Consider the following 72,089-nt stretch of genomic DNA (forward strand, 5'->3'; position numbering starts at 1 on the left):
TCCCAACTGCCAAGATTTTTGCAAGTCTTTTGTACACATGGTGGTACCTCCACTCCATAGCCATCATAAAGGGTGTGCTACATCCACAGTTAGGTGAATCTTTGTGTGGGCAGAAATCTTGGCCCTGTTAAAGCTAATGGCATTGACTTTGAGGATTTCAGTCCAGTGTTTCACCCCAGATTTCTGCCATTCCTGTTACCTTCTCATCACAGCTGCTGCAAGCAAATGCTGTGTGCTTACGTAGCTGGGCTTTATATTGTCATTCACCATGAAGCTATATTCAATGTTCATTGTTAGGTTTTGATGTCTTCTTCCAAAAAATAAAAGTAGTTTCTGTGTGGAATAATTGGTGATAAAAAATCTTCAGTCAGAGTATTTAATTGCCTGGAGGCTGCAAACCAATCTCTCTCACAAAAAGCTGCTTGAAACCAAATCAGCCTGAAAAGATCTTTTCCTTTAAATTACAGTGGTGCTCAGTCTTTCTCAGATATTGTAGCTCAAGTGAATTACTGGAAAGAATGGATACTGAGAACAAAAGAAAAATGATTGGCGAGAATAGAGTCTGATAGGATTGAAATAAAAACCTTCCAGTGCAGGGGCCTGAGCATAACTGCATGTCTTTGCATATTTCCCCAAGGAAGAAGGTAACAAATAGTTTTGGCAGGAGGGAGAGATTTTAAGGCAGCAAAATAAAAGGGTCATGTATCAAACCAAATTGTGTTAGCTTTGAGATGTATTAAATCTTTATATGATCTTGTTTTTCTTTGCTAACCTTTTTTCTCTTTCAAAAACCTGAAGATTTGATGCTTGAGTTTTTTTGTTGGTAATTACAAACTGCGTATTTTCTGCCTATATGCATTGTGTGTAAGATTATAACATCCTCCCAAAAAACAAACTTCAATTTAAGGAAACATTAAGGTTGCAAAGACTGTAAAATAAAGCAAAAATATGAGGTGTCAAAGTTCTGATTGTTTGTGCTTCCTTAATTGAACCTCCCCAAATAAAACATAGAAAATGGCTTTAAATTACATACTCACACATACCCAAAACCCTACAGCTTCTTTGTCTTGTACAGTGAACAAAATGTTTTCCACCACTGTGGTGCTTTAGCGTCTGGCTAAAATAATACAGAACAGGAATTACTTTGAAGAGGTGTCTAGTATCTGGCCCACTATGGGAATAAAACAAACTGACTTAAAAAACAAACTTCATGCAAAGAGGCAAAAAGAACAATCATGCTGAGAATGCAGCAAAGAAGTGAAGTGAAGCCATGAAAAATAGAGACAAAGCACAGAAAGAAGAAGAAAAAAAGCCTGTGGTAGGATGTGATACAGAGAAAACAATTTATTGACTCATGGGAATTAAGTGGGATTCAGAATGCTCAAAAAAGAGTAAACTGTTAAAGGATTGAAAAGAAATCTGGATTTGGCAAAAAAAAAGAAAGAGTCTCCAAAAGTTGTGTTTTCACATCTGCAATTTTGATTTGCCCTGTTTTCTTGAAGCAGCATGAGTTGTCTACCCAGTATAAAACCCTAAACCATTTCCCTCATGCTGAAAGTCTCCAGTTTACACAAACAACCCAGTGATCACATAGCTCCCTATCTTTCTCCTTCTAAAATCTGCTGACAGGGTATATTAAGGCAGCAACACTTCACTGCTCTTAAATAAATCTGTGACAATTTTTCATTCGTTGTTCAAACTCCAGTATCCTACAGTCATGCAGAGAAATGTAAATCTCTTGCCAGCTCATTTCAGACAAACTCTAGAAGGAAAAAAAGTAATCCTTCACAAAAATAGTATTCCATAAGGATTCCAAGCAGAAGGAAAAACAAAACAAAAGAAGACAAAAATTATCCCCCAAAAATTTTGTATCCTGAGGCCCAGTTTTTCTAGAACATATATATAAAGACATTTTTGCATATTTTGACTGATTCAGGAGCCCAATATTCCAGCCTTATTTAAATAAAGGAGCAATATACCAATCAAGGGTCTAAAATGCCACCCAGACCTTGACACGTGTGAGAAACATACAATCTGCTTTCTGTATTTAAAGCATTTTCTCCTACCAGAGTTCATTATTCTCAACAATCCAACAGTCAGTGATAGGAAAACCACAGGGAATTAAATACTTCTAGGCTTGTATAGAGCAACTGTGTCTAATATCCTCATCAGACTTTTGCACTGGAAGAGAACAACAGCTACCATATGGACAAATAAGGACCAATCTTCCAGCCACCCTCTGCTCAATGGAAAATAATTTCCAGTAGGAAAGGCCCCCTCAGGATATCAGAAGACTAAGCTGGCACTGAGTACATATGTCCAATTCAGCCATGCACAGAGAAATTATTCTGACAACTGGCATGACAAAGCCAGGAAAACAAAACAATTAAGCTCTGCAGTTGGGGCGTCTCTCCGCGATGAGCAGAGCTGCAGCAGTGGTGCCGGCTCAGCTGCCTGCTTCTCATCCCTCCAGCCCAGTGCCTCCTGCTTCCCCTTTTTACACGCTTCCAGAAGTGTTCCTGTCCTCTCTGTCTCCTCTGGGGCATAGCAGGCTCTTCATGGGAAGCTCGTGTCAGGACTTGCCAGAAGATTGAAATGGTTCACATCTCTGTGCTAGATGTCCTGGGGAAAGTAGATAAGTACTGGAATGATACACGAGTAAAGGCACATAAAACAAGACTGGGGTACTGCTAAAGAGAAGGATTAATTGAAACAATCTCCTGATATTGTTTTCAGTCTTCCCTTATATTTGAAAAAAAAAATAAAAGAGAACACAAAGCAATTTTTTTTTTCATTTTAAACAAAGACTGATTTGAATCTGCTGTTCCTGACCAAGATCTTTTATTACTGGTTATTTCCCTAACTGGGGATGATCTGGGTTTAAATCTGTCCTTTAGCCAAAGGAAAAAAAAATCCCTTGCCACCCAGATGTGTGTTTTCATTCTGTAGTGAGGCACACACACTCCTTTCTCTGGATGGTGCTTCATTTGACACAGAATAATTACCACACTTTTCATAAGCAACAGAGAGTCCTAGTTGTTAGTCCACTCATCCAGGAAGGAGGAGATAGGTTATATTTAATATTCTCAAAATGCAGAGTACTTTTTTTTTTTTTTTTAATAGAGAGCAAATCATTGCTCAGTCTGTCATTTCCATTTATCTTGATACAGGATTATCCATTATATTCAACCACCAAGTGATGAAGAAAGAATACTTTTCAAGGGGATACCCTAAAGATACTTCTCAGCCCTTTTTTATTTAACTATACTTTAACAGCACAGCATAACTTATACACATACTCATTTAACCTTTTTTTTTTTAATCAGGGAGTAACATATTACTATTTTTGAATCATTTTGTACAGCTTGGATTAATGTATTCAATAAATACCATTCAACCCTTAAATAGATACACAAATCCTTCTGCCATTTCCTGCAAAATAAACCAGAATACATTTATCTGGATGTAGTCTATTCATTATCCACAGGTAACAGCCTTACCCCTCCCACCTTCCCACTTCAAAGGATGGATTCAGTGATCCTGTTTCTCTCCACATCTTAATTTCCTCCCATTCAGCATCTGTCTCTACACTAACAACTGTTGTGCCAGTTCCTACAAGTAGAGATGATGACAGGAACACCCAGGCTTTTCAAAACATATCAGCCCCTACCCTTCAGGCCTTTAGACATGCAGTCACTGAGCCATCTCCAAACTCCTAAATAGATCTCTTTCTGTGCAAAAAATCCAAGAACAATCCTCAGAAGCCAGGGAAACAGAATTAACCTCCCAAAATAACAAATCAAATCAGCTCAACTAACATTGTTAACAGACAAGCATCAGTGATGGTAACAGCAGAAGTGGAAAGTAACTACAGCACAAAGTCAAATTGGTTTTACTATCCACAGTACATTATTAGTAGTACCTGTAATGGGTGGCTCTTGAAAAAAGGGATTAGGGGCCTTGATATTTGGGCAGGAGCAAAACAGTGTCCAGCAGTACACAAACTCTGTACAGTGATGATCTGGGATTGATTGTGGTGTTTGGGCAGGATGGGAGCAAACTGCTCAGAGGCAGGAAAGGGACAGTGACACCAGCTATTATGTTAATAAGAAACAGTACCTCAGAATTCTATCAATAGGTCCCAAATAGAGTGTGAGAGTATCTATATCTGTAGGCATGTATGTGTGTTGAGATACAGAGAGAGAGATGTGTATGTATATATATATATATATGTGTTTGTGTGTGTGTCTGTGTGTCTGTGTGTGTGTGTATGGTATTGATTTTTTTTCCAGTTTAGGAAATGAAGCTAGAAATATTAACAAGGATTAAGTAGGATTAAGCAGTCTGAGTCAATGTCAGCCTGGTCTGACAGTGAGCAGTGTGCTCACAGGCCACCTGAAGAGCCTATTCCAGTGTCCACGGTAGCTGTAGCACTATTTTGCATTTGGTTCTGTGTGCTGACTATACAGCCCTTGCCAGAAAACCCTATGGCACAGCTGTCTCAACATCAAACCCATGCTCTAGGCAAACAGCCCCTCCACTAAGAAGCTTTACAAAAAGTGGAAATCCTAAATCCTGTCTGGCTCCTGTGCATTCCCTTGTGACCTGGCACAGTAGCAGCCTTCTCACAGCACTGCAGCAGCACAAGTGTGACAACCTCAGAGGACATACCTGCAGCCTCATACTGACATAGGAATGGAAGCAGCAAGATAACGACATCTTTTTGATGGTGATGGCAGGACTTCACCAGTCCTTTTTCTGTTGGTATTCTTATACCACAGGCCTACGTGGAACTACACAGATTTCCTTAAAAATAGGCTGAAATTATACAGCTATTTTCCCCTTCTGACAATCAGTTCATTTTTTCACCACTAACTGGATAGGTGTCATGCTAAGATGTGGCCTAGAAAATGAAGTCTGGGCTAAGAATGCATAGGAAATTGTGAAATGACAGGCTCATATTCAAGACCTTTTCCAAGATCATTTCAGAAGCCAGGGCTGAGCTAGCTCTGACTTGGCCATGGTACTGGGTCTGAATATATTCTGATCCTCCTCTTCATGTCATATAAAAGATTAGCATCATTTAGTTCTTGCATGCTTCCTGAGATTGAAAACAAGAGTAACAAATTGAGCCCTAATGCCAGCAGATGTAACTCCATTTGTGCCAGTGAACTTTTAGTCATTCCTCCTGCAGCTATGCTTGCCACAATGAAGCTGTGGGAGCTGTGGGAGCTAACTGCAAAACATCGTTTTACTCAAATAATGCTTTTTATGGAAGTCTGAGAACAATTCTTATCACTCTGGTGGAGGCATTAGAGAGGTTTCGAAGTTTGGGTTATTTACATAACTTTAGAACATTGGATTTGGATAGAATCACAAGAAGTTTTATGATCCATATCAGTTTATGTTGAAACAGCCCTTTAAATACTGCAGTTGGGAATATTCCTATGACCTTACTCCATCATGTAGTTCTTAGTTGTGTGCTTGTGCTGGACTCCATTCAATCCTATTAAACAGGTCTTACTGCAACAAGTTTTTGTTTCACAACTCCAATTAATGTGATGAAGAAGCTGATTTTTCACTGTTTTCCTTATCTTTGTACCCATCAAGGAATATGCTTAAGGGAAAAAAACCTGAAACAAAACCCACCACTAAGACATTGAAGAATTTATCTGAAAGAGAAGTAAGCCCTAGGGAACCAATTTAATACTTCCATTTTATATTCTCATCCAGATATCTTCTGGAAAGCATTGTACTGTCACTACAGTTTGACTAAACAGAGTGCATAAGAGCATACACTGGCCAGAAGAACAATCCTCTTGCACAGATTTGGCTGTCATGGAAGCTAATCACAGTCAGCAGCCTTGTTAAAATATCGTTGCGCTATTGCATTTCATTTGAAAGCCTGCTTGTGACTGAAAGCAGACAAAACATCAGCAAAGTTATAAAATAACATTTTTCCCTATTACCCAGGTACTTTGGTTGCAATATTCACTTGTTACCGGACCAAAATACTACCTTGCTACACTTGGGCTGCATTGAGCAACTACTATGGCTACACTGAGCAAATACTTTTACTAACACACAAACCAAAGATATTAACAATTTTTCAGGAGTAAGAGGATGTTCTAAACTTTCAATGAAGCTGTTCTCTCATTTACAGGCACTCAATGTATTTTACAGACTTAAGAAACTTCTGTCATTAATTATGAAATTGTCCTCTTGCTACTTGAGTGCTTACTTTGTATTTTTTCTGCATTATAGTTCTAGTTACACTTTTTGTAATCGTTTGGGGGAAAAAAATCTACCTAATTTCTTACCATTGCAGGATACACTATAAAAGTGACACATTTGTTTTCATCTGTTTTCTTCCAGGTTCTTGTTATGGTTTTAGCTTTTGGTCTTCTACTATCATATGAAAAAGTTACTGAGTGTATATGGTTATATGAATGGTGGAGGTTGGAGTGTATGTCCTGCATATCTTGAACAGTTTCTTCTATATATTGCTTGTAGTAACAGGGAAACTGACTTAACAGTCCATGTTGCCACCTGGTCTTCCCCTTCCCAGCACTATCCATCTATGATGTAAAAAACAAGGGCTTGGTTATAACTTAAAAGTATACAATCTAAAAAAAATCTAAAAGAAAACCTTCTTGAGAGATAATGTTGCAGGACAGCAGTTTGAACACAGTATTGCTATAAAGTGGTTAAATGGCTCCCAGTACAGAGATGGCTTATGCCAGCCAGTTTACAGCATATTTTACAGTATAGAAAAAACCCAAGAAGATCCAATATTCACACTAAAACAAAATATGTCTTCTTTAGCTGGGTGAAAATATAATCATGCCTTATAAATGTACTTGTTGAGGTAATAGGAGAACGACATAAGACATATCTAAAAGAAAAAGGACAAGAATAGAAAAAGAAAAAATGACCAGTAAGGAGGTGGGTTTTTTTCTGACCATAAGAGCAGTCATTTTTTGAAGCAACAACTATACACTGTGGACAAATATCTAAACTAATTTTAAGATGCAGCCAATCAGTTTACAAGAGATGTTATATGATATACTTGTCTCTAATAGCAAGAAACAAGGTTTGATGAATGTTGCAGTTCCCTTTCTATCCTGGGTCCTGTTCATTTCATATTTTAGTTGGGTGTTATTTTCAAAACAATTCTGAGTCAGCCTTCCTGAAAATTTTGATTTATCCAGTCATCAGGACAGAAAGACTGGAAATGACTGCTGACCTGCAATTTATCCCTAGAAGGAAAGAACTTCAGTTCCTGCTGGGAAACTCCTTGATCTCAATATTCTCTCTTTGAATGTATTGCTTTCTTTTCATCCCCTTTCATCTTTCCATCTTAAACAACTACATTTTATTGATCCATATTTCAAGCCCATCATCACTCATTCTCTCTGCTGCACTAACAAGATAATAAGTCCTAATTTTCAAGTTGCCAACATAGCATATGCAGTACTCGCCTTTCAAAAAAATTACAAATTAGAGTGTAAGGATGATTAAAACATGAACGAAATGCAGTGCATCTGTCAGAGCATCCTCTCTTACAGGTAACAACCTGTCTAACATCTCTTTAAGGAATGTAGCCTGTTTCCAGAGGTCTAAAGTCAAATACATTGACTTAAAAAGTACCTTTAGAGCAAACCGCAGAGCTCTGTACTTGGCAATTTAAATGACTGACCATTCAATTTATGAGCATTCTCAGCAATAAAATTCAGCCTGAACTTAATAATAGCACATTTTATGTGACAACGATGACAATTATAATCTATAGTTACCGCAGTCATCCTTTGGTCTGGGGGAAGATGACACTATTAATTACACACACTTGCCATTTGTCAGACTTAACTTGGCAGGCGATTGAGCTCTGAACCATCTTCAGCTTGACTTCTACATTTTCCATTTTCTAATCCACTGGAACGAAGATAATTAGAACAGAGAAAAATGAGAGACTTTCTTTTTACTGACTTGTTTAAAGATGTACCAAACCTCTACCACGTTAATGGCATATTCAGTAACATCACAGTCACCTTAAGGCTGTGCCACTTCACTTAAGAAGCTGTTGGCATTTACTTCACAAAAACTATGCTCCAGAGGCACAGCATTTCTTATTCATTTTAATTTGCATTGGGTGAAATGCAACATGGAAAGGCTCTCAGCCCATATGTAACTTTCACATAATTCTAACATTTCTTACTATTTGTGTCTGGAATTTTATGTTCCATGCTTGTTGACATTTTTAACCCTCCAGGGGAATTAAAATATATTGACTATCTTCAAAATATTGCAAAAAAGCATCTCTCTAAATTCTTTGTCAACTGAAAAGCAAATAGTTGATTCCAAATTAGGAAATAAATCTCTATTTAGGATAATATCTAAGTATTTTCTTGTTCTATACCTAAGGATGAAATTTCACATAAGGATTCAGGGTCAAATTCTACAACAGAAACAAATTAAAGTATATGTATTATATATATGCATATACTTTACATATACATATGCATATAAAGTATAATTTTCTTGAGCTGGTAGACTCATCTAAATAATTCTCCCAGTCAGTTTCCCTAGTACACACTTACGTGTGGAAAAGAAGAAAAAAAAAAAAAAAAACCCAAAACCTCCACCCCTCAAAAAGCAAGGAAACAAAACAAAATAAAGAAAGCCCCAAACCAACTAAGCAACCAACAAACACCTAACAGACAGATATTGATTTTTTTCCCCAACCAATCCAACTCTTCTTAGCAGGCATTTAAAAGGAAGCATTTCAAAGCATTAGACTCAACAAATTTAGTGGTTTTGGTTAAAAGAGAAAAGAAGAGGAAGTAAAGCATTTTAAAGTTGAAAGACCTTCTTAAAAATGGTTGTCCTTCGTCTTTCTGTTACAAAGCTCGTCCAATGCTCATAGCTACAGTAATAAGCAGGCAGAAAATCTGTTTCTGGGGCCACAATGCCTCAGCTGTTTGAGCTCCCCTGAGGTGTTCACCACACTTCCTTCTCCCTGTCTGCAGCAGTAGCACTGATGTTCACCTGGCCTCACAGAAGGCAGGTTCACAGGGAGTAATCCTAGCAGAACGCCTTGTTCTCTGACAGATTTGTTGCATGAGGAATAACAAGGAATAAATAAATCCTAACAGGGTCACAAGAGAAGAAATGCATCAAAAGAGAGTAAAAGATGACCCAAGACCTCTCTAGGCTCCCGTGGAAACAAAGGATGTTTGGAGTTTTTCATAGGTAAAAAACACTTAAACTCTTCCCAGTACTCTTCCCAGTACTATTCATCCACATGAAATTCAGCCACATGGTAAAGTTTTGCAAAAACTTGCAAATGTTTACTCTTCAGCTCTGTTGACTGTTATGTCTACAGACAATTCAAACATCAGTACTAGAGAGCTTGCTTGGCCATAATCTCAGCTGCTAATATTGGTGTCTCGCAGTTTCATATGTGCATACTTTAAAAAAATCCAATTTTAGAGATGATAAAGTTTTCAAAGTTATTCTCTGTACTTAAAGATGAAAATATGGCTTGAACTAGTGACATTTAAAGAAATATTGTTTATGCTGAATAGGCTGTTTTAAGTTCACACATCAGTTTCAAGCATTCAATCAGGAGCAGTATTTATTGCAGAATGCATCTTATTTCTGGATTTGAAGGTATAGGACTGCAATACTGGATGCTATTTAGAAATAATTCAAGGTCTTCATATTTGATTTATGCTGTATGTCTTAAAATAATATTAAGTAAGTGTGTCAGGGGAATTGTTGTGGGGCAATAAACCAAAAAGTAATCATTAAAACTGAATAAATTCAATACTTGAGGCAGAACACTTTCAGAGTAGTCAAATCCATAATCTCAAATACTACTAAATATCCATTCTCAAATATCTACACTTAATAATCATGCTGCTTGGCAGAGCATTTTTAGAGTACTAAATAACATTTGTGGCTGTAAATCAAGTACACCAAAAATATTTCCTCTGATTTAATTTAAATCCCCAATTACAGATCCTGCAGTTTTCTATTTGAGACTGTTCCTGTCAGCTTTGGCTGTGAACTGCCATTGTTCCACAGAGACACACAAAAAAGGCACACCCACACAAACCTGTGCATATAATACCACACAAAATGTCCTAGTAGGACAGACTGGGCAAGAAAAATTGCTGAAACGTGACTTTTGCTGCCCAGCCAAGGAAAATTGTAAAGCCCCAAAGTTATTGGCTCAGTTCCTATCCATGTCCTAGTTAACAATCCCTCAGCATCCTCTGCAAGCAGTACTTCCATGGAGATTTTGTAAAGTTATTAAGAGTTCTGGAAAAGACCTTGTTAAAGTTATGTAACAAAGCAAAATGGATCTATGGGGAGATTTTCTTTCTCAGAGTGTATTTACACTTTTATTAGTGTGCTTTTGAGGGGATAAAAAAAAGTAAAATGCATTAATATAGATAAACATATACAGGCAAACAGGCACAGACACAAACACATCTTGTTTGTTTGTACTGTGGCACTAATTGTTACAGCAGAAATAAAAATTACAAAGGATTTAAAGTGGAGCTTTATTGCAGTTTGTACAAGTTCCAGTGTTTCTTTGTTATCAGCAGAAGCTTCCTTTCAAGCTAGCAAAAGTTATGCCTTATTAAGGAAGCAATATTTTGAAGTTCTGTGTTTTGCATTTCTCAGAAAAATGATCGTATTCAGCTGCCAGCTGATGGAGGTTTTCAGGCACCAGCAGCTGTCCAGGCTCAGTGGCTGCCCTGTGCTGCAGCTGCCTGTGGACAGCCCCAGTCCCTTGGGCCGAGGTTGCTCAGACCACATCTGGCTGCTGAGATCTCAGTGTGACACTCCCAGGCTTCCCTTCCCCTGGCACAGGAGGCTGTATAATGAAGGAGTTTACATTCCTGTGTAATCTTTAGAAACAAAAACTTTGCCTACATTACACGGATGGAGAGGGGCTTTCAGGAGCTTTAGGTGTTTAGATTTCCATGCAGAGAAATATCCCAATGTCTATCTACTCGCAGTTTCAATCCTGTCTATTAGTGGCTTAGCAAAATCCTTTCTTTCCAGTTTACTTTCAGATGCTTTGGCTCTCTCTTGCTCCTTCATATTTCTGTTTTCATGGGAATAAATCACAGCTGTTCCCTCTTGTCCTAAAGCCAATTGCACAAGAGATGGAAGCTCACATAACAAGGAGCAATCTTCCTGCCAGCTGCAGCCTTGTACACCCAAGCAATGCCCTAGTGTGTACAAACTGCATCTACAGACCCCTGCAGCCACAGCATGACTGAGCTGTATCTTCTATCTGTGGGATATCCTGATCTCTTCTATTTTATCCTCCTAAGCTGAGTATTTTCTGCTGCTCTTACGGATGGAATGAAAAGATTTTTCTTATCTTTCTGCTCAGCATGTGTTCAGTCAGTACCAGTTCACTTTTCAAAAAAATCTATCAAGTCCAGCATTGCTGGATTTGTTTCAGAGATCTTAACCTGCATTTAGCAGACTTTGCAATGATACTGGCATTCTCTACCAGACATTCTGCTGAGTAGACTTGGAACTTGAGACATGCTGAAATCTAGAATCTAATACAAACATTTTGGGCAACATGAAATAAAGTCTGTGGGTTTCTAGGTTCAGAAAATACGAATTTGATACAGATCATACTCTGTTTTAAACAGAATGTGTAATCTCAGAAAAACCTAAGTCAACATTTAAATGTACCCCTTGCAAGCATGTATATTTATCTCCCTGCCTCCTCTGACATCCTGACTTCAACATTTCCTTTACACTTCTTTAAGCCCAGCTCATCTTTAGGTACTCTCTTAAGCAAACCAAGGATTTTCCATTTGCTAAACTCATTATTGGGTCATTGTTCACAATAGATAAACAGACCCACTTTTTCTTACAGGTTTCTGTACAAGTTCATGTAGGTCATCTCCAGGAACCCTCAGTTGTAGTGGTTCTTGTTTTATGTAGTTATGTTTCTTATCCCAATAATATACAGTATTTTGTAGATTAGCTCTCCATTAGCATTAGCACACTTCCTCCAAGCATTAGCTCCCCATTAATATTTCACAGCAGTTGCACCGGTCTCCACTGAAGTAGTACATGTTCCTCTATAAACTTCTGTATTTTGCCTCTATATAGAATTGTTCTTCACTCCTTTTTGTGTTTCTTTTCTGGAAAACACTCATCAGATGCTGCCAATGTGCTTGCTGTTTGTATTAATTTTGCTGGCTCTGATTGCATACTCCTGCAAAACATTCATCTATCTTGCAGCTGGTTTCATATTTTCCAGTTGTGGATGTATGTTTGTGTCCATGTTCCTTTCATGTTTCATGATGTTGTCATAGCTTTACAACTTCACAGACACTTGCTCATTAGTGTTTCTGTGATATATTTAGCTGATAATAACCCTAACACTAACTCATGTTTCCTTAGTCAATGTCTACTATATTTACCTTTTACTTTCTGGCATTTTAAAATATTTTTAATATTTTCATTAGTCCAGGTTTGATATATTGTTTTGGATCTTTGATTTCAATCAAAATCAAATCTCAATAATGAAATCTGTCAAAGTAGCATGATCTTATGCCTGATTTTCTAAGTTAATGTCAGTCAAGGACCTTCAAAAGAACTTTCCTTACTTTTGCTATTTTATTTGGAACCTATTTTTCAATTACTTTTCTTTACTTGAGAATACAGTATTCCCTCTAATTCATCCTGGCTTACGTGCAGACAGTTTAAGGTCTGTCCAATCCCATGTCCAGAAATAGCAAGGAAATGCTAACTTTTCTAAAGTAGATGCAGGCAGATGTATTCTTCTAAGAATACATCTGCCCGCATCTAGATAGCACATCTTTACTTTAGTGTTTTCCAGGACTCTGCTACAGAATTTCAGCTGAAGGTGATTTTATTTGGATCTCTTTTAGTTTGCTTTCTCTCACTTCTGGACTTTGCTTTGGATATTTACTCTTTTCCAAATGTCACCTCTGGTACTATGCAGCATTTACGATTTTTGAGGATCCTTTATCTTGACACACAGTGTAAAAAGCTATATACAACTGTCTGCCACGTGCCACTGATTTCAGCAGGCTGCTTGAGCAGCCCTGACACACGCCACCACAGCCTGTTCAGTTCTTAAAAGGCAGTGACACATTCCCTTACACTGGCAGCCTGAAGTTATCCTCTTCAGGACATGATAGTTACTCAGAAAACTTGCTGAAGTCAACAGGGCACAATTGAAGTATACACTGAAGCTGTGGGAAACTGTCTAAGCATGAACACTCTCCAAAATGGGTTTTGGAGAGAGTGGTTGATCAAGCTAGGAAGCCAAGAGAATTCAGACTTTGTTGTTAGCAATATTAAAAACAAATCCCCGATTTACTTTCTTCCCTACTTCCATTCCTCAGCTTTGAAATGAGATGCTAAGAAAAATTAACATCTACCTTCTCAAGTTGTTGCATTCTTGGGACCACTATTGAGAAGAAGTGACAAACAAAAGAGGTAAAATTTGCCATATAAGACTTTTAATTTATAGTTTACTTTTGCAACTCTAGCAGTTTATATTGTTACTTGAAAAGGCATAGATATAAAGTTGCTTAATTAGGTAATTATAACAGATCTGTGATCATTTTCTTCATGAAAGAAAGTGACAATGGAAAAATTACAAAGTGGCAAAATGGAACAACGTATACTTTCACTAAAACAAGTGTCTTTCCAAGCTCTCTAGCAGATATATAAAAAAAAAAAACTACACAAAAAAAATCAAAAAAAACCCAAACACATAAATAATATTTCACCCCAGGGAAAGCCTTGAGGTAAAAGCTTGGTCAATAATCAAATCAATTTTTCGTTTTTTTTTTTTTAATTTGTAGAGAAGGAGTAGGGATGTGAAGGGAGTTGAACATTTATATATCACTGATGGTAGACTTCAGAAAAGTTGGATCTAAAGCAAATAAGGTATAATTTGATTGTGAAGTGCACTTTGTCAGACAAAGCAGAAGATATTCAGACTTTAGGATTTCTCTGCAGTGAAAAGAAGAAACGGTTAAGTGCATGAAGACAATGTCCCAGAGGTGAAGGTCTGAATGTCTTAAGATTCACAACTGTTCCTTTTTCATGTAGTCCCTACATACATAGAGTTGACTTCAAATTCTGTGGTTCTTTGCTGCAGCTTGTCTTGGATATCTCTGAACCAACTCCACAATTTCATAAGCATTGAAGCCAAACCTGGAGTTCTACAGTTAATACATCTTGTTCCACAAGTGTGCTGGCCTCAGCCATTTTCATACCTTTTACCATCTTCATTTAAAGAAGCATTGTCCAAAAAAGATTCCCAAAGTTCATAGCTTTTTTTTAATTCATGGTTAAAGAACATTTTAAGGTAATTAGATGCCTAAATATTCTTTCAGACTCCAGTAGTCTCCTACCAAACATAATTTTAGATCTCTGTATGTTAATATTTATTTATTTGCTATTTTCTATTGCCCAGCAATTTGTCATATGTTTACTTACAAATATAAACCAGCATATTATTTCTTTTAAAATGTCAATCAGCACTTCATTCAAAAACAAGCAAATTCAAAGTTTTTCCCCCATCATTACATTAATTTACAACAGCAAAAAATATTGATAGTGAGTACAACAAGGGGAAGATTCAACAGCTCACTGTTGCCAGAAGGGATTGTCCTGTCATCTTTAGCCAGGGCCCATGAGAGCACAAGCCTCAGACAATAGAAGGAGCCTTGGTGATACAGGCATAGGACAATTCTGGATGACCTGGAGCAGTAAACACAAAGTAAAGTTGTTGTTGGATGGTCAGTATGGGAATGCCACCTTGGAAGTGGAGCAAATCAGGTGCAGTCTGCAGCCACATCCAACACATGTGAAACCTCCAGTACAGAGGAACAGAGAAGGCAGAACAGGAAGGTGCCATCACAGCCCTGACAAGCCTAGGGATGACGGAGGGAGAGAGAGAAGGTTCACTCCCATTCTTGGTTTCTCCATTGTGGATGCAAAGCCTGATCTGCACCCCTGCCCTCCCACAACAGTCCTCCTTCCTTATTTTGTAGCTTCCACAATTTTTTCTGCTGCAGCAACTGAACATAGAGTGCTTTCTTTTCCTGTACAGCTGGATCAAATGGAATTGTAAAGAAAAACTTGTGCCTGTCTATCTTTTCTGCCCCAGCCTTCCCATGTAGAAGGGTGACTGACACCTCAGCAAAGAGCCAGGCTAAACTCAGATACTGCAAATTCCTGCTTCCCACCCACTTCCCTCCCTGCCCTCTCCCATCCTCACTTCTCCCCAGCACTTTACTGTGTCAGCCCAGGCCTTAGTTTGTCTCTCTTGGGAGTGGGTTTCAGCTCACCATCTGAGCAAAACAAGGGCCAGCCTAACAAACTGGATCAGCTCATCAAGGGCCAGGGCTATGCCTGCAGCAGCACAAGGAACAGGAATACCTTCCTAAGCAGGCAAGGGGCTGAAGGGAGGAGGTGACAAGGTGAGGAAGAGCAGGATCACAACTCTCTGTTGCAAAGAGCTGTTAAGTCAGCTCAGCCCTTTCCAGTCATTTCACATTTCTCAGCACTGAATCCTCCTGACAGCTTTCCAGCACTAAACATATCATTCCTTATCACCTTGCTGCAGCAGTAAGTACTTAGGAAATTTGATATAGAATAAAAAACCTATATTTGTTACAGCAAACTTTCAGATATACAGAAAGGAAGAATATTTTTCACCAAGCTTTTACACTAATTACAATTAAAATTTTAGTTAGAAAGATATCAAAAACTATTGAAGAGATGACACCAAAAAAAGCATTTCAGTACGCCAAAGTTGTACTCAAAAGGGTTTGGCATTTTTTTCAAAACAATTTATAACTGTTAGAATTGCTCCTATTGCACCTCAAAACTACAAGCTATTTCAGCTGTATCTGTAATAAGTATCACATTTTGGCTCCCGTAACACTCAAAGGTGTTTTTTAAAGGTTTTTGTGACAACTACCCAATTTACTGCTTAAATTTTGATATCTATATGGCCACAAGCCTTGATGATTTGCCTTGACCAAGGCAAATCCTAAGGTTTATCCCCACCTTCCCTTTGCAGTCAGTGGGGCTAAATTGCCATTGACTCCTAAGGGAACTGTTTTCAAATACATACATAAGCACAGGCAATATCACTACCATTATAAAATACTAGGCAAAGTACACTTGGCCTCATGAAATGCTTCTTAGGCAGATGTTAACTACAACTACAATGCTCAGTTTCTCTAGACAAACTCTACATTTACTTGAGAACTGTAATCAGGTTTTCTATTCCACAGGCTTCACTCTGACGTGCTTTTGCAGAGCAACATTAATTTTTTTTTTTTTTTTTTTTTTTTTTTTTTTTTTTTTTTTTTAGTTGCAGGGGTTTGCTTCAATGTCTGTGAACTGCACTAGATATTTTTTGCTCCTTATAGAATGGTGGTGATAAACACATCTACTGTTGTAATACATAAAAATAATTATTTTGCTCTATTGCACATGGCAACAGCTACTGCATTTAATGACCCAGCATTTCCCTTTTCATTCACTGATTACAGCAGTCGTCTGTACCACACTCATGGTCTTGTACAGATGGATATTACTTAAAGGAAAAAAAACCTTTTTAAAGAGACATTTCAATTAATCAGATTACATAGAAATGTTTTAATAGGTTGTCTCTGTAAAAAATAGGTCTAGAAATCCAGTTTTAAACATATGAGTTCTCTAAGGCTACAGATCTATCTGCCTCTAGACATTAGTCACTACCATTAAGAAATGCCCATTCTGTTACATGGAGGAGAATATATTCTATTGGATAAAAACTATTGCAGCTTAATCCAGTTAATCTCAGTTGGTGATTTAGGTCCTAGTTGGGTTTTAAGCATGTGTCTTTTCTGAGGCAGACATGTTAATATAGGACCTAGAGACATTATACTAGAGTTGTGCTATTTATTCGGGAAAACTAAAAGTTGGTCTCTTGTCCTGAACAGACAGGCAGATGTGAGCTGTTTTCAGGCTGGTATTTGCTAGGATTTTGAAAAACCATAGGGAATAAAATGAATTATTGCATTGGAATAGTAAATGCTTAGTTGAAAACAGCTGGAACCTCAAGGAGCACAGACCTGCCAAAAGTGAGAGCAACATTCCACTGCTAAAGGGCCAGAGACATATGGATGACACTCTTGGTTTTAGTTAGCCTTGTAAGGAGCAGGGATTGGGCTAGATGATCCCTCTGGGTCCTTTGCAACACGAGCTGTTCTATGAGACTGTACATCACAAATGTTCTATGGCAGAAAAAATTAGGGAGCTAATTATTCTTTCTTGGACAAACTGCTGCCTTTTCAGCTGGCTCGTGGCCATCATGCCAGGACACTTCTTCCCACAATCATGAAAGCAGAGTTATGCTGAGTCAGGAGATGAGACGCTGGAGGAAATAGGTGCTTCTTCAATAGGAAAGGGTTCATCTGCTGCTTAGAACCCTTCTGAAGGTAGCATGTATCTGGATTTTAATTTTTACAGCCTTCAGCATGATAACAATGAGGATATAGATGCTCATTGTCTAAGCTTATTACATTATCACGTGTTTGGAAGAATCTTAACTTTGCGTTTTGGAAACTCAAGTAATTGATTTCTACTGCACGGCCATTAGCTAGCAGAAACAAGGAGTCTCACAAATTACTTATCTTCTGTATTGAGAAGTCACCTCAACAGACTTTGAGTAACTTTGTCCCAGTTGTAACTCCCTGAGCCAACTGCACAAGAATTTAAAGGTCTTATGTGTGCTGGGATACCTTAAGTGAAGAAGTTCCTTTCTACCACCACTTGGAAGTGATTTCTTTTTGAAGTCAGCAGTGACAAAGCTGTTGGCTCTGGGAATTGAATTGCCTTCATGGAGTATTGAACATACTGCATGAAGCTGATTATAATATAAAAAGGCAGGGGGAGAAGCTGTTTTGTGTCTAAAAAACCATGAAGTTTTGGAAGTCTTTATTTGTTTTCCTCTTAATCTTAGCTAGAATGTGTGTAATGGATCAAATGTTGAAGTCTGATAATAGCCAGATCAATTCAGTTTTGCTCTCTAGCTAATAGTTCTATGGGGTATTCACTCTTCATATACATAAAACTTGTTTTTCTTGAATGTTTATATTGTGAATGAAAACCTGAAAGCTGCAGCTTTTTAACTTTTGATTGATTGATATATATTTTATCCACATTGTTGGCAGAAGACAAAATTATGACAGATTTGTCTGCAACTTGCAAAGAAGATGTAGTCTGCAAAAAGGTCCTTCAACATTCATATTTAAAGATATTTGAAGTTGCTTGCAAATTTAGGGTGCTGGTAGGAGGGCATGTGGGAGGAATGTCATTCTAGATATGAAAAGCTTAATCAAAGTCTTTGGACTCTTACTTCTGCAAGTAAGAAATGTTTAGAAGTTCAGTCTGTTCTTTAGGCGCTCATTAATGAGACATTTGGTTAAATGTTTTCCTTTCACTTGAAATAGAAATTCAGAGCTACAAAATGCTCACTATCCCCCTCCTCCTCTCTTCCTCTCCCTCCTCAAGAAGTTATTTAGTTTAGTAAATGGATGCTAAACTGGAATGTTCAGTAATTTCCATTCTCTTCCGATTAAGAATTCTGTCTGGGCTGAGATATCATATTCACAGATGCTTTAGCACAGATTAGAAATGAAACAAAAATAGCTGGGAGAGCAGAAAACTCTCTTTGTGAATGGAGAATCACATTCTGCTGCATACCCCAATGTAACAACTGGTTATACAGGAAGAGTCCCTTAACATACTTTAAAATAAACAGTGGATCCATAATACATTCAGAAGAGGGAATAATTTGTTTTTATCTATTTCAATACAGCACAAACAACTTCAAATACAACCTTTGAGACTGTGAACTCAAAGAGAATTTCTAGAATATAGCCCTTCAAGATTCCTCATTGTGTTTCAGCAAGAAGACTGCTGTAGATAAAGAAGCTGTTTTCTCATTTTCAAAGAATCAGACAAAGAAAATCAGAGTTTGGACTATTCCCCACTACCACTTTTTTTTTTTTTTTTCTATTTTAGGGAAAGATGCCATTTGGGTTGGCTGAACCCCTGTGAACATCACAACCAGCCTGGCTGGTGGGGCAACTATCTTAGATTAGGATAAGTTGAACCCTTACCCCCTATACAAACCCAAGAGTTTCTGCTCCTACTGAACTCATCAGAAAGACAAAACCGTGATGAGCACATCTGTTCCTGGGAGGTACTGGGCTCCTGGTTTCCCTGTGAGCAGAATGGCACTAAAAGGCTACCGAAAGAAGTTGCAGACCTGAGGACAAGGAAAGGAGACACAGCACAGCACAGCCCAGTTCTGAGAACTGGGGCAGGTTTTGCTGGGGCCTCACTTCCAGTGCCTTCAACCCTGCAGGCTCTGCATGCCATGAGAAGGGAGGATGTCAAGCAATTAAAGGCATCAATGTGCCCTGTGGATCTTGCCAGATGTTCTGCTATGTCCTGTCCATCCAAAAGAGTTGTGCCAGATGGCGAGTGATCCTTTCACAGCCCTGCTGAATATGTTATGTCTTGTACAGTAACCCTACACAGGTTGTTGTGGAAGTGTTGCTTATGGTGGATAACCTTTTCCAAAGCCCACTGGATTTTGGCTCCTGACATCCTTGCACTCTGTGGTTTCTGTAACACCAGAACAAAACATGACTTGGAACACACAGTCATCAGCAGGATTCAATCTACTGTATTGAGCACTGAACAGTGCTCACAGCAGCTTGCCATAAAGGGCTAATGCACAAGTTATTCAATTATTTTCACTTTAAAAAAGATTGTATCTCCAGTGGTCAGAAGACTAACAGGACTCAGCTTCCCTGTTAAGACCAGGGACCTTTCATTCATATAAAAGATATTAAAAGGGTTCAAATGCCCAGTTTCCTCAAAATGAAACAATGTATCTATAAAAATCATACTTTTAAGAGAGGATTTTGCTCCTTCAAAGGGCAACGAACACCATTTCAAAAATATAATGATTCTGGGAGTTATCTTGACACTATAAATAACTAGACAGTTACTTTCTTACTTTGGGGAGAAGGAGCTTAAAAAAATCAAGAACTAAGCACTCACAGTAATAGAGAAGTAATAAATAATCCCTTATTTTTAGCCACAGTCTGCAACATTTAAAAATCAGCATTTTTCAGTATATTAAAAATTACTCCTCTAACAAGCATGTGTGTGGGAGTAAGGGGAAGAGTTTCATATTTGTCTGTTAAGTGCTGACTTTTGAGTATCACCTCTAGCATGGTCTGAGCTTCACTCCTCCAACCTTGTAAATGCAGCAAACCATATGTTACTCCTTGGGAAGTGCTGATGTGTATGCACATACGTATGTGTGTCTGTGTGACAGAGAGTAGGTGCAGGTATGTGTGTATGCATGTGTGTATTTATACATCACTGACTTTTTTACTCTATAACTTTGCCTTTCTCCAGATGACTAATCCTAGCCCAATTAAGGCAAAAAAAAAGTTCTACTGGTGAAATGTATGCATTTCTAAGCTTTCAGTGTCAAATTGCTTGACTGGCTACTCTGCCTAGGGCATGCAGCATGATGAGTACCTTGGTTGATAAATATTAAAGTGGCTTTTCTGAGACCCTCTACAATGCCCCCATATGGGGTGGCTGTTCTTGAATGCACCATTCTCCACATCTGGCAATGTACTATGCCCACCCCCACATGGTGTGACCCTTGACAACACTCCCATGTTCCAAGGTTCTCCTCCCTATTCAAAATGTTCACAGAATAGATGTGAAGAATTAAAGAGCACTATTAAACATCCCAAGCCCACAGAAGGAACTTGGCATAAGTTACCACAGCAGGAACTTGAGGTAAGCAGGGAAGGGAGGAATTTGCAACAGGACACACTGATTCCAGCCTGGCCAAGGCAAGCTCTGGTTAACACATCCTTGATTACACATCTGAACAAAAACTCCCAAAAACCACGATGAACTGTGTAAAAGGAACAACTGCTCAAACACGTATCACTGGCCAAACAAAGACCATCCCAAGTAATCTTCAGTCACATCTGCGACTGCCAACAACCCCCAAAGCACCTCCAGACTGATTTCTGGGGCTTTCCACCAAAGAACTGCACATGATTCACAGTGTAAAATTACCCCCCCGGGGGGGGTATCTGAGCATTCTCCCCTGAACCTGAACCCACTGAACTCTCTGTTTTGTGGGTTTCCCCCACCCCAAAGGGATAAAGACTGTCGCCATCTTTGACCAATAGACATCAAAATTGTAACAATTTAGTCTCATTATTGCATCCATGGGTGGTGCTTCTCCACCATCTTGCTTCTCCACTATCTACTCTTATCCTTTCTCACTTTTTCTTCCCTTTCCTTATAGATTTTCTTAAGTGATCTTTATATTTTCAGGTTGCTAAATTACTATAGATAATAACAATCAAATTGGTTACATACTTCCTTTCCATAACAACAAAATTGTTTTAAAATAAACCTGCCATTTACATATATATTTATAAACACTGGTCATTCCATGTCATTTCACTCTAATCCACCCCAAGAAATTTATTAACAAGAACCTCAGTTACCTTGCCTTCAGAGGCAGGTTGTAACAATGGGGAGACATACATTTCCAGTACTATCTTTCATGCCAAAAATACAAGAACATTCTGGGATAGCTTGTCCTAGGAGAAAACTATCTCTCTCTACAGGCAGAGCATAGAGTGGCCAGTGAATACACCAGAATGTCTCAATTCATCAGCTGGGTGAGAAGAGATCTTGCTTGGTCTAGAAGGTTATATGCAGCTGTGCTACTAGTGCCAGACAGATGTCAAAGACCAAGGAAATCTGAAATCAGTGAGGCTGAGGAGAAATGGCTGGAGGGAGAAAGAGGAGAAAGCACTTGGTCCCACAGTTAATGCAACAACGGGCTTTCAACAATGAGAAAATATATATTGTATTGAGGCAGCCTATTGAGCTATGCAAACCAGTATTACCTCTCACACTTTTAGAGTTTCCCCAAAGGCTGGCCACCCTCTGCTGTCCAATCCTCTTCCCAGTATGCATAATTGCTGGACTAGGGATGTTAGAGTGTCAGTGATGTTAGACACATCACCAGTGTCTACTGTTAGCATCAGCTTAAGGATCTGTTGTCCATGAATTTGTCTGATTCTTTTTTTGTGGGAACTTTAGGGATCTGCTGATACTTGTCTACCTCCACAGTCTCCAGCAAATAGCACAATGCCTAGTTGGATGCCAGACACCAGCTATGTACACCAGGGATCAATGCCAGTGCCAATATTGTTTAATATATTTATTAGTGGTCTGGATAATGCACTCCCAGCAGTTTTGCAGATTATAAAGCTGCGAGGAGTGGTCAATACACCTGCTGTGTATGGTTGTGCTGCCATTTAGAAGTACCTTGACAGGCAAAAAATGCTAACTTCTGTGCCTGGATAAAAATGCACCAGTATATATGGGGGCTACTCAGCTGGAGAACACCTTGTCAGAAAAAGACCTGGGTGTGGCATTCACATTTTCTGAAAAATCCCTTCACCCAAGATTTTTCTCCTGGGAAGCTGAGAAGCCTCAGAGAAAAAGAAAAACAATGTTATCTCATTTGTTTCTCCTGTGTTTTGCTGCTTTGGAATGTGGTTGGAGATTGTTTATCCAACAGGTGATTTTTTCATTGGTTTCTGCTGTGAATTGTTTTGACTCAATGGCCAACTGAGGCCAAGCTGTGTCGAGACTCTGGAAAGAGTCACGAGTTTCATTATTAAATTTTTAGCATTTGTAAGTATCCTTTCTGTATTCTTTAGTGTATAGTATCATAAAATAATAAATTAGCCTTCTGAGAACATGGAGTCAGATCCATCATTCCTTCCTTCATTGGGGCACCCTGCAAATACAATATTGTCCCACCATCTTAATTTTATTTGCCCTTCTCAGTAGCTTTTCTAACTGTACCATGTCCTTCTTGAGATGCAGAAACTAGAACTGCATGGAGCACTGAAGATGGGAGTACACTAAGGTTTTATATTGTGGCAAAATGCTGATGTCTGTCTTGTTCTCAATACCATTTCTGCTGATGTCCGATATTTTGTTGGCTTTTTCAGCTGCTGCTGCAAATTGAGACAATGATTTCAGAGGTCTGTCAATGATGATTCCTAGGTCTCTTTCCTGAACTGTAGCTGCAAAAAACAGCTGTATTTCTTTATCTGCCCATTCTGCTGGGGATACAACAAAGACAAAGAAGCTGAGGGAAGGAAAAAGTAGGTCTGGTTGAATGTGTAGCAGTTTTCTTGCACTTGTTGCCTACTAGCACACATCTGTCTGTGCTAGGACCTAGCTGCCAGAACACACTGATGGAGGAACATCTCTGTGAGCAAGTCATAATCTACAGCACCATCTCCCAACTCCTCTGCCTTCTTTGCCTGAAGTTCACTTGCAGCTGCCCCTGTGAAACAGCTCTACCAAGGAAGGGAACCTGATCTGTTTTTCTCTCACCTCAATTCACCTGGTGGTAACAGAGCCTGCCCCTCCATTTTATTATTCTTGGAGTCGCAGTTCTTTTGGGGTGTTTTTAATGATAATTATGAAGACAAATCTTCACCAAGGCTTGCATAAGGTAATTACATTATTAGCTTTCCATTACTGCCAAGGAAAGTATCCTAATTTAGCAGCTGTCTGTTATTGAGACTACTGCTTGACAGCAGGGCTGACATAAATATTTATTGAACTTGCAAGGGGAAAGCATCTACCAAGTAGGATGGAGTATTCAAATTGGTGGAAAATTAACATCTGCTTCACTCACCTGCTTCTCCTATTGACTGCATTACAGAGGATACATGTTCAGAAATTAATTCAGAAATGCTATGCTTATGCCACAAGTGCCATAAGTTGAAACCACAGCTAACAAAAAACAATATTGTATTCAATACCCAGCCAAGCTTTACAGGGATTCCTATCTAACTACCTTGAAAATGGCTAAATTACATGGTGCAGGCAACTTCAACTTTTGCACTTTATGTAATCACTGTATTTGCTACTCCTGCTACCCAATCTTTTCTAAATTTTAAACTTGTGCTGTCAAGAGGCAAAATAAACACTAGACAGGCCATTTTTAAAGTGAGAGAAGTGCTGGATGGGCTAGCATCCAAAGAACTAAGATTATAGGAATCTGTACAGCAGGAAAAAATATATGAACAAAGTTGGACTTTCCCCAGTGAAAGGAAAGCATCCATTAAATCCTCCACTGTGCTTCAGGGTTATATCCACAAGAAGTTCTATCTCCCCTTTCCCTAAGCATTCATTTAATACAGCAGCATTCTAAAAGTGCATCTTCATTAGTTGTTTCTGCCCGTACCAATGCAGTCTTCATAGCTAAATATCTGTATACCTGATTGAAGGGACTAAATCCTTCCTTACATACTGCAACACTTGTGCCATCTGATAAACTGATACCAGTAAGGCCTCCTCCCTACTAAACTGAATTCTTTTCAGCCTAGATAATACCCCTTGGGGTTCACAGACATTAACCTTCTGGATATCTATTATATCTAATCTGAAAAATCACATACACTATAGCAATCCACCAAAAGTAAGGACATGCTCATTTAGCCCTTGAGTACACATTTAAGGCTAAAACTTTAATCCTCAAAAACCCTGAAGAGCTCCTCATACAGCTGACATATTTTTCTGGTGAAATTTAAAATTTTCTGTTTCTCATGAAGATAGAGCCATCATCACCTTAATAAAACCCTGCCCGTGTCACAGACAGTGTCTGAGAAGCCTGCCCTTGGTGACCTTGTTTGAGCAGGGGCATCAGACAAAAGGTTCCCTCCAACCCCAACCTTTTTGGGATTCTGTGTTATCAGAGCCCAAGAAGGATCCTCAAAGCTACTGCCTGTATAAGGTAGATTTCTAAATGCTATTCAGAAAGTTTTCTCTGAGCAGAGGTAAGAGCTGCTGGTGACTCTTAATGCTGGATGCAAAAGAGATCTGCATAGAAAATGCAGGGAAGGACATTGGCTCAGCTTTACCAAGCAGTTCAGTGCTTTATGGGACTTTCTTAGAACATGACAGATTTGATCTTCATTCAGCTAAAGGTTCATACCTCCAATTTTAACATAGCAAAATCAGTAAGGCAGCAGAAATGCAGGTCCTACCCTTTGCTGCAGCATGGAGCCATGCTGTGGAAAGAAAGACAATTGTCATTGCATGAAAGAAAGGAAATGCAGGAAATCACTGAGCATCAGTGACTGGACTCCTGGTTTATGAGAAAGACATTAGGAAAGAGATATCTTGTTTTGATTTCTGTTCTGATCCTTTCCTGTGCATTGTGCCTAAACAATCATAAGGGATGGATAAGTAGTCCTGGCACTGGAGCATAGAAATAAAGGCTTTCCCTCAAAAACAAAACTTCTCCAGCTGCCAATTTTCCAAACAAAAGCAAGGCATCCTCTTCTCCTTTTTGAAAATGAAGACTAACAAAATACTTTCAGGCATGAACCTTCATTTAACCCCATACAACCATTTCATACTCATCGGATTGAGTGCCCAAGACAATTTCAGACTTACTCCTGTAGGTACTCAGTTACACCCTCTGTTTTATATTCCAAGTCTGGGACTGTCACACTTCTCCCAATGCCTTGCAGGCACCAAAGGTACCTCATTTGCAGCTACATACTCCAAAATGACAGCACCCAACTGAGCATCACAACACTATGTGCTGCTGCGTACCAACACAAAAATTCCAAGGTCAAGGAATCTTCACAATTCCAGGTGCATCACTATCAGACTTAACTATTCCTTTATGTACTTGCAAAAAATATGATACAAATAAAACAATTAAGGATTACAGTACTTAAATTGTTTATCAAATGCAGAAACTTCAAAACCCTCAGAATTTCATTGGGGCATTTCTGTATTTTACAATTTTTTATTGATGTGGGGATTTAAGAATGGTAGTATGTCCCCCCCAAACTACAGCAGCAGTAGTTTCTGTAGCCACATAAGCTCAATTTATTCTATCTGTAAAATGTATATTATTTACTCTGTAATCCACAGCCATTATAAAGCACTTAAGGAATTCTTATCCAGTTATCCCTTCTGATCACTGATTTGAATAAACACGCCTAACACTATAATTTTGAAGATAGCTAATCTTGCCGAGTATGTATCTGACTGCCCTTAGACTATTCATTTTAATGCTTTTTAAAGACTACATAATATTATAGTCAAAGCACACAAAGACCTATAATGCTGTCCACATTATCTCTCTGATCTGGCACTATAATCTCCGTGTGAGCTCATTTGTGTACAACTGTGTACAACACTAAAGACTTTTTAAAGTCTTACTATAAAAGGAATCAAATCCTATTTTATCTGCAAAACTTGAGACTTCTCAATAGACATCCTGGTAACAAAGATGGCTCTGGCTGAGATGTAAAAGATAAGCAATGAGGCTGCAGCTGCTCTCTAGTTCCCGGGGTAATTTGGAGGAAGGAACTACGGCCTCCTGTGTTCTCTCCATGCAGTATTATACCTGTGTAATGACAGGTCAAGATACTGAGGTATTTGAGAAATACAGATCTATTTGTTATATTATCAAATGTTCTTTAAATAATGGGAAAAATTCAATACAAAGAAGTAACACCTTCCCACTGAAACTGGGGAGAATAGAACCCACTGCTGCTTCTACAGCATGACACACCTCTAACCTCACTGAACTCTTGAACACATATATATAAACCTCGGCTATAAAAGTAGGCAGCAGTAAAATCCTTATCCTAAATCAAACTCTCTGAGATTGCTGAGTGAAGTATGAGTCTTTCACAGACAAGGACCAAGCAGGCTTCTAGGTAAGGCAGGCAAAAGAGAAGTTAATGGCATTAGAAATAAATATATAGGACTTATTTGACTTACATTCATCATTTTAATTTAAAGATGGATTTGATTGCCTCTGAACCCCCAAGATACTTGAAAATAGGATGAAGTTTTTGCTCAGAACCCATTCATAAATGAAATATAGGCTAAATTAGGAGTCTGTGTTAAAGGCAAGAGAAAAAAGAAGCTCACACACAGGCTTTGTGAAAGAAAAGTGAGGAGAAAAGGTGCCATTATTTTTCCAGTTATTACAGGACATAATGCTTTACCATGGAAAGATACATCTTGCAAAGCTTGTCTCTACACACATTTTTGTTTCTCCTTTTTTTTTTTTGTTAAAGAAAAGGTTAATTCAGAGCTGCTTGTCTCAGGATCACAGGCCTAATGTAAAAAATAATAAAGATTATAAGAAAATTTGCTAAAATGTCCATAATTTGAGATCACTTTGCATGCTTAATTTTTGCTCCCCAAACTTTTGGATGTTGAGGATGTGCTACTGATTTTACCACCCTCTTGATGTGGAAGGCATTTTCTGTATCTCTGCACATTGCACTACAAACAGACTATTTGAGTTAAGTAGAACTTTGGCTTTTCCTGCCACTTTCTCAGTATGCAATCTTAAGTCCAGGTACAGAGATTTGATTTCCTCAAAAATGGGATAATTTCAAGAACTTCCTAACACAGATAAAACACAATTGCTTCATAAATCCTTCTAATTTAATTCCTACTTAAAGCCAGTGGGATTCTCTTCATTGACTCAAATGGGAATTGAAGCCAATCTAGTGAAACTGGTACATCTATTGTCTGGCTCTATTAGGAATAAAATTGCCTTTTAAAATATTGTGGAGTTTTTTTGAGACTTTTCATTCAACTCATCTCACAAATATGAAACTATATTTTCATTAAGTTTTCTAAACACATTGAGCAGCAGCTTTTGGGTTTGGAAGTCAAGGAGGGTGCAGGAGAATGTGTCATTCCTGTCAGCTGCTTTGCTATGAATTCTGGTCATCTGCTTTTTATCAGAAATCTTCATAATAAAACTCATTGAGACTGTTCTGGGTGGGGAGAAAAAATGTTCATAATCCAAGGTCTGAATTTACATAGATACGTGTACAAATCCAGCCTATCACTGTATGTACTGCGGCCAGTTGTGCTGATGAGGCCTGAAATATGGCACATAACCCCCACCAGGAAGGATTGTACCATTTTAATTGATGTAATCATGAAGGGTATTTCTATTTCACTAATAATTCTAAGCGGCTTTGAATAGTTTTCCTACTTATTGTTCAAAAATTTTTGTAAACAGAAAAGCAAAATTTCAGCAACTACTTTATATTCATATTCCCTTTGGTTTGAATGATGTATGGAACACTGACAGGATTTGTCCACTGATTGTATAAAGTAAGATACTGTGGGGTGAGTATCTGCTCTCTGAATTGTTTTTCTGTAATTCCTGTAGCAAAAAAAAAAAAAGAGTTTATTTTTAATTGGATGAGGAAATTTTATCTTTTTTTTTATTTACTTGTGCAAAACATAGTTTCAGTTATTTCGTTAGCCAAATAAATTTGTGCATAGTTTTTATTTTAGTCATTTTTTTAACATTTCCCAACTGTTGTACCTAAATTACAAAGGTGCTATTTTACATCAGAACTTGGTGCCACCAGAACTTGTTATAAAATATTTGACAACATTGGCATCCAGTATGTTACACAGTTATTGACCACAAGATTTAGAGCTATCATAGAAAAATTATTGAAAACTTAATGTTTCAGTCAAAATAAGACTTTTAAAGTCTATATGATTATACTGTTCATATCTTCACATCAAACTTTTCCTAAGAATATAGACTGCAACTCAGGCAATGAAACAAGAGTGGAGCTGGAATTATGGTATACATAAAACTGCCCTAGATGGTTACCCTTAGGAAGGATATCTGAATTTAGACTTTGCATTGGGACCTTCTCTGATTTTGAAAGATTTATTATTTTGTGTGTCAAGTTGTCCTGGGAATATGGCTGCCTAATAATTTTCTGAAGTATCATGTTTCTATCTGCATTTTGATGCCCAGAAATTACAGGAACAAACTGAAAAGGAAGAAAACAAATCTACTGGGAAGAAAAAGATAGTGCTTCTGAAACCCCAAAGAAAACTGAGTTCTAGTTTCTTTCAATAATGGCATAGAAAAACAACTAATTCAAAATATTATTGCCACTGAGAGAGGCATTTTTAACATAAATGCAGAATTACGTTTTCAACAGACTTCAAGTTATGTTAGTTATGAACTCTCTATACCAACAGTCTTCTGAAGCAGAAGTCAGTACACCATCCAAAATGACTCCATGCAAGTCTGCAAATGTAGCCAGTGAAAGCTGAGGTCCAAAGAATACCCAAAACAGCAACTCACCTTAGAGCTTTAGGTGGCAATAGTTGTTGTCAGTGAGTGCCCACAGAAATGACAGCCAGGAAAGAACCTATTTCCACAGTCCGCTGCTCTTGATATCCACAGGACCACAGTCCTGTTTTGTAGGAAATAAAAATTTGGGAAGCCCAGTCACATTTACCCAGTGTTTGAGCTTTGCCAGTCACAGAGCCAGTCCCAAACTTTAGGACTTCAGGGAGAAAACCCTGGGAACTACGAGATAACTATGTTAGGATATGGTTTTCTAAAAATATTGTTGGAACTTGTCAAAATGCAAGTCTTATTCCAGCATTTTTTATATCATCTAAGGCTTGAGACAAGGGCAATAAGAAGTTCTCACTGAATCCACTTCATATGTGGTCTTGAACTATGATGGCATCAGGAAGATCTCATCTGTCACAGTGTTACAATGACTAAAAAGGAGTTTTTCTTACTAAAGCTGCTGGTGATGTCAAGACAAGAAAGGTGATGTATATTCCAAACCCATGCTGCTTTCAGATTATAGGATATGCATTCAGAAATCACCTTCATAGAAATGCGAGTCAACCGATGAAAGCAGCCTTTGCTGCAGCCTTTTTTCTGACTTTCAGGATTAGCAGTCTCATTCTTCAGGCTCAGAGCAGCAGCTCCAGGTGTGCATTGGAATGTCTGAATGGACAATTTATACAATAAGCATTGTCACTAAAATTAATGTGCTCACAAAACAACCAGCAGAGAAAGAGAGTCAGGGTCACACTAAATGAATATAGACACAAACACGTGTCCTCTGAAAGCTGATAATGCCTTTTTTAGGTGAGCAATCTTCAATGCCGGGATCAAACATAAGCTTGGAATCAGTTTGACAAGTGCATGGTCACATTAGCCATGTAAGATACCTGTATTTTGATTCTTGTAGGACTGTTTCAGAGCACCTGAGATGTCTGAACCCTAGAAGGTTTGAGTTTGAATTCTTCAGTGCTGAGTCAGATTCCACTAGGAAATAAACTTGCCAAGCACATCCCTTGGCATTGCTGCAAATACAGAGTAAAATTCATTTCTGAATATGCAGGCACTCCAAATCTGCAGCTGGCCCAGATGAATTACACTTGAGTGGAAGACCCAAGAAATCTGTCTGTGAGTCAGCAGAGAGCACACCATGGATTAACTGCTTCTGAAACCACCAAGGAATGGCCCTCTGTAAGTAATTGTGCTTTGGATTTAAAAACACGGGAAGAGTTGCAAAATTATGCATAGTGGAATGAATTATTAGGCTGTGCAGAATAAATTTGTGATATAGGGAAACAGATTGCCAAAAGGTATAAACACACTTTTTCACTTGCTTGCAATTATGGTATACCTATCTCTATTCACTTGCTTCCTATTCTTAGTGCTCCTATTGTCACCAGTGGGAATGACTGCACCACAGAATGTGAGGTGGGCTAGTTCAGTTTCAATTCTTCACCAAAACCCACACTGGGGGTTCTCCATAATGTCTGGAGAAGATTAAGTCTTGAACAAATGAAATTCTGGCCTTCATCCTCAGACATTCTTTTAAACCTTAGCAGTAGAATGCACTTCCACATTATCTGGTGATATACAAGTTATTTCTGTCATCTTATATTTTTCATCTCTTTTCCCTCTCCCTATGATACCAGCACAAGGAGATAATGAAATTTCCATGTTCAGAAAGGCAAGACAAATTTGTCTAGGATCACTCTATCTTTTCTCAAGGGTAAATGAGATAGTCTTAGCTGATGGACCACAGCTAGATTCATTCAGTCGAATTTCAGATATTTAATTGAAGTGCCTAGCAGAGGCTGCTGGTTGCTCCAAACTCCCAAATATACAGTGGAGAACAGGAACATCCTTGAGGGTGTTTATACTCCAGCATCGATTTCTTACCTTTTCCACCAACTTGAGAAAGAGTGAGATTACTACAGTTATGCTGGTTGAATCCAGACTACCTACCAGCAGAGAAATGTGAGAGTTTAGGAGAATCCTCTCTCAATAACCTCTATCCCATCTCTAAAGGCTATGTCCTTGTACAGGCTGAAGAGGAGTTCTGCCACAAATCACTGATTCACAGCTGGACACTTGTAACCATGCACTGACATCTCACCACCACCACTCTAAGTGTGATTTAGACATTTGTTGCCCAGCTGCTTTGTTACAGTCATAAAGCTAAAGTCCTTGACTTAAATCCATTTCTGAGTCTGTCATTTATTCTCCTCCGTGTTTTCATCAATAGCTCAGAGCACTTCAATACCATCTCACTGTATATAAGAGCTTGAAATTATATCCACGTTTTGGCTGTCAAAGTGTAAAATACAAACTCATATCCAGGAAACATAATACTTTCCAGAAAATTATTAATATCTCCAGTACATAAAATCCCTGGACACTCCAAGGTGCATAGCAGCTTTTTCTGCTTTCCCAGTATCCTACACTGCTAAATGCACTGACATTATCAGAAACTGAGGGTGCTAAAAACCTACATAAGTAAACAGTTTTCAAATTTTGAAAAATTATGGGGATTTCATAGACAGATTAAAGACTTACAAGAGGATTCATTTAGTCATTCTTGCACAAAATGGATGCAATTTCAGTAATAGAAGTAGGTTTTCTGCTGCTGGTTGCTCTCTGTTTCTGCAGCTCTTTAAGCCTGAGACCTTCATGTAATTCATTATCCATTTGTGTTATGGCTATTCTTTGCTAAATGACCTTTTATTTTTTACTTCTTTTTCATGTTTTATTTTAAGATTCTCTGGAAATGCATTGAGTATATTCTTCATCTACATGAGTTGTAGTTCTCCAAAATATTTTTCCTTAAGTCTAAATAGGTCATATCTTTCTGCAAACTTAGAAAGTGCCTTTGATCCAAGCATAGCTGTATGGGTATCTATGCAAAACACAGATATGATCTCTCTGTTGTATCATTTGGTGCATGTAGAGGAGCACCAAAAGCGACAGAAATTGGAATGAGCAGCTTTTCTCCCTCACTCCTTCTCTTTGATTTATGATAGTCTAGGACACACCTCCACACTAATTTCTTTTAAGGGAACCCTAAGACTGAAGAGACACACATGCTTGTTAGATTTCATTGTGGCACACTTTAGAGAATTAAATCTAGCAAAAATGAAGGGTCTATTAAAATTTCATTTTAAGATTAATGCTTAAAAGCTCAAAAATAAAACTGAAATCATGAGGAACCACCTAAAATTCTTTTGAAATTATTAATTTTAAAATGTTTACCTGGATCATGTGGAATATTAAATCATTCTCTGTGTCTTTCCTCCCTTCCCTCCCATTCAGTCATTTTCCTGCCTATTGCTTAACTAAAACTAGATTTGACAAAGGGGCAAAGGTCTCTGAAGTATTTTCTTTCCAGTAGCCTCATGAAAGCAGTCTATCAAAAAGGAGCTTGAGGCAAAGCCTGAGGTATGCACTCACATGTTTTAGACACCAGAGAATTGACCCAGAGCCCAGAGCAAGCATTTCTTCTTTAGTGCTCACAAAACTATTTGTTCATCCCTTGTATCCTTGTTTGAATAATTGGTCCATTTTGCTTTGTAAATATCAAGGCTCCATAGAGCAGCTAAGTTAAAACCCCCAGGGTAAGATCCAGGCTCTGGTGGAGTCTATCAGCATTTTACTATTGACTCTCCTGGGGTCAGGATACGACCAAAGATTTTTCTGCCTAAATGGACCAGGCAGATAAAAAAATTGAGAGAGCAGATCTCAAATAAATTTGAGATATATCAATATATAATATATCAAATAAATTATTCTCTTCAAATTATTCTTTCGGCTTTAATATATATACATAATGTCACCATAGCTATGCCACTCCTGAGCAAAGAGAAACTCTGTGCTATCAATGACATCAATGCATTAAAACTACCCAAAATTTTATTTGGCAAAGAAGTGTTTATCGGGATTTCACTTTGTCTTCTTTTCACCACATCTTTTCAGTGGTTGCTAAAAACAAAACTGGTGATGATGCATTTTCAAAGGGTGCCCTCCTTGTACACTGAAGCACAGGGACCAGCTCACACAGAGGTGCTCAGCCAAGGTTAGAGCTACGCCATGGACACCATTTCTACCACCCACAAGTCTGAGACCCTGGTGAGGTGGAACCCCCTTTACCAACAATGCACATCAAATTACCCAGAACCTCCGCTATCTGAGTCCACAAGACAGCAACGTGGCCTCCTGAGGAGAGGTTGCTGCAGTCCTTAATATTAAAAAATTATATTTGAATATTGGCCTGTGGAAATCCTAAAAGTGGCAGCTTCTACTTCTGAAAAAGTACAGCTCCTCTTACTTACTACCTATAGCAAACCTGCTGCACTTCATGCAATACATACATCATGAACTCCAGCTGGAATATTTTTATAGAATTTTTTATTTTTATATGAATATTTTATAGAGAAACATTATGCAAGGAGAGTGTGGTATCCAAAGCTCCTCAATAAATACTTGCATCAATTGCCTAGTGCTCCTAGGCAACAATAAGAAAAGTGAGGGAAAGCACAAAGTTTCAGTCTACTTTTTATTGATTTTAGCTTTCTCATTCACTGTGTGTTAAATATCACAAAACAAAATCCATTTTGCCAGATGCAAGTGACAATTACGCTTTTACTTTTCTAGGCTGTAATGGAAAATTGTCTCATTTAGCCATTGTCAGATTTTTAAAATGATTTCTGACTGCAAAACTGACGCAATGTAAGTGTTTACTGAGTTTGCCTGAAACAAGCTGCATCAATTTAACTTTTGATGTTAACTCCTGCTTTCTTGACAATGTGCACTCCTGTGCCAGCTTGCCCACTTAAGTATTGAGACGTTCTGTGCACAGAAAATACAGAACAGCATGTAAAAAACCTTCTCTGCCCGTCTCCAGTCCTAAAAAGAAAGCAGCAATGGGACATTACTATGAAATCAGTCATAGTAATTGGATTTAAAAGCAAAATCTAACTCAACAGACCTTGATTCTTATACCAATGTAAACAGGACAAATGTTGAGTCGAAACCATCAGGGAAAACACTGGAACAGCTCTTTAAATGTAAGGTGACTTACAGAATCTGCATCTTCAATGTTTTGCAGTCTGTGTATTGTGGAATTTTGACGGCACGTACCTGAAAATGTATATAAGAAATCTGATTATTTACATTCCTATTCAAATTATTCTGTTACTATAGAAAATAAAGCGGAGAACTGCCAAGTGCTTTTATAAAATAGAGTGAGAAATTAAAAAAAAAACTCAATTTTTCCAGGACATTTGAATGGAGAAAGTGTTAGGCTTACAGTTGAACTTAATGATCTTATAGGTATTTTCCAACCCAAGTGATTCTATATTTGGGGAGATGGTTTAATGGAAGAATTGGCAGTGTTAGGTTTATTGTTGGATGATGATCTTAAAGATCTTTTTCAACCTGAATGATTCTATGAGTTTCTACTAATTACTCTAAGCGATAAACAAAGCTATTGGTCCATGAACATGGCCTTTCATGTAACAGAATTTGTGATTTCTAAAGAGGTGACTCAGTGCATGTGAATTTAGTACTGAAAAAGTATGAGCAGCCTATTCTTACACCCTCAGTATTTTTCTACTGCTACCATAATTGACAGTATGCCAACAGGTGCCTACAGAGTGCAGGCATATTTATGACTGTAAAACAGGAAATCTTGAAGGAAAAATTAGAGATTTATAGAGTGGTATAACAAATGAGGCTAGGTGTTCAGTGGGTACTATCATATCACTGCTGAAAACATGTGATCAGATCATGGCATAAGGCACAGGGTAAAACATATGTGATCTGCTTCTCTACTGGCCCAAATTATCACCAAGATTTGCAACACTGGGTGGGTGCACTGAGAGACTGAGACAACAGGACTAAAGAAGGTCTGAACTGAGGTGCCTGGGCAGGTAAGGATGTTCACATGAGCTGCTAGATATAACTCCTATTCCTGCTTTTGGGCAAGAACATCCATCAGCATTTCCTTTATTTAGGAAGAAAGAAAGGTAATCATAATGTCTTGGGAAAGGAGACATGAGATTCCACCCTGAAATACATCCCAGAGCCATCTGAGGTGACTGTGGGAGGCCATGGGAAGCTAGAAGGCTGGACTTCCCTGCCTGCCACCACAGCCAGATATATGGAAACAAAAAATGAAATGGATGTTGCCCCTATACCTCTCAAAATCAGTTAGCCATGAGCACTCTTCAAGGGACAGTAAATGAGGAACAGGTGGTAAATAGGATTGGGAAACCAGCACAATATGCACTACTGGTAACCACAAGTCAGTAGGACTGACACCACATGCTAAAATTAAGTGAGAATATCTTTAAGAGCTTTGCTTGTTGTGCTTCTCATTTCGTCTTGAAACACATTTAAAGGATTTTGAAGCATAGTAACTAGTCACTGGCAAGTGACACTTGTCTTTCTGTTGTTGTAAGGGATATCATTAGAATTTCAGTTTTGTGAGATTAACTTACTTCTTCTGGAGTCCTGTGCTTCTGAAAGATGCTTGACTTCCAGTTTCTGTTTTCTGCCATAAGGGCCTGAGAACATTTGCTGTAGTCTGGGAACCCCCTATAGAAAGCCTCCATATCAAGAACATAGAGATAGCTCTACTCAGTTTTCCTCCTTGGTTCAGAGAGATATTTAAATGCTGGCAGTTTTTATTAATATAATGTCCCATTTATTTACTTGCATTCCTCCTTAGTTCAGAAAAAAAAAAAAGGATTAAAAATGAGTTCTCTTCTCATTTTACAGCAGCCAGGGATCCAGGGATCAGAGCTTGCTTTGAGTTGAAATTGCGTTAAGAGCTTTCTTTCCATCAATGAGAGCAGTGCTTGTAACTACTGGTGATATTTCAGGACTTAAAAGGCACAAGACTGTGGCATGCCCTAACTGATGAGATAATTTATGCTGATTCAAAGCATTATAAAATATTAATATTCCTGCCAAAGTTCAGCTCACTGACCTCTTCTGTACACTGGTGAGCTCACCTGCTGAAAGGGCAAGAGCTCAAAGCCTTGACATTTTCTTTCTTTTGACAAAATAAATAACATTTCTGTGTTCTACAAAATAAGCAAATGAACACAGGAAGAAAAATACTGAAACATGCTTCTTGCCAAGCAATTTCTGAAAGATATTCCAGGTCTTTTCTAGCCAACAGCTGAGCTCTGCTATGAAAACTCCAGGCCTCTTTTTATTTAGCAGGATTTTTCCTCAAGCAAAGAAAATCGCTTTTAATCCTACTTGACATAGATTTTTGCATGGAGCTGCTTGTGCAAACTTGATGAAATAGATTCTCATTCCCACCCTGGAGTCCTGTGCCCTCCCAGTACTGCAAGGGGCTCAATAGCTGCCTGGTCTCTAGCATGTTCATGGCTGGAAATAGAGCAGAGCCTGATCATGCAGACCCCACACTATGCGTAGCAATTCTGGCACTCACCAAATCTTCCAGCCATCAGCACTCTCTAGGAAACTGAAAAGGCCTAAGATACTCAATAGTACTTAAAATTCTTTTTAATGTAATACATTGAGCTTTCTGGGCTGTAGCAATTTCTACTTTTAGCTTTCTGATTTAAACTCTCCCCTGAAACAACAGTCTATGAACTTAGTTTTAAATTAATTTCTGTTGGGAAAGAATGGTAATTTTTGAAGAGTTTGGCCTAAGTCATTCTCCATTTCCTGAAAATTCTTAGTTATGATTTTCTTCCTATATTAAATAAATTTTTAATGGGACCCTCTACATAATTTAGCCAAAAGTTTTCTTAGTTCTTCTCCTGACTTCCTTTAATAACTCATCTATCATATAAAATAGTAGATCACTTCTGGTAGTTTTAAAAGTTTGCAATATATGTGATCTTTATATTAAACAGTTCATTTGGATATCAGTGTCAATATAACTGAGTCTCATTTCAATATCAAGGGTGACTTAAGTAATTTTCTTATTGACAATGATAAAAAATGTTCATCCATTCTGAGACTCAAATTGAAGAAAGCAGGTGTTACTTCAGATGATAAATTCATACATTGATAAAATAAATTGATACAATATGGAATAAGGTGAAGTTTACTCAGGGAATGTAATGCTTCATAATAATATTTTCATTGTAATATAATGCACAAATTTCAAGATAGAATTCATATCTTCTTTTTCACAGCATCCTCATTTGTGATACATCAGTCTTAAGTAAAAATGCCCAAAGGCATAAGGAAAAGCAGAAATGGAAGGGTTACTTTCCAGAGACTGTGCCAGAAGAAAGCTGTTTCAATGTGAAATGAACTTTGCAGCACTAGAAATTTGTTTTTATTCCAGCCCAGAGTCATGTAAGAGGTAGATTTCTACCCCTTAAAGCACAAAGAGAGGTCACTAATCTCTGGTGAGTGGAAAGATAGGCAGAAAGGATGTGCCAACTCCCTCAGCTTTAGTGCGTGCATCCCATCAGGGCCTGTGAATTTGTGGGTGTCAGATTTGTCTAAATTATCTCTAACTTGATTCTCCTGAACCAAGGAAAATCCTTCCTTTCTTCAGACTTTCTCTCTTGGCTCCAGGATCTGGGGTTCCTGAGGGCTGGCCTTAGAATAAAGACTGAAGCAAAGAAGGTGTTCAGTAACTCCACCTTCTCTGGATCCTCCACCACCAGGGCACCCATCCCATTCACCAGTGGTCCCACATTTTCCCTAGACTTCCTTTTGCTAATCCATCTATTTGAGAGAGCCCTTCTTGATGTCCTTGATGACTCTTGACATATTTAGTTCCAAATAGAACTTAGCCTTCCTCTTTGCATCCTTGCATACTCTGATAAAGCTCCTGCATTCTTCCCAAGTGGCCTGTCCCTTCTTCCACATTCTGTATGTGCTCTTCTTCTGCCAGAAGCTCTTTGTTCTCCTATGCAAGTCTCCTGCCTCTTTCTTGGGTTTTTACCCATAGGAGTGCAGCAATCTTAAGCTTAGAGGAAGTGAACCATTATTATTATCCAGCTTTCTTGAGCCCCTCTTGCCTGCAGGTCTCTATCCCATGGTACTCTATCAGACAAATGCATGAAGAGACCAAAGTCTGCCTTCCTGAAGTACAGTGTTACAAGAATGAATTGATTTTTCTAGGAAGAAAGTAATATTTTTAATAGAATGCCTTAATGCTATTTTTACAGATTGTCATTAAAAGTATTTCATATTCTAGTCATACTATTCTTCCAGTGTTGATGGATTATATAATTATACATAAAGCCATTAGATTAGAAAAAAAAATCTCCAAAATCAGTTTTTAGTCAAAAGACTATTTTAAACTACATTTTGATCAATTTTGCTTTCCTTATAGCATGTAATAAAACTGTAAATTTCAATATTTTTCACAGAGCAGAAATCCCTTGCTTTCAGTATTCCTATGTATAATAGCAAAATCTTCATCTTTAAACTCCAGAAGGCAGACTGTTTTGCTTCAGTTGACCTTTAACAAGTTATTTTCTTTCTGGTCTTCATTCTGCATTACACTGGCCTCAGTGAAATATGCAAATTGACTATCTTCTGATGAGCCATGATTCTATTTTCAGTGCTGCAGTTATCATTCAAGTCTGTCAAAACCAAATTGCAACACTTTGCAAAACAAGTACAGGAATATAAGCACAATCCTCAGCTGCATATGTCATGTTGGCACCACTTTCAATCCAGAAGGTATAGACTGGCTGTAAATTTCAAAGTGGTGCACTATGTCCTGAATCACATTTGCTGCAGTATGCTCTTCACCAAAACCTTTAACGTGTAGTTCTGTGCATTTCCTAATGTCTCCTTAGCTGATTTGCAGATTTGACTTGAAACACTGCCTGATGGCCTGGCTGGTGCACTGTGGAGCTGAATATTGGGTTGACTTGCCTTTGGACATATGAAAAATCTCTCCAAGCATCCTGCTTTGGGTTATGCATTACTCCCTTGCCAACTTACTCATAAGACTGTGAAATAGCTTTTTACCAAAGACAAACCTGCAAGGAGGAGCAGAGTAATGGAGGTCAGATTCTGGCCAGCATTTGATGAATGCTTCCCTAGTAACTATGATTCCATGGCAAAAATCAATCCAGAAATTTTCTCTGCTGCAGTTTTATTCCTGTACTCTGCAGCTGAAAGAATCATTACAGATTGGCTTTTTATAACCAGTCATTTTAGGCAACTTTGCTTTCCTTGGAAAACCAAAAGTTTACGTGACGAAAACTGATTACATTCAGTTTAGGCATCCTATGATCTTTTACATTCTTAGAAGTGTGTTTTAATAACCATAGCAAGTGTGGTTGAAAAGACGAGCTGCTCCATCTGAAATGCATTTGCTTTAATGTCTTCCCCATGAAGCTCTCTGTTTTCTATGCCTTTTGACACAGGTTCTGGTATTTTTCCCTTAAAATGGTATTCCAGACTGATAGTACCAGCTGTCCACCTTTTGTCCCCCTTGCTGACTCTGGTGTGACAGATGGTGCAAACAGCCTGGCACATAGCTGTTGGATCAATATAAGGGACAAAATACCTGCCAGATTGCTGATGACTAAGATGTTACATACTCTGGCACCATTGGACAGCTTAGCAAAAATGGCACTAGCCTGAAGGGAAAATAACCAAGATTCATTTTCTTTTTTCAGGTTTGGTTTTTTCTTTCTTTTTTTTTTTTTTTTTTCCAGGAAAACTGTTATTTTGAATTATGGGGGAGAAACACTTCTAAAACCTTCTAGAATTTTCACCTCATTACCACAGAATCACTGTAAGACTAAGCCTCCAGTCCTTCTGGTTTTTTATAGCTGGATAACTTGTTATTGCCTCTTGTCAGATCCACTTCCAGATCTCAGCTACATTTTCAGACCATCCAAGAGCTCAATGAATATTTTGTGGAGTAACTGTCTTCTCTTGAGTGTGGCCTTCAATAGTTTTATTTTTACTCTGAGTATTCGAGCAGAAGCCTTGGTTCCTTTCCCATCCAAGCACTGGAGGACTCCAAAGAGGAAATGAATGCTTGGAGGATGTTTGCCTTGTTTGGCTTGTGTAGGGTTTTTGGATGTTTAGCAGTGCAGCTGGCAATGCCCAAGTTGGCAGAGATGACCTATTCTGTTCTTGACAGCTCTCCAGGTGCTTGGTCACAGATTTGTAGCTGCATGTTCAAAGTTTGCACAACTGACATAAAGAGATAACAGGCGAAAATCTCTCTGAAGGTTTTGTGTATGACTGAAAAGCATATGAAAAATATAAACATATTTAATGATGCATTTTCAGTTAAAAAGAGCAAAGGAAATGGCACAGACTTGCCAGAGGCATAGGAATGGGGGAGGGGAAGGAACAGGAGTCATTAGTGACTGAAACCAAACTGTGAAAGTGAATGTGGCACATTCTCATCCAGCCTGCCTGCACTTCCCTAACACTGCTTATAAAGTTCACCCTCTGACACAGTTCAAAGATTCCTTTGGAATCCTGAAATCCTGGAATGAGCACTTTTTTCACTCGTTTTTAACAACAGATGAAAATAAGAATCACAGTTTATTACTGTGATTACATCCTCAGTGAAGTGTTTAGGAATGTCCAAGCTTTTTAAGAACATCCTGGAGAAGCTCAGAAGCAGTGCTAGTGCTCCCCCTAGTCCCAGGACTGCATTGACTCCATCCCTTCTGGTGTCTGAGGTGAACCTAGGGGCCACCTCTGGTGTTTAGGATCAGTTAATGCTTCAGCTGATAAGACTCTCCCAGTCTGTGTCTCCCTGTACAGTAATGACAATAATGTGATGTTTAGGCTGAAAGGATATTACAGGTCTGAGCCTGTCCTTTTTCTCTCTAGGGAAGAAGCCAAGTACAAGGCCTGAATTGCTGGTATCACTCTCAAGTGCTGATTTCATAGCAAACATTGGAATGCAACCCCTGGGGTGACACTGCCTGCTGCTCCGGGGGGCTCAAACCCTGCATTTCTGCTTGCCTGGACTGCGGAGGTGGAGTGAGGAGCTGCTGCTGGGGGCTGCAAGGGAGAGCAACCAGGGAGCAGCAGCAGAGGCTGGTTTGGGGATTTTAGGGGCCAGAGAGGAAATATAAAGAAAGGAGATACAGTAACACCTGGGGGAAAAAATAGGGGAGGGGAGGGGAGGGGAGGGGAGGGGAGGGGAGGGGAGGGGAGGGGAGGGGAGGGGAGGGGAGGGGAGGGGAGGGGAGGGGAGGGGAGGGGAGGGGAGGGGAGGGAGGGAGGGAGGGAGGGAGGAAGGAAGGAAGGAAGGAAGGAAGGAAGGAAGGAAGGAAGGAAGGAAGGAAGGAAGGAAGGAAGGAAGGAAGGAAGGAAGGAAGGAAGGAAGGAAGGAAGGAAGGAAGGAAGGAAGGAAGGAAGGAAGGAAGGAAGGAAGGAAGGAAGGAAGGAAGGAAGGAAGGAAGGAAGGAAGGAAGGAAGGAAGGAAGGAAGGAAGGAAGGAAGGAAGGAAGGAAGGAAGGAAGGAAGGAAGGAAGGAAGGAAGGAAGGAAGGAAGGAAGGAAGGAAGGAAGGAAGGAAGGAAGGAAGGAAGGAAGGAAGGAAGGAAGGAAGGAAGGAAGGAAGGAAGGAAGGAAGGAAGGCACAGATGGAAATAAAACCAGCATGAGAAGAAAACAAGGCAAAAACAGAAGGCAAAAAAATAAAAGAATATTAGAAAGAAATAGGATAAAATCTGGATAAAAGTAACAAGTGAGGTGCAGTACCCAAGATGAGGACTTCTATTGATGGTAATTACCTGTCCTACTTGCCCTTGAAAATTCCTAAACCAGAAACCCTTTAGAGTGATCTAGTCACTCTGATTCTGGTTTCTGATCCAAATGCAATCCCATTTGTAACTCGCCTGAGACATCAATATTTGATTTTCAAACAAAATAACAAAATTATTTCTTTTACCTCATTTGTTTCATTTATTACATGACTATGCCAAAAATGTTACAGGTTAACTCATTATTTCCATCAGCTTTCTTTATCATTCAGAAATAAATTATGTTAATACTGAGAGTAATATGTATGAGGCATAAAGAGTAGATCTGAAAGGAGAAGATTAATTTTTCTTGCATTACTCTCAATGTTGTCTCCATTACATTTATGTTCTGAGTTATTCCTTAGCTTGAACTAGACAGTCAAAAAATGCATTATCCCAAACAAAGAAGTCTTAGTTTCCTGAATCATCACGACACAAGACTGTCAGGATGTTCAGTGAGTTCCTTTCTGAAGCAGGTACTGTGTGTTGGAGGAGCTCAGCTGCCTTACTTCCACCTCATCCACAAAATACCCCTGTGCAGAGGAGTCTCAGAGGAGTAGCAAAGTGCACCTTCACGTTAGCAGGGTTTGCAGGGTCCCCACCCTGCTGCATCCTACTCTTTGGGGATGCAATTTGGTCCAAACCTTATTGGTTATGCAGGCTGGGAAGGTGCAGACACAGTTTTCCAGCTGTCTCATTGTCCAGTATCTCATCCTGGAATCACAGAATGGTTTGGGTTGGAAAGCACCTTAAAGATCATCTACTTCCAACACCCTGAGCAGGGCCCATGAGCAGGGACACCTTTCACTGGACAGGCTGCTCAGTGCCCATCCAAGCTGGCCTTGAACATGTCCAGGGATGGAGCATCCAGAATTTCCCCAGGCAAGCTGTTCCTGCACCTTACCACTCTCACAATGAGTCTGTCTTGGCACCAGCTGGCATTGGCTCTGTCAGACACAGGGGAAGCTTCTGGCAACTTCTCACTGCAGGCATTCCTGTAGTACCCCCACTACCAAAACCTTGCCCCACAATCCCAACACACCCCAATCTTTATAGGTGCAAGAAAGAAATCTTGCACACAAAGCTTTCTTGTACCTAAACTTTTATCTTAACTAAAAGCAAAAGTTTGTATTTTCATCTCTTTCTTGCAGTAGGATTTAAAAATACTTTTTCTTTCCTGGAATTATTTTTATGTCAAAATATTTCAGCAGAAACATCACTTTGTTCTGTGACTACATGCTGACTTTTATGATAAAAAAAGGAATTTTAAAGTCCACTGAGAGAAGGTATGTGCTTCACATTTTTACACTTGAGCATTTTCACTTTTACCTCATTGGCTTCAAAAAATGTACACATTATAATATTAAAAAAAAACTACATAAGCTATTAAGAAAAAAAATTACCTAAACCTGACTTCCTGGTATTTCATTATGAAGGAAATTTTGGAAGTGGTTTTTCTTCTCTTTACATATTTTAAATTATGAAACTTCCCTGAAAGTTAGTTTCCACTTTCCCAAAGATTTTTTGTTTAAATACATACGTTTTAAAAAGCATTGCATTCAGAAAAATGAATGGTTCTTAAAACCAACTGTTATTACTTTTCCTTTCATTGTTTATCATTATGCTTATTTTTTTCTGTTAACTTAATCCTTTAGGTGGGATTTCTGATTTGAAGAACATCTTGTCATTAAGTCAGAATGAAACGGTAAATTGCCTAATATCATGTTTACATTAAAAAATTGAAAGTCTCTCAGCCTTAATATTATTTTAAAGAATAACTATATTTCTTTCCTTAAACTCCATTTTTTAAATTTATTGCCATGACTGAAGTTGTCTTGCCTATTTTTTTAAGATTTTATATTCACTACATCAGCAACTAGAATCTATGAACAGATCTCATATAACAATTTCAAGGTTTCAGGAAATTATAATACTTCAAAAATTTTATATAATGACCAATTCAAAATGAAATTTACTTTCAATGAAACCTCATTTTAATTTAAAAATTCTGCAGATAAGCAAATCTATAAAAAATTGTTTTCATGGAGAACATCCTTTCCTTCCTTTCAAAATGGAATTTCCTCTGATCTTTTGGATGCCCACACAGAAACAAGGAGAGAAAAGACTGCTAAAACATGGATTTCTGCTGGAACTGTATGGAACTTCCTTGCTGTAGGACAGACAAGCTCCATCATCACTTATGAGACAGCTGGCATGTTGCTCTGTGTTGTGGATGCCCTGGCCTCAGAAATTACAGACCACAAAGTTTCTGTCCTTGTTTCTAGGGAAGTCTTTGAAAACCAAACCATTTCCAAGGAACAACCTGACTAAAAAGTGGGGTACTCCCAGTAAGAAAGAAATGCTTTTATATGAAAGATGTGCCTGACAGCTTTAACTGTAGGTCTGTCTATGCTATTCTTGAGGAAAGAGTTTCCTATAGGAATAAGCTAGAAGATTGAGGGCAGGAAAGGCAGCTACAACCTCACCCATCTTCTACTTGTTCCCTTGTTGAAAGACCATGAAAATCATAGATCAGCAGCATGGGCAGAGCCTGTTGTTGAACACAAGCATGAAATCAGCTTTTTCATGCAGGGCACATAGACTTCTGCTAGCCCAATTCCAACACTTCTCAGAGCCGTCATTTGTCACATCCAAGGAAATCATTTGGATACATTTATGGCTTCTTGGGGTCACATGCAAGCTCATGGAGCTCCAAACCATAGATAGCATTGCATAGCAACACTATAGACAAAAAAATTCCATCTTTTCAGGGTGGTGTATATGTACATATTCACTGTCATCTAAAATAGTTACACACATTTTCCATCTTGTGGCAAGGATAAGGTGAATTCATCCACCTGGAGTACTGCAAGAGCAGAATGGTGTCCTCTCACAATATCTAGTGTAAATACACTGCAGTCATCATAAATATGTAAGAGGTGCTTTAAGCATGAGAGCACTCTGCTTAAAACCAAATATGTTATTTGAAGAGGAAAATTAAAAACTTAGTTTTGCAGAAGGATACATGCAGGACATCTAGCTGTTTCTTCATTTGAAATGAATAAAAATGCACTCAAATCTCCCTATAAAATATATACAGTGCAGTGGCAGAACTGCACATTTTAACTGCTTGAATAAATACCAAGTTTGTTGCTCCTACTTCAGATTTGAAATTGACTGTTTTGTCCCAGGTGGATCAGCTGGCTTAATTAAAGATACTGCTTTGTTCATTTGCTTGACAATCACAATTACTGTTATTATAAAGATCGTTCTGCCTGCTGGTTTCCACACAACTTTCAGATATCAACAAATTTCTAATCAAGTCATGCGTATAGGTGTGAGAAGACAGCTCTTGAAAGCCAAATAATTCTGCAGTTAAAGACACGCTTCTTCCCGCTCCTCTCAAGGTAATGCACTGTGTACATTCTTAATCTTTCTGCCTCTCTTGCTAGTTAACAGTGACCTGCTGTCTCTGTGCATAAAGATTAAAACTTGAATTAAAACATTACTCGGGGACTTGAATTACTCACTATGGATTTTCTGCCCCTGGACTTGACCCACTCCCCCAGCAAAAAATACTTACAGTGAAAAAAAAAATCAAGCTGGGACAGGGCTTCCCATTTGGGCCCTAATACCGTCTGGAAACATAATGACTCAATTCATTTTGCCCTCTGATTAATGGAGCAAGCTCAAGTATTATAAGAAGCACTTTAATTCCCTCTGATGTTTTCATTATGAATTCCTTTGTGGCAGAACTCATTTGCAATAATGCATATGTAATTTCAGAAACCAAAAGGAAATCCTGTAGCCTTCAGGACATTATTAACCTGCAGAAATGCTGAGGCACATGTAAAACTCAAATATGCTAGCACCAGCAACCTCTCGAAACATTTTAAGAATAAAATTGATAAGTAAAGCTGCATCTCACTACTGGGAAGTTAAAAAGGCTGAATTAATAATGGTTAAAACCCTAATGGTATTAGTGACACTTAAGGTGTCTACTGAGATAATTTCTAAGGATTCAAAGATGTACACTGGCATGTTTAAAAATGTTCGGTAAGTTTACTATCTAAAGACATTTGGAATTGAGTCATCTGTGCCAGTAATAAACTTCCTCTTTCTTTTTTTTTTTTTTGGCACAGTCCGTTATGTTTCTTTTTAAACAGTGTTTTTCATCCGTAGATAAAAGACATGATATTTTTCCAGAGCAAAAAATTCAGTTTTATTTGACTTATGCTTCCTGTAATAACTACATACTGCTGTATTTTGAAGCCAGTGTTGTCTTATTTCATGCAATGAGTCAAAGACTATTATCTCTGGTAGTTTATGGAGTTATATAAAATAATCAGTGTCAGATTTCACTTTGAGGTAGTGGCATAACTCTGGCTTTTATATCTCTAACTGTATACCATTCACAATAATGTTATCAGGGCCTGGTTAGGAAATTAAGGAAACTTCCCTGTCTGACCATTTGGGAGGCACTCTGGCCATCACAATCGCACCCCTGAAGATTTCTAACTGCTGGGCCCAGGGCTCCTTCACAACAGGCAGCCCCAGAGAGCTGGAGCTTGGCCCCAGCTCACCCCACTCTCACAGCCAGACAAGCTTTCCTGATCGCTCTGGGTTTCCCATAGCAGAGTCTCAGACCTCTGTCTCCTTTAAGTGATTTTATCATGGTGCAGCAACAGAACAGTCTGAGCTGGCTGTCTCCAGGGAGGGACCTTGGACTTTCACGCCCTCACAGTCTAAGCAGGTGACAGTCTGGGATTTCCAGCCGGGCCATTGGCTCCTGCTGTGTCACCTGGCTGGTGACACAGGTCCCTGTGTCCTTTGTTGTACAGAGTTGGCACCAGGTCACTCTCGCCTTGAGCCCCCACCAGCCAGAGCCCTACCTGCAGCTCACACTGAGCTACCTGCACTTAAGGTATTCCCCAACATTCCACTAACCAGTGGCTGCACTCCCCATCCACTTTGTGAGAAATAGTAGGGACAAGAAACATTACTAAGAAGTATTTTATTCTGTTTATGTCAACCTTTTTTTACTGTAGTAAGAATCAATGCATGTCCACTTGTTGCTTTGAATCCACAGGTTTGTATAAAGATATCAGCTATCCTTTGTGACTGAACCCAGAAAAAGAACAGAAGAATTTTCTGGTTCAAGTAAGAATCTACCTAGCTGAAGGACATAACTAGGAAGATGTAAAAACAAGGAAAATGTTTAACATCCTTTCCTAATTTTCTCATAGACTCAAACTCTTTTTGTTCAGTATTTCCTAAAGTTGACATAGACTCATTGGCAAACTGCAATGGATATCTTTTATAAGTACTTTTGCAATCATGCCTTACACTCATTCAAGGCTCTTGTGTTCACAAGGTCTTTTGCAAGTACTGACACAAGGCTGCTGTCTGTTGGCTGGAGAATCAGCTGCTTTTGCTTGCTTTGAACCCAGCTTCAAGTGTTGCCTGAAGGTTTACTTAATCCCAGTTCAGGAAGGAGACACGGGAGCAGTGTCCCTTGCTGATTACACAAAATGGAAAAAAATCTTGCTTAAGTTCCTGCTGAAGGAAAAAAAATCCAGGACTACTCAACATTGCTTGGAGAATTTTTGTGGTAATGAAGAACCTGGCCTGGAAAACAGGCTTTTCCCATGGGGCAAGAAATTGCAGCCCAAAGATCAATGCTATGCCTATATCTGACAGGGGGAATTCCCAACTAATAACACAGCAGAGGAGGGGAACAAGGGGACTGCCCCTGTCTGTCACTGCCTTTCCTCCCAATGGATAAGGCCTGCAGAACATGGTGGGAAATGCCTGGGAATGGATGTCTGGCTGGTGGGCTGTGCATCATTTCCCAGATGAAGTTCACAACCCTAAAGTGCTGTCCTCAAGCACAGACAGACTGAAAAAGGGTAGGAAAATTATTAGGAGTTACATAACTATGCAAGGGTATTCTACAGAGCTATGCATATATGAAAAATATATAAACAGCTAAAATCTTTAGGCATCACTAGTAGTTGTGGTTTTTCCTGCATTTTTATTGGACAAATTAATCTTTCTCTTCCCACTTTATTCCATTATAATTTTGCTGTTGCCTTTTGCATCCCAAGTAATCTCTTCCATTTTGAGATGACCCAGCCAGCTCAATTATTCCTTATATGAGAGACCACATATTTCATTGTGCTTGTCACCCTTCTCTGAGCCTGCAACAGTTCTAGCACATCCTTTCCAAGATAAGGGGAGTAGAGAGCACATGATATCCAGAATGAAAGTAAATGTGAATGTGTACAGGATGAAATTAACTTTTGGTGTCCTATCTCCAAGTGTACTAGAAGTTTGAACTGAATGTGCATTATTTCCCTGAGACACAAATGTGAAATAGCCCGTTCTTCACCTGTTATCATTTAGTCCTGACAAAGTTTAGCTGACAGACATGAGATTTAAACAGGTTTACAATTTGTTTTGTATAACTCTAAATACTACTTAGTATTACAAATAGTAAACATCCAATAGTATTGTGTACATTTTTGAATTCTTGATAATATGGCTGTCCTGTAGGATGCTCAGATTGACTTCTGAACTCTGCAGATATGATAAAAAATAATTACCATAGTGACATTCCTGGTTTCTGGACAGCTGGTCCAACTCCTTGGGTTCTTTGAATAAACTGGTGCTAAATTTCTAAATTCACCTATAATGTCAATCACTACTAAATTAATTTTATTTGATGCTGTATTATTTTTTTTAAAGTCCAAAATCCTTTATAGAATGTCAGTATTGCATATGAAACCACACTGAAATTAAAATATTAGAATGGTAGGGCAGGAGATACAAAGATCAAGGAGCAGAGCCTTATTAAAATAATTGTAAAATTTTTCTTTCTGAAGTACTAGCTGTTTCAAGGACTGGCTGATGAAAAACAAACAAGACTTAACCTCCAGTCTGATGCTATGATTACCCATTATCTCTACAAAGATATGATATAGTTCTGTCCAAAAAGCTGGAGTTCTAATTCACATATATGTGAAATGAAACATGCAGGTGGCCAGAGCAACCCCAAAACCACAGCTGAAAGGAAAAGTGTAAATTTGTTTCCTTACCTCGCCAACTGGAGGATCCCAAAGCAGCCCACAGGCAGCAGAGACTCTCCAGTGGGAATGCCAGCACCGTCAGGCTCAATCCAGGGCTCCTGTTTGCTACCGTTTATCAAGGGCCCACAGACGTGGAGTTTACCAGCATGCTGTGATCTCCCCTGTACCTTTTATGACCTCTGAGCTTTGGGCTCTCTGCCAGGATAGAGAGCTCAAGCATGTCCATGAGAGAGCCCTCAAGTCTCTGTAAACACCTCCATTATCACCACACAGAGATTTTACTTCTCAAAGCAGACAAAGGATAAACACCTGTAGGCATTTCCTCTTCCAAGCAGGTTTTCATCACTGGTATTCTCCAAGCCTTGGTATTCCCAGCTGCAAGGTCAATTGAGCAATTCTGCCACCCTCTTTCATTATTCTGCCACCCTCTTCCATTATTCTGCTGCTTTTAACCTTTTCCTGCCAACAACATAAAACTTCACTTTTCTAAAAAGCCAGTTTAATTCTGACATCCACATGAAACAGAAACCTTCCCAACCTTCCTGTGAACTGAAAGACCTCCTGGATCTCAGCTGCTAAGTCACACTCAAAAATAACAGGAGCTAGAGTGGCAGTCATGGCATCCCACTTCAGGCGCTGGTAGGTTGCCCACTCTGTGCTTGCAGGCAGTGTTGGAGTCCTGTCAGGGCCAGCTCGTTTGGGTGACTCATGCTCTAAGAGCTCAGCTGTCTGTAAAGGAGTCCAGGCCAAGTGAGTCAAAAATAAGCTTCTATTCTGCACATGTGGTCAGCTCATGACCTGGGCAGATCCTCGAGCCTCTGGCCTTCTGAACCTATCACAGGAGCCTAACTTGAAGCTGCTTTGCTCAAAAATCCACCTGTGTGCTGAAGCAGCACCATGATGCCTCTTGTAGGCACAGATTCTGTCCATAAAAGTAAATGAAGCAGAGTCAGCCAGTGCTGTAGGAACACAAATGTTTGTACTGATAAACTGTTGGAGACATTAATGGCATGCTTTTGACTCCAACTGGCACCTCCCCAAAGATTTTCCTCAGGAAAATGCAACAGCCAGTACAAGGTAAGTACAGTTCCTGAAAGGTTTGATTAAGGCAACAATTACACTCTCTTCAGGATGAGGTATAATTTAATATGAATTTGCCTTAATGTCGTAACAGGCTCCTGGATCTGCTTAATTTACAAGACAGTCATAGCAAGTTGGATCCCCAGACTTTGTCCTGGAGTTGAGGGTTCATTGAATCCATGATGCTTCAAAAGAAATATTTCAAGCCATTGACACTAATGCTTTCTGCTGAAAGCTGGGTTTGTCAGATATCCTGGTCATTGCTAGTACCAGATCAGTCACTCTGATTCAGAAAAATTTATTCTCATTTTTAAATGGGAAAACTGACATTTTTCTCCCTTCTAAACCTGGAATTGATTTTAATTTTGACTGAAGGAATCACTGATAATTATATAGTTCAGTCTCTAGAGTTCACTCAAACCTTGGTCTTGTCTAAGATAGTCAGTAAAAGTGTCAGTCAACAGACAAATGTTCACCAGGAATGGAAACAAATTACTGAATCATTTAGAACTTCTTATTAAACCATAATTTTCTATCACAATTGAACCCCTAAACTGAAACTAGTACCCAAGACTAGTCTACTTCATTTTCATTTACTCCAATCATTTCAAGCCTCAGCTTAAAACTGTTTTATCTTAACTCTCTTTTCCACACACCGAAATTTTCATCTAGCCTTGACCATATCAGTAAATCATCTCAATGTCTACTTATTCTGATCTTTATTCAGGTTGAGGTCTATATCAATTAGTTCAGTCTTCAGGGATGTTGGTCTGAGACTAAATTCAGCTTTTTAAAGGTCAATGAACATCCACTCTACAAGTTATTTATACAGAATATTCACAGGAAATTAATTGCATAAATGCATGCACTTTTAGTAAATAATCCATTTTATACTGCTTTAAGAAATGCATGATTGACATGAATAAGTCTCTTGGCATATTAATCTGTTTTATAAATAGTGGAAATCATAATTACTGGAGGTAAAATGGCCATAATACAGATGGAGAAAATATGCTAAATAGGAAATCACTCTCTGTGAGTGAAATTTAATTATTCTCCAGAAGTCTCAATCCTGATATTGTAGAAATCATGCAATCCCTTCTAGATACAACTAAAAATTGTAAATTCAGTACTTTACCCTTCTAATGACAAAATTATTTTTATCCAACATTTCAGCTTACCTCTATCTTTGTGTATCAACTTCCTTAATATTTGGTTTATCACTGAATATTAGGGAGAAAGGGAAAGCCTTTTAATTTGAAGCAGCACTGTGTGATCATCTGTCACTAACCTGCTTTCACACAGAATTAAGGTTCAGGAGGGAAAGGGTTAAGAAGTCTTTGAAAGCACTTGACAGCACGCAGAAGGAGGGGTGAGAAAGCTGATGTTATACAGCAACTGTGAGAGCATTAGAGGAAGAGAAGATAATGGATGAGGACAGAAGGAGACTGTCAGGCCAGAGGCAAAAGAGGAAGAAAAATTCCTTGTCTGGGTAGTAAAAATACCGTCATCTGGGCATTTTACCTGTTCTCTCTTCAAGCACTAGGAAAATACTTTAACTGAAAATTTTCAATACTACAGAAAATGCACTTACCCTGTGCTGATTGTACTAGACCAGATTTAGGCAGAGACTGTGATCACAAAAAGCATTCCTCAGCTACTCTCCTCCCCTGCTACACACAATTATCTTCCCCTAAACTCTTCTCTCCACTCACAGTGAAAGCAAAGATTGGTCACATCTGGTCAGCAGAAGGACCAGGTTTCTGGGACATGGAGGTGAAGAACTCTTCCATGTGCAATCCTGCTTTGCGAGGCAGTCACACGGTGCATGGCAGAACAGCCCCTCTCTGCAGAGCAGAGCTATGGCAAAGCTCAGCACCATGCCCTACATGGAGCATAAGCCATGCTCTTGCTCTTCCAGAACCAAACTGGGATATCCTGATGGGAATTGGAGATGCTTTAAGAGGTCACCTCTAGGCAGCTTTCAGATGCTGATGGATGCATTCATAATGAAGAGCAAGGAACGACCGATAAATTATTGGTATTTGTGACTTCAAAGGTTCACACCACTCTGCTTTCTTGCAGTAGATGCTAGAGCTCACTGTGTCATTGTGGCATTTTTATGCTGCTCATGGGTGGAAATAGAAGCATACCTGATTCTAATAAGTGACATTTGTTGCTAGGGTAGGAGATTTTCACAGGATTATATGCAAAAAATAAAATATAAAATAGGAGCCTTAGCGCCTTGACATAATCCTTTCATGACGGGGTTGAGATTTCTTTTTTGTTATTTTGTGGGCTCAGCAGATTCAGCCTAAGCACAGCTCATCAGCTTTCTATTTCTGCTGTCACTGGGTAAGCATATGTCACAATTCACTGAACACCTCAAAATCATTTACCAGCCCCTTCTCAAATCACTTCTGTAAAAGGATTTTCACAGGTGATGCAAACTACATGCTGGCAACTTCACATTACTAAGCTGCCTAAAGGTCCTGCCCAGGGCCAGGACAAAGGGTATCCGTGTTTTACTCCTTATCTAAATATTCACACATGATAGTCTCAGAGCCATAATATTGAAAGAAAAAGGAGCTCTGTTGCTTCTGTAGGAGGAAAGCATTTCACTCCAGAAGGCATCATGTATGGGAATTGCAGGATTGCCTTAGGGATCACTCTGAAATTTACAGAGCACACTCACAGACTGACATACGTGTGCCACCCTCGGCTGTCAGACACTGTCCTCTCTCTGCCTGCACTCCCTATGGATGCTACCAGGACATTGGGCCTGGACCAAAATGCTTGGCCCTGAGCAGCCTGTTTTTTGTAAAGAGCATCACCAAATGAGACACAATTAACTGGGGCTGCCTCTTTTGTGGCCAGGCAGAAAATACTGGGCTGAGTTTGCGACGAGAAAGGTAAAACCCAGTGAAAGGGGTCAATGCAGCATGGAAAGAAACTTCCTCAGGCTGAACAAGGAGCTCAGGCCTGATGCCTGCTGCGGGGCTCAGCTTCACAGCTGCTGAAACACAAAGCTCAGGAGTGGGTTTTAGGCAGCAGTTCTCCAAAAGGAGTCATGAGTTTGTGGGCTTGCAAGGTGAACCCTTCCTTTAGTTGAAATCACAGAAACAGGAACTTTCTCCAAAGGCAAGAAAGTTGATAATCATCCATGTCCATCTCAATTTCTTTGAGAATTTAAACAGTTAAGCAGATTTAGTAAAATATATAAACCCCAGTTCCTAAAATGCCATACAAACCATAGATGAGAGAACAGTCTGGCAGAGCCTCACAAGCCATGAAATGGAACCTTCTGGGCAAGATGGCAACAGTTTCTGGCACAAAGTGTGGTCTGGGCATAGCCTGAGAGTAAGGGCAGACTACATGGAGTAAACTCAGTCTCAAAGTGCTAAAGAAGGAGAGGTATGGACCAGGAAAGAGAGGATAGAAGTTGACTTGACAGTTGGCCTTGATATAAACCTTCACCTGACTGGGCCTTTGGTAACCAGGATTAATTCAGGAATTTAGGAAGAGTTGTCACTTCATTCTCTTAGACACATGTGCAGACTCTAGGACAGAACAGTTAAATAATTGAGAGCAAAGGATACTTTTCCAAACATCATTTTTGATTCGTTTTTTAAGTGCTAAAAAAATTCTCTGTTTAACATTCCAGAGGGATCCCATAGGGGTCTTTGGTAATGAAGAAATCCTAGGAAGTAATTACTTAATTCTGTTTCTTTCTGAAAAGATGGTCCTGGGTAAGACACTAGTTTAAGTCTCTAATAAAATACCATCTTTATTTCCTAAAGTACCTGTAATTGAACTCAGCCCAGTTACTGCTACTGAAGCTGTACAAACTTTTGACACATTTTATGCTTATTAAGTTTTCTTTGATTTCAAAATGCCTAGGTTCATCTTTGCACACAAATAGGATAAATATATAGTAAATACATAGAAGAAACTACTCAATTCAATTTTTTAAAGGAGTGATGCATGTGATATTACTATTACATAGGCTTGATTTTGTTGTGTGGATGGGTGAAGTGCAAAACCATAGGTATTCTCTGTTTTTATAATCTAGTTTTTCCTTTGACGCTGCTACGAAGTCCTAATGTTGCTGACTTCAGTACTATAACAATTATTCATATAGTCATACCAATAAACACTGAGCAAGCTTGGTGCTGAAATGCACTCCTCAAAGACATGAAACACATAATACAATCAGTTGCACATAATCAAGCAGGTGTTTAGTATGGATTTCAATGGCAGCTTGCATCTCTAGATGCAAAAAGTCTTTCATCTGTGTGTCAAAGCACAATGGTAATGAGTGTGCTCACTGAACTATACCGTGGTACTTCAGGTACATTTCACTCCTCTGAGTGTTAAAGCGATTAAATAGAACTTCAGCAGCACCACTAATTAGCAAATTGCTGTCTCAGAGCCTCAGCACTTAACTGTATTGTATATTAGTTTGAGAGCATCACCAGCTCTGCTCTTGTACCCTGTAAGTTCCACTTACAGTCCATCCTGGCACACTAAGGGTTGATGTACTGCTTTGACACACAGTTTGAAAATGAAATAGTCCCTTGTTGTACCATAGCTAACATGAGCAAGGACCTCTGATAAGTCTATGGGTGCTTAACAGTGCTGACAAAGCTGGTCAGAAGTGTCTTTTCATGGCTCTCAGTTCCATCCCTTAACCACATCTGTATGGTTTACCAGTGCTGCATGCCTCTCAGAAATGTTGCAAAAGACTCTAGAGAGCAAACAAATTAGGGACAAAACATGAGATAGAACTGTCACTGGTTTTGAAAAGAAAATCTCTATTCTTGCTTCATTGTAATTCTGTGTCTCATTCCAGTGGAAAGTTAATTTTACACCTTTCAAACAAGCTTACTTATGCAAAAGATGATTTGGCAAAGTACTGTTGAATTCTGCAGAGACATTAATAATTTGCCTGAAAAGAAACACCATTGTTTTCTCAATGAGGATTGTTGAGAGGGGTATAGATATAAAAGTAGTATTGGTGAGATTTACTTGTGTCAGCACTAAGAATTGGTTTGACTTGCAAAAGCAATAAAACTGGTGTAGCATTCTTGACTTTAAGCTAAGACTCATCTTGTATCCTTCATGAGTGTGTTTTTCACTTACCCAACTTGATGCTAGACTAATTTACCATTCTGCAGTTCCATTCCAAAAATAAAGCGGATTCCTTTGGTATAAGTATTTTTCATTTCCTCAATATTCGTCTTTGCTTCTTCAATGTTAATATAGTCCCATTATTTTTTGAGATCAGAATAATTGATCTGATGCAAAGTTTTCTGTTAATTTTTCCAGCTTAATGTCATAAGCATCTAGAAGTTGCACACTCATCAGAAAGTGTTAGTGTACCTCTTTCTGCATATCTGAAGTGTTACTCTGGAGTTCCCTAGCTTTGCTGCCTGAAGCTGAACTGATACAATTCCCTATCACTGAAAAGTCCCATAGTGTTTAATAATTTTAAAGGCAGCAGTATGTCAAATGTGAGCCTCAGGATTTTTAACATGAAAAAGTGTATGAGACATTTCCTGCATACTGCTCCATGAACCTAACTTGCTCTCTTTAGTTTGTGCTGATGAAGGTTTTTTCTGTAAGAAGGATATGCTGTAACTAGTGAAGATTTGTAGCTACAGTGCTGTTCTCTAGATTTCAAAATGTTTTAAATAAGGGAGTTTCTGCCTCCTGCATTTGAGATCTGTACTCAGTGAGAGTAGTTGAGGTGTAGAAATCAGCAAAAAGATGATTTCTTACTAAATAGATAACAAGTGTCAGCTGTTTCCAACAGAGAGAAAAAGAATTGCAGAGAACCTCTAATGTAAAACCTTAGTCTTGAAACAGAGCAAGAATGAAAGGGTTTTGGACTGTTTCTTGCCACTTCCAAATGCACAACCCTGCACACTGCATGCATTCCGTATAGAGATCCTCTGCTGGAAGTCAGCAAGAGACAATAACTTCACTAGACAAAGAGCTGTCTCCATCCAAAAATAGTGGCTGTGCTGCTTCTAGAAGTAGAAGCGTTCTGCATGTCCCAGAATGGCTTCCTAATATGGTTCATATGTGTTCCTATTTTCAATACTGAAAATTAACCAGGGTATTTGGAAATAGTGCTACTAAGCATGAACTTTTAAAGGTGACTTTGTAGAGCCTAACTGTTGAATTTAGATTTCAAAAAAGCAAGTGGGCAATTAACTTTCATGACAGAATTGTAGTTGAGCAAGACTAATAGTGACAGAAAAAAAAAAAACCAAAACCCACAAAGATGCAGACACAAAGCACTTATTCTCTGGATAAAAGTTTTCTTTTGAAATTTTAAAATGAGGAATCAAAAGTTCCTTTGGGGTTTTTTAGCAAGTAGTTTCTTAACAGAGGAATTTAATAACCATGGACAAACAAGATTAAGTGCTTCAAGAGAGATTTGCCAGGGAAAAAAAGAATATAACTTCTTGCGAGACACTTTCCACATATTCCAGATAAATTATTTCCTTCTGGACAGAAATAGTCAAAAAATTAGAAGTAGGTAACATCTTTCTCAGGAATGGTTCAGGCACCTGCACTATAAATACAGAAAAGTATACAAGTATTAAGTTCCTCAGAGACAAATTCTTCCATAGAGTTTCATCATTCTGACTGACTACAGGGTTAGGGCAGAAGTAGCATGTTACAAACACATTTTTCAGGTAAAATCTTGACCCAATTCAAAAATCTTTCACTGTCTCCATTCAGACTACAATTTCACATTGGAGTGGTTATATTCTATGCTGAACCCCTACAGTAATTTTTATTTTTAAGGATATGCTATTCATAATCAGCTCAAGGACCACACAAAATTTCTATTTATATAGAAATTGTAATGATGTTGTGCTAAAATTTGTGGGATAATATAATCCTAGCTGTCAGATAAAGAAAATTAGAAAATATATCTATCATTTAGTCTTTAAGAATATACATGCATTAAAATGAATTAATTAATTAATTGGTGCATTTCAGACAATGGATAGTTAAACCAAGAATATGAAGAAAACTTTTCATTAAGGAGGATTTTTGTGTAGTCTGCCTCTCATTTCTTTGCTTTCTAGTCACACTTCCAATGAACTATGGGATGCCCAAAAATTATATAAATAATAAATGTGCAATATATTATAAAATATCTATTTTATTGTTTGAGATTATTGTTTGAGATGGCTACTCCAAAGATATCTCAGCTGCAAAAAAACTCACTTTGAAATTGATTTACTGATCTCATTTTAAAAGTTACATTAAAAATATCTGCTTGCTATCTGGATAGTGCAGCTCTAATAACAGCATATTTAAGTGTGGAAGATCTAATATTCAAGTCAAATGAAATCACAGAATTAACTAGGTTGGAAAAGACCTTGGAGATTATTGAGCCCAACCTATGATCTAACACCACCTCATCAACCAAACCATGACATTAAATTATTAAATTATTAGAAATGAAGAGATTCTGGAAAAAATACAGAGGAAATCTCTACTAATTAACTTAACACTTTAGCTCACACTTTACACTCCATATCTTGCAATGAAACCACCAACCCCCTAAAGTATTTGAAGGAAAAGACTCCACAAGCTTCATGCAGCTTGCCTGTAGAAGGGCTGTGAACAAACTAACAGCACAACTGTTATAATTAGAGCTGAAATGCCAGGTTTAAAAAGTAAAAACACCTTCTCCTGCAGCTGGTGAACTGACAGAAGAACAGAAAAGTAATGTGAACAATATCTCAAACTGTCATTTCTGATTTAGCACTAAATGTAATTACAAGATGGAATATTAAAAGAATATATCCATGCCCAAAGACCTTGACCACTCATATACTAAATAAAACTGCTTGATGAAATGTAAAGTCTGCCCCTTTGCACCACATTTACGTTTTCTATGAATCCATCCTTTTATATTACAAAAACTGCACAAATTTGATCAATTTATTAGATAGACTTGAGAGATATACTGAATGTAGAATACAACAGAACAGAATATTCCCTATTACAAGCATACCATGGGAGAATTTCTTCAATCTTCAAATTCACTGAAATTCATCATCATTTTCTTCATATCAATGCAGCTATAAGAATTAATGAGAGGACCAGGTTTCTCTAAATTATAAATTAACCCAAGAAAACAATCTTAAATCTGAAATTCTGACTGGCAAAACAAGCTGAACAGGTCCTGATTTGTCTGTCTGGTAGTTAACCAAGAAGTTAAAACCTTTTGCCATACCAGATTATCAAGGGTTCAGGTTTTACTTATGAAAAAAACCCGATACAACTGATTATGATTAAACAAACTGAAGGAACTAATGATTCTGTCTTCAATGGTGTGTATTGGAAGATACAAGTTTACTTAATAACCATTTTGTTTGTTTTTTTAATCCAAAAATCATGCAGGTGGGACCAGAAATGCATTGCCACACTGTTCTTTTCCATCTGATTCAATAAGGAGCTGCCAACTGGTTTGTTACTGGAAAGATCAAAAGCCAGAGGGGAAATTAGGATGGGTAACAGTGCATACCTGAATACTTAGTCATTAAGATGAAAGGTGATGTCAGCATTTTCACCACAGCTAAATGGAAAAACACGTTTTTTAGTCTAATACAAAAAAAAAAACAAAAACCAAAAAAACCCTGTTCATTCTGTTGATATTGCAACACAATCCCTTTCCAGTGCTCATCTGAACTAGACAGCTGCATTGTCCACTGAGGGCACTGTGCTTCACTTTGTGCTGAGTTTCTGTTATCTTGGCATGATAGAGAAAGCAGCTTTTCCTGCAGGGGGAACTATACCAGGACATTGGGAGAAGTGATTTTTGTAAGCCTCCCTCACAGAAAAACAAGACTAGTACTGGCCAAAAGCATTGGCAAATACTGGGTCATAAAATAAATGTAGCATGATGTCAGTCCGGATGGAAGGGGCTGGAAATTGCCTTCATTCCACATTTGGAAAGTAGCTTCAGTGGAAGACTGTTGAGAAAAGGAGATATTTTAGAAATGTTGAGTCACTCTGTTTTGACATTTCATTTAATGTCAACTTTTATTTTTGTTTTGAAATGGTATTTTTCATTCCCAAATTGCCTTCTAAAGGGAAGGTTAACAAACATTTCAACTGACATCTCCAAAGATGTGGTTGTTTGAGGTTCTTTCCCCAAACAGACTTCAATTTACTTTTTTTTTTCCAACTAAAGCAAGAAGTCTACTACATGATCAGGTTTAATTTAAAGGCTTACAAAGCCAAAGCCTGTGGAGACCTTTGAATTATCACATCAGAAGATAACTACAAGAGCACAACATCTTGTTATTAAAAAGAAGAAAAAAAATCATAAAAACGCTCCTCTCCCGTCCCTCATATTTTCCTTCTCCCAAATCCCAGTAATTTTCCTCCTTTATCTGGGATCCATTTTCTCAGTTCTCTTTGTAAGCAGCAAGACCTGTCTCCAAGCAGCATTTTTGCTGAAAGCTTTCTCTTTTCACATGTATGTTTTCTGTGTTCTAAGGTCTTCCCTACCCTTACTGTCATTTCAGCCTGGTGGATGTCTGGACTCCAACTCTGCTGGACCCACAATTCCACAGCCTCTTTCTGAGTGACATTATGTCCCAGTTCAGCAAGATGTTAATGGTGAAAAGTGAAAATAATTAAGCAATCCAAGCATTCACACACGTAACTAATTAGTCTAGGAGAAGCAGGAAGCAGACAGTATGTTCTGAATAAGTTCTGTTAATGAGGAATGGTCTGACAGAGACAATTCTAATTGCACCATAGTATGTCTAATCTAATTATGTTAATAGTTTATTTGCACTCTAAATCATCTCTGTCAGCTCAGATATGGAAATCTGGTAGATATCACACCGTGCTAGTGAAGTCTAATGAGAACATCTCTCTTCCCTGAATGCTTGTTCTATCTGAGCATGAGTCTTGCATTGCTCTGAATACTAGGCCAGTTGGGAATTCCTTGATGAAAAATGCTCTTTGAGTATTTTCCTTGGGAATGATCAGTTCATCACAGAAAAGTGTTTGCAGGAACATTGTTTGAGACATTCCTCAGATAGGTTGTTCCTCCTTTGGGACTTGTAATCCATAGTACTTTGGAGTACTTCTAAGGCCAGGACCAAAAAATTACCATTTGCATGAGGAATATTCAACCCACACTGACTATTTTTCTTATATTCTTAACACCAACTCTTTAAATAAGCCCTCACCAGCCAGGGCTATTCTTCATTGTACTAGATAGAGCAACCTCATTCAGAGACTGAAAGAACCCACTCTACATCATATAGGGTTAGTGGAGAGAAGGTGGATGCAGTACTTGAAAGATTCTGGAAGTCAAGAGATGCTGACAATAAGGAAAATTAACCCAAGAGCCTGAAAATCTATAACCTATACCAGTGTTTGCGTGATATTTCAAACTTCTAGGCATAAAATTATTCAGAAAATTTGAGAGAATTCTGAGCAATAAAAATGGTCAAGGAAAAAGGGAGGACAGTTTCTTTACAGAAAACCAGAGAGCTGGACAAGACAGAGGAAGATGACCAGGTGCCATGTAAAAATGGTCATGCTAATCTCAGCAATTACAGGTGGACTATTACCAAATATTTCAAAAGCATTTCATAAAATTCATTAAAGAAATATAATTTTTAAATCAGCCTAGGCAAACAAAAAAAAAAAAAAGCAAATTCCTTCAGTACATCATAAGGGGCAAGAAGATATTGGGAGTCTCAAAGTCAAAATAAAGGACAGCAATCACAGTACTGGTGCGTTCTGTTCAAGTCACGAGTATTCAGAGCTGCATAACTAAAAGGTGTCATGTCATACTGCAACAGCCTCACTGAAACATCCCCGAAACTCCTTAGGTAGATTGTCTAGTCAGCTAAGAAACTTCAGGTGACAGAGATTCCAAAAGTATGTCCAGTCCCGGGACGTGTGTGAGGATTTCAGAGCTTTATTTATCCACACAAACACACACACACACACACACACACACACTTCAGAGACTTTGGGAGTCTTTAGTGTATTCCAGCTGGTCTCCGTGGTTGTGGAACAGATGTCAATCCCTTATGGAGGTGGTAGCCCTGCTATACTATGCTATACTAGGTACCTATGTGAAAAACCAATATAGAGCCTCACAGCAAGCTGCAGGTCCCAGAAAAGCCAAACATCTTTGGGATCACCAGGAAGAAGACCCTTTAAATACCTGCCTCTCCATCAGTCATTAATGGAAGAAGGAAGCATGTAGAGAAACTATTTCTGCATTGGAGATGAGTGGAAGGACTCTGAGACTGGAGAAATCAGTTGAGTTACCATCCTGAGATGCCTGCAGAGAAGTTGCATGTTCACAGAAAATTAGACTGATGACTATTCCTGTGCGATAGTAGAGCTGTAGGTGGCAGCTCTGCACTCATTCAGAAAAATCAAACTAATGAATATTTCATCATAGATTCTGCTTTTGAGGTATGCATGGAGAATGTTACCAGTGTCTTAATAAATGTAAGAAGAATCTTATGTTGGCATTGAAAAGAAGAGCTCTGAATGACATTCTTATTGAGATACAATATAATTTATCGTTCCTTTTGCACCATTAACCCAGACTTCTCCCATTGACTCCCCTATCTGTAGCAGAAACATCTGTCTACCAAGCAGCTGTCCATTCCCATCTGTCTCCCTCATACCCTCTATAGTTGGTAGTGCCAGTTACCAGCAACCTGGTTGATCCTTCTGGAAAATTTCTGCCTGAGGGAAAATATCCAAGAAATGTTGCACAACCACCTCAAAAGTTTGCCCAGAAGGCTCACTCATGCCCAGCTGAATAGGAAGGGCTCCCTAGTTCCTCTCTTTGGGCTGTGGGAGAAAATGACACTGGAAAAGTACCTGCAGCACAAATGCTTAAAATATTCAAACTTCCATTATTGTCAGTTTACTGACCAATGTTTTGAAAATTTCCAGTAATTGATTTTTTTTATCTGTTTCTATGAAAAGAGCTGGATAATCACTACTCGTTGTGTCAAAGAGCAGGCTGTTTGAGTGATACAGTGGAACATTTTGAACACCATCCTCTAAATCTAATTATATGGACACAGACAGCAAGTCACCCTTCAAGGTGAAATTTTTAATGAGCAGTTTAATTTCTACCAGAGAGACAAGAAAATTCAAAAACCAAAATTTGCTGAAAGACAGGCATTCAGTGACACAATAGGAAGAATTCAGAAATACAATCCCTCAGGTAGTGCCTGGCAGACATATTCCATGAAAAATTTTTAAACATATATATTTTCTTCTCACTGCAGATTTTGTTTACAATAGTTTTTCTTTCTCTGATCGTCAAAAATTTCGACAAACATTTCCAAATAACTGCTGTAATTCAAGAAAATGAGAAGCTTTATATACTCTACTTCCTAGCTTATGGATGTTCTAATATGTGCAGGTTTATGCAAATGCATATAAATGTACTTATATTTTTCACAATATTATATTGTGAAAAAGTATTGTTCAGTATTGTTATACTCACCAGGCTACTCAAGTTTCCAAGGTGAGGTTAGTGGCTCTCTGGAGCTGTATGTGGAGAGTCAGGAAGTATTTTGCTTAGGAGAATGGGCCATTCAAAGGTTTGACAGTACCACTGTGAATCAAGACTGTGTATATATGTATATATATATATATATATACATATATATATGTCTTCAAAATAATTTCTCCTCAGATTTGATCGTCTTCCAAAATAAATTTTAGACTTGAGGGAAAAAATGGCAACAGCAGGAGCATAAGAAGACCTTTTTGGATTTAGACCCTATGTTTGTCTACCTTATTTCATTATCTCTGCACAGATACCTAAAACTAGTAACTTGAGAAGACAGGATTTTTTTTTAATGGGAATGCACATGAAGGGAAAACTCTTTGGACCCTCATTACTCTGATAAGGTAACCAACACTTATGAGTTCATGTGGAACTTGGATGCACAAAAACAAATTGGATTTTGCAGACATTGGCCTTGATTGTGAAAAAAAAGTGAAGCTTTTTTCAGAATGGAACTGCGCATGAGTTCAAAGGCAAGTGCACCCACATATTTGCAGAACTGAATTTTCACTTTCATCTTTAATAGTAATAGCCTAAACCTTTCTTTCACACATTTCATTTGGATTTTGCCCCTCTAAAAGCTGGACAAAATACCAGAAGTTCCCTAGATGGAGTTTTCTTTCTAAATAACTCGGACTGCTATAGCTATTTTGAAAAAGAAAATCTATTCATGTCTAATAAGCACATGGTCTTATTTGAAAAATTTTTATGTCAACTGCTTTAACATTCTTCCCATTCATACAATAGATTTCAGTGATAATACTGCCTCCATTTAAAGATGATTGACAACGGATAAGACCCACATTTTGGTTACTTACAATTTCACTAAGACTAACCATTCATTTCAACACTCCTCAGTCCTTCTGTTGTTTTTATTTCAGTTTAAAATTACTCAACTTTTTCACAGAACACAAAACACTTCATGCTTGTAACATTTTGTAGCTTTTGTACTGAAAACCATCAGAGCCTTCCTTCTGGGGCGAAGGCATTTGCACAAGAAGCAAAAGTCCTTTACATCAAGGACAGGCATTTTTCTTCCCATGCAAAAACTCATCCAAATGTTCATATTTTGGTCCCTCCATACTAGGAGATTACAGGACTTTTACCTCACAAGGGCTCCAAGAGGTACAGCCAAGGAAATCTAATAAAAACAGTCCATTAGGAACTTCTAGAGTCAAGACTCTTATTTGCTCCCAGTAGTAACAGTAAGTGTTCCTATACTATTTCTCCAAAGGATTCCCCATGGACAACAAGACTAACTCATGTTGTACAATAGTCTTTTGTTTCTAGGAAACCTGTCATGTATTGTAGGAGGTGGAAGATGCATTGAATGAAAAGGAAAAACAGGTTAAGGGAGTAAAAAGATGTCCTAGATAACTGCCTTCTACTCAGATGCCTACTACAGATGCCAAGTAAATAATTTATCATAAAAATGTTTGGTTGATCATTGTCTTCCTTAGATTTTAAAGCTAATTTTTTAGACACTTGAGATCTGGCTGTGGAAGTACTGCAAGTACTACATGCTCAGTCTTGCAGCCGAAATTAATCATAACTAAGTTCTTGATAACTAAGTTCTTGGAATATAAGATTGTATTTTAATGATAAATGCCCCGGAGAAGGTTAAAAAAAAAAAAAAGCATCAGGCTACAAAACCCCTGTCATTTCTGAAGAACGACATGAAATATTAATTTCATTGTTTCAATAACAGCAAGAAAATATAAGCATGTATTTTTTAAATGTCAAGGGGAACAATTCAAGAGACACTCAGAACATGAAAATTCTATTTTAAATCATTACTCTTTAGATGTCAGAAAATTAGTTCAGGTCTCATAAATACTTATTAAGGACTGATAGAAATGGGTTTAGGGGAAGGAATAAGTTTCTGAAAATATGAGTTGATAATCTGAGGCCCATGAAAATCTCTGGGTTACAAACTATGGCTCAATAGTGAAAAAACCTCACTCACCCAATATTTGTTGAGGCACTGGAGCCCAGTGGTTTTGAGGTAAATTGCTGACCTCTACTACTTCACTTCAAGAGAACTCAGTTATCTGAAGCAATAATAAGTTATTTTTTCCCTCTATGGAACAGTCACCAGAAAGCAATATATTGCACTGCTTCATAAAACAAAGGAGCCAAAACACCACAGCACCCTAAAAGTATCACTGCAAACTGAAAAGTTCAGTTGGTCAAGAATATAAAACTGCCATTTCTTTTATAGAAAAAATAGTTGGTTTTTATCTACAGGAATTTTTTATTCTTTTTTTGTCCTCTGTGCCAGTCAGAAAGAAAAAAAAAAAAAACATATTTCTTTTAGGCTTACCTGAATCTAAATATTTCAGTTGTCAAATGGAAATAAGCTACTACTTGTCTTCTTTGATATACCACCCATTTATCTATGTAGTAATGTCCCCAAGTCTGGCAGAGTTGTTCTCCTTCTGATGCAGTGGGTGGGGGGAAGAGGGGAAGAATCAGAATGCTTATAGATAGTTGAATACTTAAATACGGGCATTTTTGAGGAAAACACACACTTGTTTGTGAGAAAGATGTATTTGTTATAGAGTTGGATCATTCAGTATATTGGAACTTTATAATTAGGTTTTGTATTCAAAGGACAAATATTTCTTTGCTGGTGCTTTATTTAACCAAGTATTAATAGAAAAGCCCACTAGGTTATTAGTTTATTATTTTTATTTAATGTGACGAAGAGCAGACTATAATTTATCTCTTCCTGAAGTTATAGGAAATATTACTTTCTCCTGTAGGCATACTGCCAACATAAAAAATTCTTGTCATACAACAAAAATGGAGCATTTGGAAAGCAGAGGACAGATCTGATTTTGTTGGTATTTTAATTACCTATTTTAGAAAAAGTCTACCTTCATCAGCTTGGACTTTTCAAGTCCATCTTATAAATAACTCCCTTGATGGAAATTACTGAGACCTACCTGACAGCATGAACAGCCCACACCTCAGCTGTTACACACCAGAATGGCGCACAGCTGAGGATCAGGACTAGCAAGAAACCTGGGGAGTGTGACAGAATGTTTCCCTAACACTTTCTATCCTCAGACCCTCTTGATTCAACTCTGTTTTATTATTGCAGCAAAAGAGCAGCATAAATGTGATACTTTTTCCTCTTTAACAGGAGTATTTTGATTTTCTGGAGGACAACCGGTGAAATACAAAGAAACATGTCATAAGAAAATTTTACATTCATTTCAATTAGTTGCACAGCAGAACTCTGCAGATGGCTATGTCTGTCTAGAAGATGAGATTCTATTCCAGATCATGTTTTACTCTTTTCTTTAAATGCAATTTTTAAAATAAGAAAAGGAGGGAGAAGGAAGGCCTGTGTTTCCACAGGTACTGACACTGAAGGAGCCCAGTTCCTATGGATTTAGATCTTGCATAATTTTATATGTCCAAGGCTGTGTATGCTGGAAGAAAAGTAAGTTCCAAGTTTTACTCTGCAAACTTGGTCCCTTAGGGCATACATTGACCACATTTTAGCTTTATGACAGGATGTGACATGAGTTCACAGTATGGCTTGGACACAGCAGGGATTGCAGGTACAGTTATGCATCACTGCTCTTGGCACCCAAAGCAGTGTGCATTCGTCCTCTATGCCCCTTGTCAGATCTTTGCACCCAGAATTTCCTGGAATTCTGTGACCTGAGTATAACAAATATATATATATATATAACAGTATAACAAATTCCTCAATTGAGCCACTTCTACAGACTTCTTCCTCCACTGGCTACACATTTTCACAAAGCTTTGAAAATTCAAATACCTTTCAGGCTTCTACCTGTTGGCAAAATTTGGCTGAAATATTTGAAGAAGACAGCCGTTAGGGGATGGGAAAGCTGGAAGAAAGGGAAAGGTGCTGATTACACTCCCAGACATGAAAAGTAAACTCAAAAGAAAAAAGGCAAAGCAAACAAAGAAGTCCAACTAAGTTCCTCACATAATACATTTCATAAAAGCTGCAATGTGTAAACAAAAGCAGTAAAACACACTTTGCCATAAATTATCAGATAACATGAAGAAAGAAACAAATGGATTATTCATTACAAATTCCAATGATTAATGTGTTTTCAAATTCATATTGCTTTTTCTTATAGCTGTGAAGAGATTACTTTGTTTAAATGTATGAATTGTAGCTTCACAAAGACTGCTAAATAGTTTTAACCACATCTTCAACATCAGAACAGTCAAAATTTCCCCTTGGACTGGCCCCATGCTGAACCCAAGTTGACCTAAACCAATAAAGAACACGATTTGCAATGTTCCTAAGAGACATAGTGGGTGATAAAATTCCTACACTTATTTGCAGAAAAACTTTACTGGTCATTACGGTTTTGTTTTGCCTATAGCACATAATTGTATTACAACATATATTCTTATTATAGGGTACTGCAGACAAAAGCAATGATGTACAGAAGGATCAGGGCATAGACACTGAGTCTTTCAGATACTCTCAGAGCACTATGATAATAAATACCTCTGTGTAAAAGCATAGATCTTCTAGTGTCCTTTAGATCTTATTAAAGGTCCTTCCCCAAATCAGTGTCACAAAAAATAAATATTTTCTCTGAAACATCTCTGTGTGTCCCCAAAAGATACACCAGGACTTTTGCAAGTGGTAATTGTCAGCTGCTGGTTTACAGGTTATAAGTTCCTCTGTCAGAGCAAGTACCTTTTTTATTTTTTAATGTAATCCCAATTTAAGTTTTTCAATATGAGAAATATTTTCTTATTTTTCCTCGATCCTGTATACCAAAAATGCACCCTCTGCCTAAGAAGAGCTTCCGCCTTTTCTTTTTTAAAGATTTCTGTGCACTGTGGCAGACACATCTCCTGAAACTTGCATGTTTTTGCCCAGTTGCCTTTCCCTACAAGCCCTTAACTCTTCAGCTTTTTTCTCTCTCAAAAATAACTAAAGGAAAAAAATTTTTTTTTTCCCTATCTCCACCCCTCTCAGCAGCAATGCAACTAATACAAGGCAAAAAAAACCTTTTCCAGTTCCCAAAGACAGATAAAACCAGACTCAAGTGATAATTACCTCCTCTTTAAGCTTTCACTGATCAAAGCTAAACTTTTGCTCAAAGAAACTTTCCTTCAGAAAATACTGAGTCCTGGCTGGTTCCAATCATGCTGTTAAATAAATAAAAGATTTTTAAATCAGACTGCTATCTAAACTGTACTTCATGCAGATTCTTCTGCATGAAGAATCTCATAAGAATGAAGTTGGGCCTGCACTCCAGTCTGAAAAAGGCTTCTCAATTAGAAGTTAATTGAAATTGTTCCATGTTTGATGATCTCCTACTGTTTTCATGAACTTTGCTAAAATTGCAGACTGCTTGAGAGCTGTCTGGTGAAACTTTCCCAAGAAGTATATATAAGATTACTGCCATAAATGGTTTATCAGGCTGCATCTTAACTCCATACTAAAAAAACTAAAACCACAAGAAGAGCTCTTGAAATAGATTTATTGTTAAAATGTACCTTCATCAGACTTCTCAAGTTAACTGAAATCCAAATACTTCCTGGCACTTTGTTCAGTTTTATAGAAATCTGTCAAAAGCTTAGAAAATTGGGTAACTTTCCACTGACAAATTGCTTAGTGTCATGTCACATACTGAAATCCGAAAATTATTATAGATAGCCAAGATTCCCAACCTCATTCTCTTCAGACAAGGATTCCACATTTCTGCCTTTCTTTTAAAACTGAAGACGAGTCAGTGTTTAAAATCTCAGTCTCCATGAAGTGGACTTAAATGGTGACCTTCTTTTGATACATCAATGCCCTAAACAGGGTTTCAGCCTTGTATTGACATTTCCAGCCTCCCCCCAGTTCCCACAGCAGACTGATACTTGAAAAGTACTGTTTTCCAGAAAGCTCTTTCAGGCAAGGCCCCTTTAGCACTCACTTTTAGAAACAGATATGAAAAATAGACTTACTAATCCCACATAGTTTCTCCCAACTTGACTGTGCCTTTCCCTCTTCCTTCTTCCCTGTGTTCATCTGTGGTGGTGACACTGCATTTCAGCCTCTTTTACAGCCCCAAAGTACAGGGGTTTTTCATCTTCACAAAGGCAATTTTAACAGACAACAGCTGCAAAGCACGATTTCTCACCTGGAAGCACAGCACTCACCATCTGAGATCCCTCTGGTGCAGTTGTTGGCTTTGTGGTTGAATTCTGCCACAGCTCCTCACTGAGCTAAATGAATCTTACTCAAAGGTTTTGCAAAGCACTGGAAGTTTCTATGTAGGACAAGGAACATAAATGCCTTTCCAAGCTTACAACCACCTGCAAAGCAGTCCCTTACTTTTTGTCACTGAGGAACATGAGGCTAATTCCCAGGACCTTAATATGCATCATAAAATCATAGAACCATACCATTGTTTTCAGTTGGAAAAGACCTTTAAGACCTTTAAGACTTTTCACCACCACTGCCATGTCCACCAGGAAATTGTGTCCCCAAGCACCACATGTGACTTCAGCAATGGTGATTTCACCCCTTCCCTGAGCAGCCCATTCCAGTGCTCGACAATCCTTTCAGTGAATACTTTTGTCCTTATATCCAAACCAAACCTCTCCTGGGGCAACTTGTGGCAATGTCCTCTCATCCTACCACTTGTTACCTTGGAGAAGAGACCAACTCCACCTAGCTACAACACCTCTTGAGTAGTTGTAGAGACTAATAAAATCCCCCTGAGCCTCCTTTTCTCCCGTCTAAACCACCCCAGCGCCCAGATCCTCATCCCCGAGCCTGTAGCATTGCATGGGGCTCTGAAATATTTTGACAGAATCCTGACAATTGTCTGAGGACAGTGGAACAGGATTTTCTTTTGTTTCTTTTCATTGGTTTAGAAGTTGATTTCTTGTGGCTCTGCAAAAAAAAACCCCTTGGCATGAAATTTTGCAAAATAATCATTTATGTACCTAGAGCTGGTTTCATCCCAAAATTTAAAGTATAAAAACTGGATTAATGTAACTGTAACATCTCTGCCAGGAACATAATGGAAGGAATGGGTTCAAATTTGAAAGGGTTCCTAATGAGACATTGATTAAAAACTTCATCTATAATGCTGGAAAAACTCAACATTATGATGCTCAAGAAGCTCATCTAACATGAGTCAGCTGGCTTAACAAACCACTTTACTTTAAAAAGAGAAAATAAAAACACCAAAATGGTAGGTAACCGGGGAATTCATCCACTCTGCATGGAAAAACACATTATGTCATACCAAAATGGTAACAATTTTTACAGTTCTTTCTTGGGGATGCAATTCCTAAGGGCAGTTCACTGCTTTCCTTTCATGCAAAAATGACTTCTGCACTCTGGAGTGGTAAACCAGAGCTGTCCTGCCTGGCTGGTTCACCATGCTCCTCTCAGCTGAGCTAGGAACTCCTATTAGCCATCACCTGCCACCGAACGCTCTGGTTAATCTCCTCAGCTTTGCTCATGTTAGTTTTTAGCAGAAGTACATGAAACATTGACCACCACCAGAGCAGCCTCACTTAACCTGCATGCCATTAACATGTCTTTCTGCTTCTTGGCTGACAATAAGCCCTTAAGTAGCTTTTCTTGCATCAAACAGTTTAATTAAACATACTTATGCAAACCCTCCAAACAGTTCTTAGTTTTTCAGACTGCTCTTTCTGTATTGCAGAGTTGGATGGTGAACAGGTTAGGAGAACCTCTTCTTTCAATCAGGAACAGTTTCAGGGCTGTGCCCAGCTTTATTTTGTTTGTTGCTACTGCCTGAAAAGGCATTTCTCATTTGGTAACTCTGTTCTTCCCTGGACTACAGAAGAACTGGCTTTGCTTTAACTGAAAGCCTTAGTTACCATTCTTTCACACCAAATATGTGTACAGACATAAAAGTATTCAGCAAGTGTCTGAATATCACTTTGAAGAGCATTTTAGTCTGGTGCAATTTCCCCACCTGAGGATGTAATTATTCAGTAGCTGGTAGGTCAGCAAGTCCTTTAATCAGTACATGTCATTTCAGGAGATGCACCAGCTGGTGCAATTTTCACAACACATGAAATATAAAAATGAGTAAATGAAATTATGGCAAAGAAAAATAGAGCAGACATTAAACAACAACAACAAAAAAAGAACCCCCAAAACAAAAGCCACACAATAAGAGAAACCAAAGGGTCATAGGCCTTTCTTCCTGTACTCGGCACTTAAAAAAAGGACAAGAAAATGACTGCCAGAGCAGAGTTTTGACACTAGGGAATTGCTTTTGTGGTAGGATCAGCTCTGAATACAAGTAAAACACAGGAATGACAACTCTGAAGAAGGGATTATTTTTAAGTGAAACGTCTGGGATTAATAAACTGCTGAGATACTGAAGGTTTTGTTCTTAATGAGGGCCAGACTGCTACAGGTACAGAAAATAATAAATTAAATTAATGCAACAAGATAAAAATCTCTAATTTCACAAAAATTATATCAGAACTTCCAGAGTCACAAGAAAAGAGGGAGACAGGAAAATAGAGGTTTTTTTAGAGAAGCATTGTGTAAGCCTCATTTCATGGGGTTAGGACACCACAGACGGCAAATGCTAAGATCTGCATGTACCCCTGGAGGAAAGGCACAAGAACAGCCCTGCTTTCCTTCCCTTCCAATTGTAGCAGTCAGTTAATTCTCTTGAGGGGAAAAAAAAAAAAAAAAAAGGAAAGAAAAAAGAAAGAATAAAAAAATTAAAAAAAAAAAGCTGTCCTGATTTCAGATGGCAATAACTGAGGCCAATAACTCAGACAAAGCTGCACCTAAGCCCTGCCCAGCTGTCTGACCTGCTCATGGCACACTGCACTGCAGGCAGCAGCAGAGGCTGCAGCATCCTTCAGCATCCTTCAGCATCCTTCTGCTGGGTGCTGGCTGCATGTTCAGCTGCCTGTCCTGCCAGCAGAAGGAGGTTACATCCACAGGCAGATGAAAGCACAGCTCCAGGCTCATGCACCCATGGACAGCCCAGCTCCAGAGGGATGCCAGAGTTTTGGCAGCCTCATCTTCCTCTGGGGAAGGGCAGCAGCTGTCAGACAAAATGTGCTGATTTGGAAATTAATTATTCACCTGCCAAGGCAATAACTCAGCTGTGCTCTCCTCTGTCAATGCTCTCCAGAGGAACACAGAAAGGCCAGTGGTTTTGTCAGCATTATGGCAAGGGACATTTCTTACATGACTAAAGAATTTCTTCCACCCTCTTT

General features: G+C 38.5%; 1 long non-coding RNA gene across 1 annotated transcript; it reads right to left on the reverse strand.

Annotated features, from left to right (window-relative positions):
* Positions 1–34,076: 34,076 nt before the first annotated feature.
* On the reverse strand, positions 34,077–53,595 carry LOC135287234 (uncharacterized). Its single transcript, XR_010351045.1, has 3 exons — positions 53,500–53,595; positions 34,329–34,480; positions 34,077–34,246 (listed from the first exon to the last, which is right to left on the reverse strand). It is a non-coding gene; the product is annotated as an uncharacterized LOC135287234 (long non-coding RNA).
* Between the last annotated feature and the right edge of the window lie 18,494 nt (positions 53,596–72,089).

The sequence above is a fragment of the Passer domesticus genome, chromosome 1 (assembly GCF_036417665.1).
Source record: "Passer domesticus isolate bPasDom1 chromosome 1, bPasDom1.hap1, whole genome shotgun sequence".
NCBI classification, from domain to species: domain Eukaryota; kingdom Metazoa; phylum Chordata; class Aves; order Passeriformes; family Passeridae; genus Passer; species Passer domesticus.